Genomic DNA, 71,823 nt, shown 5'->3' on the forward strand with positions numbered 1-71,823 from the left:
TCAACCGATCCAGACAAAAAGCAGAAGCCATCCTGGAAGTGATTCAAGCAGAGAGCGATGGGGAGGTGGAGAAGGTTGTGGGGGGCGGGGGGGGGGTGGAGAGAAAAAGGACACTGCCTCCCAGACAGGGTGCCCCCTGGAGACACACAGCACCTCCTGGCCCTTCCCTGAGAGCAAGGCCACCTCCTGGCAAAGCAAGATAAACATCCGTTTAAGGCTATTATCTCCTTTATTCAAAAAATAAATATTTCACTTTTGAGTCGACATATTTCAAATCACATTAAGCACAGAGAAGAAATACAGTCCCTTTGGAAATTGTGAACACGTGTAGGCAAAGAGTCATGTTCTAAACAATGGGGATGGGGTAAGCACTGATTCCAACTGATTCATGACCCAGAAGATTCCTCCTCTCACCAGGTTGAGCTACATATCGATTTCAGGAGCGAGAAAGAAACACACACACACACACACACACACACACACACACACACTGCTTTGAAGTCTGAAAGGCACATGAAGTGGACCATAAGGTGTATGGCACGTTCACTGATAAAACGTTCCCTATTCCCTCCCAGGGAAATTGGAGAAACTTTAATCAAGTCAAAGACCAGAGAAGACAGGGTGCTCCAGCTTAGAGCTCAGCATCAGGAAAATCTCTGAATATGAAAGCCATTTCTCTTTTGCTTTCCCCCTCCCGGGCTTCGGCTCCCTGCTGGGGGATTTCATCCCACACGCTCACTCAGTGATGGTGGGACGTGTGGCCACATACACGAACACCACGATCAGGAGCACGACCACGGCCAGTGTGGGCAGTACCACCGTGGTGATCTGCTGCCGGGCCTCCTGCATGGCCTGCTTCCGCTCCTTCTTGTCCTTGGACGTCTCCTTCTTGGGCTTCCCTTTGAGCTGCCGCATCTTTCCTGGGCAATGCTGGGAGGGTGCGTCTGGAGAGGCTTTGGAAGGAAGGGCCACACTCCTCTGGTCAAGGCACTGAACCTCCTGGGGAGAGAACAATGATTATAAATGAATGGGGGGGAGAGAAAAGAAACTATAAAGGGAAAGGCAACTGCTAGCCTGCAGCTCAGAAGACAAGGTCCGGAGGAACAGGAGGGCTCATGCGACAGTAGTCAGCCCCTCTGCGTAGCAGGTGTGGGGGTCAGCTGGATGTACCCTGGGGTCCCAGGCCCCTGGGCGAATGTGGAGTGGGTCTCCCGCCTGCTCATACAGGGCCTTTGCGCACGTGTGACATGGAAGGCCTGGAAAGCATGCGGTCTCCACTCAGAGGAGAGGGCGCACCTGCTTTCCTCACTGTTCCAAGGACCACAGCCTCCCCAGCCAAGCTTTAGTGGCGAGCTGCTGGCCACCTGCGGACTCCAGGCACATGGCTCCCTCCTGCCCAAGCCCCGGGCCTGATCGTAGGCCAGCTCGGCCTCCCGGCGGCTGCAGAGAGCCCAGAGGCACAGGCTTCTCCATCTCTGGCCTGGTTCACCCATCTGTCACCTTCCTGAGCACCTCCTCTGTGCCGGTGACTGCTCGAGGAGCTGGGGACGAGGTGGAGGACTCCACTGCACCCTCATGACGTGCATGGTCTGGGGTTGCCCCATGGCTTGCAGGCAGAGTGGAGATACGGGTCAGACAGACAACAGAGGCCGGCTGAGCCTGCGGGCCGGCTGCCCACTCAGATTAGGATTCTGGTACATTCCATGCCCCGAGGAGGTGCTCAGGGGAATGAAGCCGTGCTATCAGGGGCCTGGGAATGAATTACAAACCCGTGGGCAACTAAAGAGCAACAGCTTCAGACAAGTTGGATGCTTAGCTTCGAGCAACAGCAATCCTTTGGCTGACGACGAGTTCGCGAAGACGGCTGGCACCTCTCAGGGTCCCCAGAAAAGCCAGGGCACCAGGCTCAGGAAATGAGCAGGACAAGGGAGCTGGTGTGGCCATAAGCAGAGGCCAACTCCCACCAGGTCACCACCTGGGCACTGCCACTGGAGCAAGAGATGCTGAGGCCACCGCCGCTGTCCCCGGAGACCAGGCAGAGCCACTGTCACAGTCCAGGGTGAACTGTCAGGCGTGTGGCTTCTCTGTGCCACCAGCTCCCGGGCGCATCAGAATTACCAAGCTGAGGCCCAATATGCCCCCAGCCCAGCCTTTGAGTCTCTACAGCAGGTGGAATGTTCTCTAAACTCGACAAAGAGGTAGAGGCTGGGCACCAAAGGAGACATCTGTGCATCGAGGTATCATGGTTAGAGGCTCTTGGAGGCAGAAGGGAGGTTCCGCCATGACTCCTCTGACAAAGGGACTTCTGTAACATGATCTCGTGTGTGCAGTTTTGTCCCAGGGCAGTGGGTGGTCTGTCACCACACTGACGAGGAAGATGGCGCTTACACCTAAGTGACCATGTTAAATGGCAGAATCTAGAAAGGGAATCCTGAGACAGAAGAGGTCTCATATGGAGACCTAACTGTTGGCAGAGGATCCTCGTGTCCTACCACTCCTCTCATCACATATGGGCCCTGGGATTTTTGTCTGGATTACCCACATTGGGCAGAGTTTCTTATGGTGCAAGGTGACTAATTTTCATGCACTGGGATGGCGTAAGGCCAGCCAACGGCAAATATTAAAGTTCGGGGCAGCCCAATTTTGGCAAGTATACAATTTCCATTAGGCTTCTAAAAATACTCACTAGTACTCTCTGAACACCTGACAAGTGTAGGAACCCCTGGCTTTACCAGTTCTCCTTTTCAAGTCTTTTCCAGAACATTCAGACAGACCTAGGGTCAAACACAGGACGTACCACTGACTGTATGAACAGCTGCAGGCAAGTCCCTTCGCCTCACTGGGCCTCACTGTCATGGGCTGAACAATCTGAGCAGCTTCTGACCGTGAGGACCGGAAAAGGCACACGACCATGGTGCTCTGGACACCCAAAGGGATGCAAAACAGGCCACGAGCCAGACGGAGCAGCTTCCTCTCCTCACAACTCACCTGCCTGCCACCCCGGGCGGCCTTCCTGAGCTTCTCTATGTCCCCACGACCCCCACCACCCCAAGGAGAGGCTAAGAATGGTGGTGTGCCCTCACAGGGCCTAGTGAGGACAAGACGAGAACCTGTAACAGGGTGCGTGGCGTGGAGAAGGCACTCGATGCCCGCTAGCTGAGGGGACTAGGGCTGACCCCAACAGCCTGGGAGTCGGATGGAACAGGCTCAGTGCCCCCATTCGAGAGGTGAAGAGACCAAGGAGCAAGAGAAAAACTGTGCTGTCACTGGTCGCCCCGTTCGTGGGAATAGCACCATCAGGGGCAGCCTCCCCTGTCGGCTGGGAAACCGTAGTTGCTCCCTCCTCATCCTGGCCTCATGGAACTGTTTAAAAAGACACAAGCCATTAGCAGCCCTCCGATGCAAAGCTATTCCCCCGTGGAGTCAATGGCCTGTCAGGTCAATGGGAAACGAAGGACCTGGTTGCTGCTCACAGGACCCCTCCTGGGCCAGGCCACAGGCAGGCAGCTCCAGGAGCCCAGTGTTCACAAGGGCCCTGGCTGCTCTGGCTGACGGCACGGGCCCTCACTTTGGTCCTCCTCCGTTAGCGGCTGTCTGCGCCCTCCCACATCAGCATTCACAGGCAGCAGCCTCCGTGATGACCGGCTCTTGACATCTGTGAGATGCATTCAGAAGTTCCTGGAGGCTTAGAGAAAAGGCCTCAAGGTGCCGGGGACAGTATGGTCTAGTCAGGATTTTAAGGACAAACACGCAGGTCTGGACTCTGGGCTCTGCAGCAGGCAGCCTCCCTGACTTCACTCACTGATGCTGGGGGTGTCAAACCACAGCCCCATGCTCATCCTGGGGCCAAGAATCAGAGAAAACACCTCTGAGATGACACCAGAGGGGAGGGAAGGGTCGAAAGTGGGGTATGATAGCAGAAGGAGTGGAAAGAACAGGGAGGAGAGTGGCAGACAGACCAGGAAAAGGCAGCCAAGGCCTGGTCATCCGGGGGCTCACAGGCCATGGTAAGGAGCCACGTTTTCAACCCAAGAGCAGCACAAGGCCCTGAAGGGCCTCACACAGGGAGGCGCGGGCTTTTAAAAAGCTCCCTCTGGCTGGTCTGTGATAAATAATAAATAATATAAATTTATTTTATATATTTATATAAATAAAAAAGATTTATTTATATTCTAAGTAACATAAATAAATAAATAAAAAGGGAGGCCTCTGGAATGGACCAGGGTGGGAGGGGGATGGCTCTGCCCGGGGGACAGAGTGGCAACAGGAAGGAGGGTGGAGTCGGGCCATACTTTGGGGGCACAACTGTCAGGCCCTACTTATACACTGGAGGTCACCTGAGAGGAAAAGGGGGTAAAAATCACAGGTGGAACTAAAGTTTGGAGCTTGAGCAACGGGCTGGGTGGAGACCCTGCTGAGAGAAAAGGCACAGGGCTAGGGGGAAGGGATGGATTTGAGAAAGAACAGTAGGTGCTCTGTTTACACTGACCCGTGGGCGAGGATGCCAACTGGACATCGTCATGGAAATCCCAAGGAGGCGGCTGGAGCCGTGAGTCAGGAGCTCGGTCTGGGCTGCAGATCTATATTCAGAAGTGATCAGCTATCGGACAAGGTGAGCTCACTGAAGGCAAGGGAGATGGAGAAACGGGCCCAGCCTGGGGCCCACAGCACCAGTCAGAGGGCAGGGAGGGCAGGGAGGAGCGAGCAAAGAAGCCTGGGGAGAGGCAAGTGAAGGGGAGAAACAGAATAGAAAATCCTGGGGACCACAACAGTCAAGAAGTGCACTGCTTCTGAACACCCGTGAGAACACGAAGATCTGACAAGTGACTTCGGTGGAGCGAGAGGGGAGGGTTCAGACCGGGGCGACTACAGCGTCGTCCACAAACGGTTGCTCATCTGAGAAGAGAGGAGTCTGTGCCCGGCTGCAAATGAACACGATGCTTCCCTCACTGACAAAGTTTTGGCATGAAAAAAAGTCAGCGGGACTAAATCAGGCATCGTGCCCAGCAGACGGGCGTTCTGGAGCAAGCTCCCGAATCCCGGACCGACTCGTGGTGAATGCTTCCCACGCCAGCACGCGCCCAGACAGCTGGGGTCTGAGGTCCGGCGGGAAGCATGTTGTGCAGCCAGGACAGGCACTGGAGGGCTCCAGCAGATCAGGGAGAACCCTGGTGCTGAAAACGTGGGGACACCTGTGGGAGCAAGCTGAGGGCCCAGAAGGGCTGCGTGGCCCTTGAGAGATGCCAAGGCACAACTTCAAATCCAACAGGAGGCAGGCAAGGAAGACAAGGACAGGAGGAGGCAGGTCTGTGCCGTGTGGTAGGAATGAGAGGCTTGGACTTTCTCCAGGAAACAAGAAAGTCTGTGGAGCTGGGAGGTAAGCTTGAGGAAAGAGCAGGCATGAAATAACCATGGGGGGGGGGGCGGTTAGAAAAGCCAACTTAGCAGAAACACAGAGCCCTTCTGGCTGAAGTTCGTATATGCTTCATGTCTGGGCCCTGCCTCCTTCTGGACCATCTGAGGACTACCTCACCACGTGCTCTGGCCTCAGCTCACTGGACCAGGCGAGGCGGCCCACAGGGCACAGCTGGCTCACCCAGGCTTGGCCAGGACCTCTGAAGTGTGTGGTTTGCCTCAAAAAAAAAAAAAAAAGAGCTGGGTCAATCAGCCTCTAGTTCAGAAATCTATGCTAAGAAACATTAAGAGACACTGAAGTTGGACAATCGCACAGATGTCTGATGCCTGAGGAGCCGTCTGATGCCACGTGCAGAAGACACCAGAGAAAGCCAGGCTGGGAAGAGCAGACAGGGGCAGGGGGGACCGCTCTCCTGTCCTTCTCATGGAGTCCCTCTACGGCCCGGCGCTACAAGGCTCTCATCCTTCAAGTACATTGGCATGTTTCCATCTTCTGGTTGTCAATACCTATTTTCCCTGTGCTAGCTTCCAGCGGAAAGAGCCCTGGCTGTAGTAACTGTTCCAGCTTCAGCCACGACGAGTCCAAAGTCCTGTCTCTGTGAGTGGCAGAGTCCAAGGTCAATCCCCCGTCTGACTCCGAAGCCTGAACAGTTGCTGTCCCCCTGTGCCCCCCCTGCCCCCATCTCCATGACCCACTCCCCACTCTGGGGCCACATCGTCGCTTACCAGCCCCTCACAGAGAGGAAACCGAAGACGAAGCTCACACTGCGAGGTCTGGCTTCTTCCCAGCAAGTCACGCAGGCAGGAAGGAGAAGCCACTAGCACCGTTCCAGCCTTACGACTGCGACTGCCACCTGGTCCGCCCCGCTGGCTCCAGCTCCCCTAACCCGGGAAACAGAAGACTTCACAAACACTTGAGTCCCACCCAGTTCTAATGAAACCACCTGCTTTGCCCCTCCCCCACCAAGGCCAGTCCCCGGCAACTGGTCAGCTCTGCAACGTTCCGACTGGTCCCCAGTGTCTGGGTGGGAGGCAGGGAGGCAGACAGCAAGGGGTGGGGACACAGTCCTTTTGTACAGAATCGTTTTAAGCTTACAGTTTTTCTCTGGGGATAGCCTTCCAGTGATACACACACACACACACACATATATGTATATATGTGTGTGTGTATATATATATGTATATATATATGTGTGTGTATACACACACACACACACACACACATGCATATACTCCTGTGGATACATGCTCATTAAGTTCTTAATGGGTATCTTTCTCAGGTTAGAACACATAGTGTACATACAGCATTGAACCCTAATAGAGAAACAGCCAGGAGCAGAGGTAAGAACCAGGGCGGGAAACCAGGTCTGAGCCTCAGCTCAGGACAGCATGGCCTGGCCTGGTGACAACATTAAGCAGCTTCGAACTGTGCTAATGATACCCACATATCCCCACACAATCAAGGGGAGTAGGAAAACCAGGCCCTGGCAGTGGCTCCCCACGAGAGACAGCTCCCCCAGGAAGACTACCAGCCTAGTTTCCATGCTGGTCGCCTTTTCTCAGGTGCTGTGGCCCTCCTTCTCTGGAAAAGGCAGCCCCGTCAGGTGATCACGGAGTAAATGGCTGCATCTTTGTCCTCCTTGAAAACCAGGCATGCAGATGAATGAACAACATGTTTGAAGGGCGTTCGTGGGGGGATGTCTACCACCCTTTCCCCGTGGTTGCGTCATTACCCTAACAGGAGGCACTAGGAGGGCTGAACCGCTTTGTGCCCCATGTTCTGAGACCAGGAAAGCTGCCCTGGGTTCGGGGAATCACAAATTGTATGCCTGAGAGCCTCAGCTCTGTGGTTCAAGTGTGCCTGCTTCATTTTATGTCCCTGGTATTTAGCCATAACGGGCCTGTGATTACTTCACTCAAGTCTGCCACGGAATGGGGGTAGGGGGTGGGCAGGCTGCCAGGAGAATTGTGCAAGATGGGCCTCCTAACACCCGCTAAGCACCTGCTGATAACGTGAGCGTCTTCCCCGGGAACACAGACATGAACACACAGTGACAGCCACCGGCCCATGGGCTCCAGCTGTCCCCTCCCGCCTGCCCCCCAGCTGCTGACGGGCCACAGAGGTCGGTGGAGGAGCTTTCCACCTGATGGCGGGCAGAGGGGGAGATCAGAGCTACTGACAGACAAAAGCCAACGGACACACACACACACACGTAGTTCCCTCACCAGGCGCAGAAGGGAGGAGGTAGGTAATTTGGTGGAGACAATATCGGCTATTCCTGAACAAAAATCCAAGAAGGCAAAAGAGCCTTCGGGCAGCTTGCTAAATAACACAGATGGGAAAAGCTACAGTTCTTGCTAAACTAGCTAAGCCCTGTCCCTCCAGCACACTGGGGTTTACAAGTGCCTTCCTGTACATGACCCGTTTCATCCCCACGGTAACTGTGCACTTTACGTGTTATGGTCCTTATTTAACAAGGAGAAGGAGCACATGGAGCAGTGAAGCTCATGTCAGCATTTCCTCCCTTGTCCTGGCACTTCTAGGGTCTGTGGCCCTGGGCAAGTAACTCTCAGACTTCCAATTATTCTATCTATAAACCAGGGATAAAAGTACCTGTCATTCAAATATGTTTTGAGCACCTAGTGTATGTATGTCAGGGGATAGAATGGGGATACAGCTAGGAACAAGACAGGCAGAATGCTGCCTCTGGGTAGCTGATGAGGACACGGGGAGACAGGCAACCAACAGATGAATGGAATCAGGGTCAGATGATGCTATGTGTTGTAGAGAATAGAAAGGGGAGGGGTGGTACAGAGGCAGCACACTGAGAGTAATCCATCAAGGAAGGCTTCCTGAGAAAGTGACTTTGGACCAGAGACTCTAGGAAGTGCGGATGTGATCCGTGCAGATTCTCAGGAAGACATTCCAGACAGGGCAGGCCCGAGGGTAGCTCCCATCCCACCACCAGCACATCTGAGAGGCAGCACAGTGGCCGACAGGGCTGGAGAGGGCAGAAGAGAGTGTGCAGAGGTGAGGCCAAAGAGGGAGCAGGGAGAGCGTGAGATGGGGGCTTGGCCAAGAATTAAAAAGAGCACCGCTGGACAACTGGCCGCAGGGTACAGGGCTGAGGCAAGGAGACTGGCGAAGGTGCTTGGGCATCATTCAGGTGAGATGTGGTGGCATGGTCCAGGGAGGGGGCAGATGTGGTGAAAAATGGTCAGACCCTGCGTGCATTCGGAAGTTAGAGTCCACGTGATTTAGCAGCACACCGGAACTGGAGTGTGAAAAAAGAAACTAAAGCCCAAGGATGTGGAAGAATGGAGGGGCCGCTGAGACATGTGGGGATGAGGCCAGGAGGGCTGAGTGGGGGTGTGGGAAGCTGGGATGCATCACGCTGGAGATCCTAGTGGAGTCAGCGAGCAGGCAGTGGGATGGAGGAGGCTGGCAGGGGTGCGAGCCGGGCTGGGGGCAGGAACGTGGAGCTGTCGGCACTGAAAGCCACGAGGCTGGCGACTGAGCACAGACAGGGACACAAGCCAGGGCCACAGCCCTGGGGTGATGTAATGCTGAGATTTGGGAGGACAGCAGAGGAATCAGCAAGACAGACTGAAAACGTGTGAAAGAAGGAAGACGAGGAAGAGTAAGGTGTCCTGGGAAGCAAGTGCAGAAAGTGCTCCAAAATTGGGTTACGAGTAGGTTTTGGGGGAGAAGTGAGGAGGGGGCAGTGATAGGAGTAGGTCCCAGAGGGGAAGGGGGCAGAGAGGATGGAGACCGCCAGTAGGCAACTCTTCTCAGGACAGGGCTCGGGGGCAAGCATGGGACCTCAGGCAAGGTGCTCCATCTTCCCGGGCCTCTGATTTCTCATCTGAGAAATGGGGGTAAAAATCCTACCTCATGAACTCATGAGAATAATGCCTGGTACGTGCTTACATACTACAGAAGGTTAGGAGCGCCAGCAACACCACTCTCTATTATTAAAAGAGGGTCAGAATTCGGGGCTATGAGGACAAGAGTTTTGCTCTGTGTGTTAGGTAGTTAAGGCAGTTACAGAATGTTCGTATCATGGGGGAAGCGCACCAGGACAAGGAAGGAAAAAGAACCGAGGGAAGTAGCCCCGGGGGCAGACAGAGTGGGTCTGGGGCCACCAGCATGGTCCTGGGAGCAAGCCCAAGTTCTCACGCATCTGCCACTGATTGTGCATGAAATGGGAAAAAGGTCATCACCTTAGGAGGCAGGAAGGCAGAGGAGATGTCAGACATCTGAAGAGTGAGAAGCTATGACACAGTTGTCCCCAAGGGGGACAAAGGGCACGGAGGTCTATTGTGAGACTGCAGCAGCACATAGCATACCTGCAGCCACAGGTCACAGACCTTAAAGCGAGAAGAGTCTGGGGTGCCTGGGTGACTCAGTTGGTTGAGCAACTGCCTTCAGCTTAGGTCATGATCCTGGAGTCCCGGGGTCAAGTCCCACATCGGACCCCCTGCTCAGCAGGGGGTCTGCTTCTCCCTCTGACTTTTCCCCTCCAATGAGTTCTCTCTCTCTCAAATAAATAAATAAAATTAAAAAAATAAAATAAAATAAAAGTGTGAAGAGTCAGGGGGCACCAACTGAGAACAGGGGACAGGACGGAGGACGTGAGGCTGAAGCAGGGTGAGGGTCTTGTCAGGCCCGTGTGAGGACGTGGGGGCTGCATGAGATCACAAAAGCAAAGCGCTTGGCATTGGCCCCAGCACCCCAGCACCCCACTGCTGCTCAGGCGGCTTATGTGCGTCCCCCCGCCCCGCCATGCCCGCCTCCCCTCCGCCCCCAACACACACACAGCTGAGGACCTGGAGGCCCTGCGGATGCTCTACTCCATTTCGTCTTTGCAGCTGTGTCCCTCTTTTCTGTTCAAGTGATGGTCACGTTTCTCAGGACAACATGTGACAAGATGAGACCTCTCCTGCTGGCCTCCAGGGAAGAAAAGATGCCCCCTTGTGGGCAGGCAGGCCAGCCCCACAGGCTCTTCCCAAGAACCAGCGACAGAAGAGGTGCTTCCAGCCCCGAGGCCACGCCCTTCTCACACAGCCCACAGAGGCAGCCAGACGGGAGGCAGGGCCTTCGATGGCCCCTGTCATCTCACTGGGGACAGCCCACTGTCCTTCTTTACTGGGGAGTCAGAGAGACATGCACAGTGACCAGCAACTGTGTTCCAGCACAGCAACTTGGTTTAAAACCAGCTGACCTGAAGCAAATCCAACCACAGAGAAGACAAGACAACAACTACTATTCAAGAGAAAAGAAGTAATTTGAAATTCCCGCAAGAGGGTTGAGAACAGTGGCTTTTGAGTGCAGAGAAAGCAACCTCGTTAACAGCAGTGCACACCACACAGCCTGAGACTGAAGTTCTACAAGGGAACATGGAGGCTTACGACAAGCAGCCATCTTGTTTCATGTCATTAGAAAAGACGTCCACTGAGATCCACTAATCTCCCAGTCAGTTCATTGGCTGTGAGCAGCAGCTGATAAACACTGGTTTGAGAAGACCTCCCCAACAGTGAGGGCCACTAAACAGTTAAATCACGTTTCCCAGTGGAGTTGTGCCAACACGGGGTCCAGAGGTCAGAGAACCTAAGCTGTGTGCTGAAAAATCCTGGTTCAGTTGTGTTCTGGAAGGCAGAGCCTAAACGGATGGCAGAAGACTCCTACTTTGGGAGGAGGGAGCTCTCTATCTCTAGGGGAATCCAAGAGAAGAATGGGATGGAATTTAGAAATCAGATGGAAGAGATGGACCTGGGTTCTGCTGCTACAAGTCTTCTCCAACCTTGATGAGCCCCAGGCTGTTGGGGAATGAAAGGCAAGCCACAGGTCACGTCTGCGAGCACTCAGTAAGGCTGCGGCTCCTCAGAGAACATCACTCCTTAAATGGCAGTTCCGTGTCCAAACCTGTAGGCTCCCCCACTTCGTCTGCTGCTCACTTAGGTGCTGGAAGCTAGCAGGTACTAGCAGTAAGCGTCGCTAATTTCGCCCTTTGTTAATGACAGTTCAACTCTGTGACAGTGCAAGACTCAGACAAGGTCGGGGGGGAAATTCATGAAATATGCAGACCAGCCAATTGTAGGCACCGTTTCTTTTGGTTTTGGTTTTGTTTTTTTTAAGGCAGCGCTTTGCTGACTTGTGCGTCTCAAATACGGCAGACGCAAGTGAACATCGGTCCATGGAGGCCAGGGCTGGGCCGGAGCCTGCGGTGGCTGTCACTGAATGCTGACTGTGTCCCCACGAGGGAGGTTCTACTGTGTCACAGCCTCCCACCTCAGAGGCGGGAACTGAGGTCTGGGGCCATTATGTCCCTTGCCCAGGACCACAAAGCAATTAAGTGATGGGACAGATTCAAACCCCGACAGTCACGTTCCAGAGCCCTGCTCTTACCCACTAAGCCATGCGATGTTGAATTCTCCTCCAGCAGATACCCATATTTGTTTCAGTATCTGTTTTTTTCTTTAAGGCTTTATTTATTTATTTTACAGAGAAAGAGACAGAGAGGAAGAGAGAGAGAGAGAGCGGGAGAAGGGGCAAAGGGAGAGAATACCCAAGCAGCCTCCCACTGAGCACAGAGCCCGACACAGGGCTCGATCTCATGACCCAGGAGATCAGGAACTAAGCAAAACCAAGTCAGACGCTTGACCGAGTGAGCCACTTAGGCACCTCTCCATGTGCTTTAAGTGTTATTTCCCCCACATCTTTGGGTAAAGCGTGACCCCAAGGAAGATGCCCCACACGCCCCCCCACCCCGGGGCTCTGCCCGCACACTGGCATACTCTGCAGCACCCCAGGAACACAGGACCACAACCTGCCAGGACTCGTCGGCTTGTCCCCTCGCTCCTACAGGCAGGAGTGAGCTAACCAACAGCCCTCAGCGCGCTACAGTCCTCATGATCTGGTAGACGGGAGCTTCATTAACAACTGAGACATCAGAAGTGCCGGTTGTTTGTGGCCTCTTTAAAATGAAAAATTCATCTCGAAGCTAAATTACAGCAAGTTAATTACAGAGCCTGGCTGATGGCAGACAAACTGAGAGAGAGCGAGGTATCGACTGGATTTTCAAGTGCAAACGGCAACCGCCCTCGCATGCGCCTGGGACGGCACGTCAAGTCGGGGCCTTCCCCCGGGAAGAAGACCGAGGGCTCGCACCATCGAGGGAGTCGGCCTCGGATCCATTCATTTATTCAACAAACCCCTGGTGAGCAGCTAGGCGCGGGGGACTAGAGGCGCGGGGGACTAGCTAATCACACACAGACTGGCTCACCCACCGATTCATTCACTCACACACTTCTTGAGCGTCTACCATATGTCCGGCACCGATTATATGTGCTGAGTGATCGGCCACCAATACCCCAGATACAAGGTCACGTCCACGTGCCAGGCGCACACTTGGCAGTGGGGACGGAGCGATGAGCAAAACAAAGCACGTGCTCTGACAGAAGGAGACGGAGGAGAGAAGATGGGTATGACAGAGAGTCGGGGATGTGCGGTAACGCAGGAGTGTTACAAGGGACCGCGTCTGAGCAGACAGCAGAAGCCTGAAGAGAAAAAGTGCAGCAAGCCTTGAGCACAAGGAGGGGAGGAAGGGGCCGTGCAGGGAACGGGAGAGCAGAGGCCTGGAGGCAGGAGCCTACCTGAAAGGTGTGTGGGCGCGGGAGCAGGCAGCAGAGGTCCGTGGAGCATGAGCGAGAGACGAAGGGCGAGAAGATCAATCCAGAAAGGACTCTACAACCCCCCGGCGAATGTCTCAAAGCCTATTATTTGTGCTCTGCTGCAGGCCCTGATTGCTGATGCCCAAATTCAAATACTCTGCAGAAGAGAGTCCGCACGCAAAGCTGCTCTCAAACACTGACACGATGTCATGTCCACCTTCTTGGGAGTCTCCAGGAGGGTCAATTTCAGGGGTAGGAGAAGGAGAATGACCCTATCAGACAGCGACCTCGGGCTGCTGAAGTGCAGTCTGTCACTAACAAAGCAATCAATATTTGGTCTTTAGTTTAAATGCCACCTTTTCTTGCTGTACCTTAAGCTGTTTTGCCAAACTGACCAGTCAGTGGAGATGGTCCGGGCAAAGGCCACACGACCAGAGGCTTTTGAGTGCCGAGGATGAGGCTGACTGATTTGCCAGCGGCCTGTCTGCAGACCCCATAAGGTTCCCCCGGCCGGCAAAGTGCCTGCCTCCGTCCGCTGGTTCCTCAGTCTCTGAACAGGATGATTTCACTTAATCCCAGCTCCATTCTTAGTCCTCTATCTACAAAGCCTGCAGCGGCCCCCGGGGTCAACAAAGGACAGTGTAGATTTGGCCTGGCCTTCCAGGCCCTGGGTGCTGAGCCCAAGCCTGTCCCCAACATTACATAGAGCAGTCACACTCCTGTCCCTCTGAACATAGAGGCAAAAAAGGCCAACATGTGCCCAGTCCCAGGGCTCTTCATCTTGGCCCGCTTCATGTAATGTTCTTGCCGCTGAGAAAACATCCTCGATCCCCTAGTCAAAATCAGTTGCCTTTTGCCTACTCTTATGCCTTTAAAATGGCCCTTCCTGGGGTGCCTGGGTGGCAGTCGGCCGAACAGCTCTTGGTTTCAGCTCAGGACTGATTTCAGGGGCATGAGATCGAGCCCTGCGTGGGGCTCTGTGCTCAGTATGGAGTCTGCCTGAGACTCTCTCTCCCTCTGCCCCTCCCCTATGTGCTTGTGCGCTCGCTCGCTCTCTCTCTGAAATAAATAAATCTTCAACAAATAAATATATAAAGTGGCCCTTCTTTCGCTCTGCCTCTTCAGAGTTAGTAATTCTGTCTACCGCCCCTCTCCCACCAGAGATTTACTAAGTATTTGCTGAATGATAGAAGCCTCCTCCTCTTACTCATGGTAGGAGGTCAAAGGTTTGAGGTTTTCCAGGACACACGCCTTCTCCCCTATTCCTGTATCACATTCTCCCCCGAGTATTACCAGTACCTCATGCTAGACATCTCTCAAACGTCTCCCCACTCCTCCATCCCCACTACCACCAGGTCAGGCCCTCACCTTTGCTCGTGAGGAGTTCCACAACAGCCTCCTAACTTGAGTTTCCCTGCCTGAACTTCCTGCTTGCTCGAGCCCTAAAGAGTACAAACATTTCTAAATCCTTCTAAGATCACTGCCTGTGGCTGTGGGCAAAGGACACTACGACTTGCCCATCCCCACATGCAGGAGAGGTGTGTGTCCTCTTTGGCAAAGACATACGGAGGACTCATTCATGTATTTGTTTTTAAAGATTTTATTTATTTATTTATCTGAGAGAGAGAGAGAGAGAGCATGGCGGGGTACAGGGGCAGAGAGAGAAGCAGGCTCCCCACTGAGCAGGGAGCCCCACACAGAGCTTGACTCCAGGATGCCGAGATTATGACCTGAGCCAAAGGCAGACGGCTTAACCCACAGAGCCCCCCAGCCGCCCCTGACAGACTCATTTAAACCTCATATGGGTTTTAAACTCTCATTGTGGGAAACTCGTGAGCCAAAACACATTCCTGGTATAAATATGCATTATTTGATATGTTACAGTTAACCGCCAACCAAATCATGCTAGACTAACAGTGAGAAAGCTAAGCTAACAGTAATCGATAATTCAACATCTAGATTCTGAGAAATTACAAATTACCACGAAGTCAAGACGGCCTTGCTTTGGCGCAGTTATAGCACCATCTCCAGCATCTACAGGAAGTCCAACAGCCTGTAGGTCTGCACTTCACAGGAGCCTCAAACGCACCACTTCCAAGCATGGCAAGGCAACCAAACCCCAACGGAACAGGAATGGAGTCATTCATAAACTCCAGCAGGGTAGTAATTTAACACCAACTGCAGTTCAGTGACTTCTAAAATGTCTCTGGGATTTTTGGTAGACAGCCTACAGAGGTACCTTAAACTTGGAAGTCTGGCGTTTTGAGTCCCATGCCCACAAAATCTAATAAGAGGCCCTGTGTGTCTGAATTGGGTCAATGCCATTAAGAAGTCTTGAAAAGAGGCCAAGCCTACAGAATCCCTGCTGCAAAAAACAAATCTGACCCAGGAACCCCCTGCATAGAATCCCATGGGGACACTCTATGACATGATTGGGCCCCGAGCCCACCAGTCAGTCCCCAGCCCACGCCTTCACTTGCAGTGGCCGCAACCACCCCGCAAAGCTCTCAGAGTGTGCCACGCCCTTGCTGACCTCCCAGGCCTCCGTCCATGCAGCTATCTGAAATGCCCTTTTCCACCTCTTTTCTCCTAGTCACTCCTCCCCTGCATGGCAAACTCCACCTCTGAGACCATTCCAACCTTGAACTGAAGGCCCGAGGAAAACGGAGAGTGTCACTCTGCTGAGCCAGATTTCCCTGCTCAAGTGTTTGCATGTGGTGCCACAGACACACAAAAGGAAAGCTCAAGGTCAAGGTGAGGGGCACAAGTGGGCTTCAGGGTAGGAGAAATGGGTTTAAAAAGGAAAGTTGAGCGCTAATATTTAGTGTGTTTCTTTTTTTCCCTGTAGAATGTCAGTCTTGTCTTGTACTGACCTGGAACCAAGCTTCAGTCACGATTCCTGGAGCTAAAGGCTATGCATGTTCTTACACTGAAATATCTGGAAGGGAGGCTACTTGGAGAGCAGCAGGGGTATTAACATTTTAGCAGATTACATATTGGTTAATTGCTTATTAAAGTTCCACACGAAATAGTGGTCCCCCTCTGTGTCCTAGGAGTTGATTTCTGGGGTTTAGAAGAACAAATTCCCACCCGCCCAATACCATTTTCCAGAACAGGACATCCCTTCTAAGTACACCTTTACCAAGCTGACAGTGATTTTATTGTCCTTGGAAAATCAATGTCATTGCAGCCTGCCAAGGAAGTCAAGAGTGAAAGGTTAAAGTGTTTCACAAGCCACTTGAACAGGACCTCAAGAGTGCTGTGAGACCTCTAGCCAGGTCTGGAGCCCAGGCCATGCAGTCCTCCCCGTGGGCCATGCTGATTCATCCAAGCACAGCAAGAGGTCACAGACAGGTGTGGGCGAGGAGTGAAATGACATGACAAGTGTTTCAAAGGTCACCCTGAGCCCAAAGTGATGAGCAGAATGGGGGTGGGGGGTGGAAATAGGGCAAGCAGCTCAAAAGCCTTTACAGGAACCCAGTAGCTACTAGTGTCATTGGACTTGGGGGATGGATATGGGAGGGCAGCAGATGAATTCAAGATCTACGTTAGGAGCACTGCAAGGACTGGGGGATCTGGAGGAAGACAAAGGTGAGTGTTTAAGAGACGACTTCCCAGTTTCTGGCTGGAAAAAGTGAGTCAAGAGCTGCACAACCTAATGAGATAGAGGGAGGTGTGCAAAGGGGCTGTGGTAGAAAGAGGCCAAGAGATAAAAACTGGACCCCGTGACTGTGAAGCACCTGCGAGACATTCAAGTTTGTTAGCCACCATAATAGGTATAAAATGTCCTACAAAGCACAGAGAAGTCACGTGGAATGATAAATGCCTGCATCTTCTCACCAGTGACCCTTCCCACCTTCCTCCTGTGGTGCTTGGATGTCCTGCCACTGGGCCACCTCAAGGTGGGGGCACCACAGAAGGAGCTTATGGGGAATGACTCGGCCGACCACGCATAGGCTGCTTCAATGATGACCCTCAGTAGTGATGCAGACACCAGCTTTGGGGCCAGGAAGGCAGGCATTTTAGCAATAAAATGATATCAGCCTCATGGCACAGTGGGAAAAATGGAGCCCAACATTTTCTTCAGTTACAGGCATCATAATAGGTTTGTTGATTTCTCGATATTGATGTTTTCAAGGAGTCCCAACAGAAGGGCCTCGGTACCTAGTCCTGTGCCCTGACGATCAGACCACTGGGAGCACCAGCCTGCACGGGGGATTCCAAGTAGGACTGTCTCCAGGGGAAATGCCAATCTAAGGTGGCATCAGATGCAGGGGAAAGTCTCTCTCCCGCACCAGAAGACCAGAGAAGACAGCCTATTTTAGGAAAACAATGACTCACTGAAATCACACCCTGCTCTTAAGTTAATATGCCTCCTTCTGGACTAGAACCTGGTTTCCTACCGTGATGGGTCTACTTCCAATTCCCCATCAAAGGACAAATCAAAATGCCATTTAACAATCTGCTTTCTAATTAAAATGTGAGCCATTTTTTAGAAATCACATTTAACTACACAATTCCACATGGCAATAAAGCACTGTGCTCTGTGGCCCTGATTAATAGAAGCATTTGCAGTTATTTAAAGGAGAAGGGAGAGAAAAACCATCATTAGAAACAGCTAGATTAAACCCCCGTTAGTGTCTTTCAGTTTACTCATAGAGTAAGACAGCGCAGTATTAATGTAAACTAATTAAATTTCCTGCATTTAAATAAGCCCTAACAAAAAGAAAACTTAGAGGATTGACTGGAGGGTCCTGGAAGGAAGAGAACTACTTTGTCAAGAAAGCTGGGGTGGGGGGTAACACCATGGTCAGGCTGCACCCCCGCTTCTTTTTTTTTAGAAAAGGTTTTATTTATTCATTTGACACAGAGAGAGAGCGTGAGAGAGTGCAAGAGCACAAGCAGGGCGAGTGGCAGGCAGAAGGAGAAGAAGGCTCCCTGCAGGGCAAGGAGCCTGACAAGGGACTCGATCCCAGGACCCTGAGATCATGACCCAAGCCAAAGACAGATGCTTAACCGGTGGAGCCACCCAGGCGTCCCCAAACTGCATCTCTTAACACAAGGTTAAGGTCAAGGGTCCTCTCTCCAGAGGGAACACAGCAGGTGGGTAGGAGACAGGGCCCCAGGTTTTGTGATGGCAGCAGTGGCTTCCAAGGGGAAGGACCAAAACGGTGTGGCAGGGAGAAAAGCCGAACTCCATTCACATTGGTCCCATGACCTCATGGAAAACATCTAACTGCTCTGAGCCCGACTGCCCATCTCCTGGGACTGGCAGGTGAACGCAAGCTGGGGATGTGTGCAGAAGCACCCTGTAATGCAAAGGTAAGAGACAACTACTGGTTACTGGGAGGTAGGAAGGGTTAAGGCAAGGACTCTCAGTCGATGGGGACCCACAAAACTGGGAAGATCAATAAGAAACTTCTTTGAGACATTTAGCAGTGCAGTACATAGCTTGAGAAAAGGAACCTGAGCACTCATTCATTTAAAGCAAAAGGGTTTGGAGCAGGGAGGTGGTGAAGACGCCGCTGTCTGTTGACTGAAGCGGCTCAGAAGATCATGCAGATGGACGGAGGAGGGGGTCTGCCAACCAGTATACAGGAGGGCCCCCAGTCACAGCATGACGAAAACCCCACCTCCGGCAACCTCCATTCAACACCGGCTAGGGGGAGGCCACGCTCCCAGTCACTGCTGTTCTGACTTGCCTGTCACCTCCCTTCCCTTTCAGTTGCTGGGCTATTGCTCTTAACATGGGTCCATATTGCCCCCCCAAAAATAAAAGTCAGATAGAAAAGCCTTCCTATTCGCTCCATTTCACCAACAGCCCCAAAACAAAGGACATCTAGAGATCAACAATTTCTGATGAATGCTCGAAAAACAGAATCGATTTGAGAACAATAGTGGTAGAGGGACAAAGTGGGCCCTCCAGCAGCTGACTGTCTAGTGCGGAAGCCTGATACCCTGTTCATCCAATACATGGATGTTTATGGAGCATGTCCAGGCACATTCAGACACGCTCTCAAGGAGCTTTTAACAGACAAGGTGCAAACAGGCTACTACAATCAAGTGTGGAAATACCAGGAGCGTGGTGGGGGAAGGCTCATGGAGAAGGAGCATTGGCAGAAGAGCAGCCAGGGGTGGGGGGCACGTACAGTCATGTCAAGCTCATTACAATACATGTCAGTGAGAAGGAGATAGTATGACAGGGGTTCCAAAGCAGGAAAAGTCACTACCGGCCAGGAGGGAATAAAAAGACATCCTGGATTTCCAGGATGTCTGGGTGGCTCAGTCAGAGAAGCATCCGACTCTTGATTTTGGATCGGGTCATGGTCTTGAGTGAGGGGTGGGCGAGGCGAGGTAGGGAAAGACGGGTGGGGGGCTACGTTACCAGGCTCACAGCAATCCCAGATATGGAGAAATGTTATAGGCAAGATACTAACCAGAGAGAAGGGAACATTAACAAATCCACCTTGTTTGTTCTAAATATAGAGGAGATGTTTTCCTAATATTTACAAATCCACCTTTGTTTGTCTTAAAGGTCACAGACAAAATATTTACCAAGTTCCCTGGTCAGTTTTCTAGAAAAGACCCACCATAAAAGCCCTCAGTGGCCACCTGCTCCAGACCCCTGTCACTCTTAGAGAGCTCCTTTCCCTTCCTTTCTGTTCTCATCTTCACTTAATCAACTTTCATTTCACTTCACCGTTTTGCCCGCGAGATTCATCTCTTGAGTCCATGAGACAAGAAGCCTCAGCAGTCTCAGGGGTCCTGAGATGGGGCCAAGCCCCGGGTCTGGCTCCACAGTCAGCGGGGAGTCTACCTAAAGTGCTCTCTCACCCAGTCTCTGCCCCCCAACCCCTCGCACTGTCTAAATAAATTAAATCTTTAAAAAATACGTACATAAAAGGCTTGATTTCCAGGGAAGTAAAGACCTTCAGGGTTCAAGAGGAACCTGGCCAGGCCAAGAGGAGGGGAAAGAGCACACACAGGACTGGGCATGTTTGAGGAATGCCAGGAACAATAATCTTGCCCCAAACACTGGCTTCCCTGATAAGGGTATTTTAGTGGGTACAAATTTACTTCCATTTACCTTTTCTTCAACTTTAAGAACTGCAGTTTCAGTACTTCCAGCAAACTGACTTCCAGTAAAGGTAACTTGAGTTATTCCTGTTGAGAAATCAGAAAAAGAGGTGTAATAGGTTTTGGGGAACTACCCCTCCACAGACCCCCCTTTGGGGACACTCCCTGCAGTCCAGGTTGAGCAGGCAGGCCCATGGCTTCCCTCCCCAAACTGATTAGCTTGGAGATGGACGCTGCCTCCCTCCCCCATTTGAGGATGAAAATGTGTAAATTTAGGCAAGCAGTGGTGGGTCCGAATTCAGAGAAAGACACACACACACATACACACACACACACACACACAGGGGTGGGGGTGTGGGGGTGTGTGGGTGGGTGTGTGTGTGTGTGTGTGTGTGAGCTGACCATGCACTGTGCAGGTCCTGAATTAAGGGGGTTTCCCGCTCTAGCTCCCCATAGGCTCTATGGTTGGGTCATACCACAGAGACTGAAGTCAAGAGCAAGCCAGGACCTTTACCCTTGACAGGATGACTTGCCTGCTGCTGGCTATCAGAAGCAAAGGCTTTACAAGATTCCCCTGGCTTCTGGGCCTTCTAAGCAGCCCCGTGCTCCAGGGGCTTTCACTCAGCAGGTCACAGAATAGCCCCAGGACACCAGCTGACCTGAAGGACAGGCTAACGGGCAGTGCTCAAGTCTGCTCACTCCAGACCTGGGTCTCCAGACCTGGCCCCCCTGTCTCTGCACTCTGACCAGGAGAGCCACCTGTGCTCTAAGCTCAGTCCTACCACCTCCTCTCTGGGCCTCAGTCTCCTCATCCATAAAATAAGGGTGGGAGACTAGACCACTGGTACTCAAAGGTCACCCACCAAACTCTTCACTGCTGTTTCATGAGAAGATAAGCACAGAAATTAAGAGAAGCTGAGAAGCTGTTACAGCATATAAGATTGTCACACAGCCCAACATGCGATCAGCAGAACAGTCTTGTTGAACGAAGCATAGGTGAGTCTCCTGCAGCTGCCATAACAAGTTACCGCAAGCTAGGTGGCAGAAAACACCACCAATCTATTCTCTCACGGTTCTCGGGTCCGGAAGGCTGAAATCATAGTGTAGGCAAGGGCCACGATCCCTGCAGGAGCTCTGGAGAAGGTGCGTCTTGCCTTTTCCAGCTATCGGCACTCCTTTGCTTGTGGCCACATCTCTCTTCTGCTTCACTGCCTTCTCTGTGCACGTAACATCGCCCTCTTCCCCTCTCTTCTAACGACACTTGGGATGGCACTGAAGGCCCACCTGGATAATCCAAGATGATCTGCTCTCAAAATCCTTATCTTAATCACAACTAAAAGACCCTTTCTCTAAACAGGGCAACATTATTGCGAAACATCTTTGGGGCGACCATTAAGCCCACAATAACTGATACGGGTATTGCCCAATTTGTGTGTGGCCAGCTGTACCGGTACGCACTGTACATCCATATCAGAGCACCACCAGGGGGAAAAAGACCATCACCCTGTCTTTCACGCAGCTAGGACCCCTGCTTTTCCTCTGCACCAGTGGAGCCTGGACTGGACAGGATCAGATTGCAATTACCACCCCCAGGAAAGGAAAGGTTAACAGGTAAGGAACAGGTGCAAACTCTCCCTCCACCCTTCCCAAGCTGGTCTCCCACCATCTTTGGCAGCCAGTAGAGGAGCTGTCCCTTCCTTACCCCATCCTTCTGTACCTCAAGCAGTTTTAGTTGAAAAGTAGTTAAATTGAAAAAAGAAAAGTAGTTAAATTGATCTGTTTTCTGTTCAAGTGTTTAAAACTGTTTTCAATGTTCAGAGTTTTCAACAGATAAGCTTGAGAACAGAAATAAAACTGATTTTACTAAAATGCTTGTACACGTAGCACTGTCCTGGCACTCATACGTCCTCTCCCCAACACCCCTCCCTGGTAACCTTGAAAACGCTCAGGCTACATAACAAAATGGAGAAAGCACTTGACCTCTTGACAAAGCAAGGATATCACTTCATTTGAAGATTTCTTGCCTCATGAGACTACTCTTTGCTAAAGGAACCACTACACTGAGTCACTTTGCTATGTAATATGTCAATCTTAAAAGGGCAGATGATGTTAAAAGTAGCTGAGAATGTTGAAAATGATAACACTCGATGCAGGTATGGCCACAGTAAAATGGGCACCCTCATCATTCAGCTACTAGTAGGAGTTATATAACAGGCACAATCTTTCTGGAAAGCAATTTGACAAATTCTTATTAAGTGGCTTACCTCACACATACCCTTTGACACTATAATTCCATTTTCAGAACCTTATATTGGAGAATGAATCAGAAGTGGGGACAAAACTTAATGCTCAAAGGTATCTGCGGCAGAATTATACATGAGATAAAAAACTGGAATAAACTTAATAGCCCACAAAAGGAAGTGATGCAATGTGATAAATTATGGTACATTCACAAATACGGTTTTATGCAGCCACTAAAATAACATTTTACAAAGAATTTCTCATGAAAATAATTATTGCAATAATAATAGCTAATCCTTACAAGGGCCAGGCACTATACTAAACTTAGTATTCCCACGTTACAGACCGGAAAATGGAGGGAGCGAGAATTAAGACACTTGCCCAAAGTCATCCTGCTAGTTGGAGACAGCACAGGGGTTTGAGCCCATGCAGTCTGGCTCCAAAATTCACTCTTAAGTCCTATGGCTTATGGGGCTAAAAACTGGCCCCAAAGACATTATGACCCAACCCTGGGACCTGTCCGTGTTACTTTATGCAGAAAAGGGGTCTCTGCAGATGTGATTAGGATGTCTTAAGCATCTTAAGAGCACTTAGGTGGTACAGTCAGCTAAGCTTCGGACTCTTGGTCTTGGTTCCAGTCGTGATCTCAGGAAGGTGAGATCACCCACATGGGGCTCTGGGCCTAGCGCAGAGTCCGTTTAAGACTCTCTGCCCCTCCCCCCTGCATGTACACATGCTTTCTCAAATAAATAAATAAATCTTAAACAAAACAAAACTTAAAAAAGATAAGCACCTTAAGATGAACAGATATCCTTAATTATCTGGGTAGACCCTAGAGGCCTACCTCTAGAGGCAGAGATTACACACACATACACACACACACACACACACACACACGTGTGCGCACACTCATGAGAACAAAGGCAGACATGGGAGAGATGAGGCCACATGCCAAGGAATGCCAGCAGCCGCTGGAAACTGGGTGGAAAAAGCAATGGCTTCTCCCCGGAGCCTCTAGAGGCATCACAGCCCCTCCTCTACCTTGATTCTAACTTCCGGCCTCCAGAATGGGGAAAGAATCCGTTTCTGTTGTTTTAAGCCTCCCCATGTGTGGGAATCTGTTACAGCAGCCCCCAGAAACTAACACAAACTCCTACGGTGCATAGCTCTCAATGCAAGAGAAAATATTCTTATGTGAAATAGGAAAAGTAGAAATCGAAATTTAAACACAATGATCTTAATTATGCGTACACAAATGCATGCAAATACAACAAAATGGTTTTCAGTGATTATCTCTGAGTACTAGAATTATGGGTAATTTTCAGCATTATACATTTTGATATGTTTCCAAGTTTCTACAATTAGTGTGTATTACTTTTACAAAGGGAAGAAAATTATTTTTTTTTAAAAATTAGCCAAATCATGATATTCCTGCAACTCTAACTCAATCACAAAAATTAGAAATCAAGAGGGCCCAAACTCCCTGAGAATAAGACTTCTTAATTCAGTCTCAGAGCAACACCTGAAAAATCAGGCATCCAGATGCACGCTGTTCTCGAAGTGACTCCACTCAACCCTCGGCCTCTCTAAAGCCTATTAATTTTCAGACTCTGGCAGGAACATGAAGTGGCTAAAAAAGTTTCAGGCTTTGAAACAAAAGGATAATTGAAGCCGGTAAATGTTTTCCTGTTTGTCTATCCATATGAGGGGGTGCAGGGAGAGGGGCCGTGGGCGATTTCTGCATACTCCCAGAGCTCATCCAGCCCAAAGTGTTTTGGGCCACATGCCAGGAACCAAAAGCACTGGTTAATAAACATGTAAATGTTTGATTTCTCTGTAGGTGACTTCACAGACTGAAACATCAAATTAAACACTAGGTTAATCTTCTTAGCAAAGTCCTGACTCCAAGGCTATTCTAATACAAAACCCTCCTGCTGTCATCTGTACAGACCGGCAGAAGACCAAAGGCCAATTTTACCATATCGACATCATGTCCTTTGGTGAAATATATTCATGTAAAGAGTGTATTAACATTCCCCACCCCCTGCCATGTACAGGTGCTACCAGATCAAAATAGAAGGTAGGATGTGTTGTGTTTTGTTTTGAGTGGAAGAAAAGGGAAGGTCACTGGTCCTCTCCAGAACGCGTGAGGTCAGAGCAGTGGGGCATGAAAAGCACGTAATAAGGTTTTATTCAGCCCACCCTGTAAAGTGCAGCAAGTTCGGGCACTGGGCTGATTGGAGACCACCATGTGGAGTCTGTCCTTTAGCCTCAGATTCTTCAGAGTATGCTTTTTCCTTCTTTGCTCAGCCAAGCGATATAGACACACACCTACTATGTGCCAGGCACTAAGTCGAAGTTGGCTCACATTCGGAAAGATCTTATCTCTGCCACACCACCCTCACAGATGAAATGACTGGGCAAACAGCCCACATCTTAATGATCTTCATCAGTTGTTTGGATCATAAGGATAAAGGCAGTGGCAAAGTGTTGTGAGGAATACCTAAACAGACCACACAGGGCCTTGAAAATGGGAAAAACAGAAAGCAGATGGTTTAGCACTGCGTACCTTCCTACATACCGCTTGTAATTTTGGGTGATCAGTTGATGCACACTTGAATCTCCCACTTGACTATCTACTCTATACAAATGGTTTATTAGCATTTTCTCCAATTTTTTTTTTTTTTTGCTTGCACTGCATGCCTAAATCTACTAGCACCTAATCTTAGGAGGGACTCATAAAATAGCTCAGATATAAATCCATGCACAAACGAACACATGTAATGTTTCCTCATCTGTAAAAGTAGAAAAACCAGGCTACACAATTATTTCCCAAGGGAAATCCCAAGAATCCTAATTCTATGAGATATGCCAAGAAGAGGAGATTCCCATGTTATTCAACTTTGGAAATACCACATCCTATAGCCTCCCATCCCCCTTCAGGATTCACAATGCACATTATACGATGAAGGATCTGGGAAATCCTTCCATTCAAAACCTGCTGACCATCCTCAAATCTAGTTAAGCACAGACACCCCTGCTGCTTAACACTTACTGACATCACGGAGAACAACTGTCGTAAGGAAATTCTGAAAAATGCTAACTCAAACTCTTCATTGGTTCAAAAAACATGTATAAAGCCCTTGCAATAATGATATGATGATGATGAAAAGAGCCAACATTAACAAATTAGCATTTAATAGGCAGATTGCTTCCGGGGTACTGCCACCAAGATAAGTATGAAACCTGGCTCACAGTCTACAGTCCACTGGAAGAGACTTCAGAACACATGATCAGTAAAAACAGTATATATAAAAACCCGTGTGTGTGTGTGTGTGTGTGTGTGCGTGTGTACACATTTGCACACAAAGATGGAGAGCTGGTGAGGACAAGTGTTCCCAGCAGATTTAAAGCAAGACAGTCCGGTAAGTGCAGATGAATGAAGACAACATAGTTTTCAAAGTATGTTCCCAGACCCTCTCCGTGGCTGCTGCAAGGTCAAAGCTACCTTCACCCGTGTTGGCACTGGCCAGACTCTGCAAAAGCAACGCTGGGTAACATTGCTGGTGCCTTCGCGGCAATCCAGGAGTGGCATATGACTCTATTAGTCGCCCCTGTATTCCCCACGGCCATGTACTCACCATTAAAAAAAAAAAAAAAAGTCAATTTCACCTAAGAACATCCTTGATGAAGCAGTAAGAAAGTATTTATTGTATTACAGATCGACCCTGAAGGACACATCGTTTTAATATCCCAGCTGAAGAAACCGGAAGCTCTCAGAAAGCACTTCCGGGGGCAGGCGAAGTGCGTTGGCTGTGGGGCGGAGCACTTGTGTGACAAGGCCGCGAGCTGGATCAGCCGCCCTTCAGGCGCCACCATTTCTACTTGAAAGGATGGCAGAAAAACTGTGGGTTATTCAGACTCAGGTATTTGTGAAAATTTTCTCAAAAGTGAACAAAGGAAGCTGGTGATGTCAAGAAAAACTGACTATATCTGTTGCTTAAAAAAAAAAAAGTGTGAGCTTTCAAGCAATAACTAAAATTGCAGAAAAACTTGCATCAGCCATGGTGAGCTGTGGGTCCTCCCCATACTTGGACTTTCCAGACGACAGTGGTATAGTACCCTTAACAAAAGTGCTGTTTTCCAGATGACTCACGTGTGATGTTTCAAAATGCATGGAAGAGCTTTCCAAAGTGCAAGGTGAACCAACAGATTTTAATGGAACAAAGTATGAAAAGTCCACTCATGGGGTTTCAGATTCTCGGCTACAACAAACCTTTAGAAAACTACCACTTGGGGGTGCCTGGGTGGCTCAGTGGGTTAAGGGTCTGCCAGTGGCTCTGGTCATGATCTCAGGGTCCTGGGATGGAGCCCCCCCTCCACTGGGGAGCCTGCTTCTCCCTCTCCCTTCCCTGCTCCCCCTGCTTGTGCTTTCTCTCTCCCTCTATCAAATAAAAAAACAAATAATCTTAAAAAAAAAAAAAAAAAACAACTACCACTTGTCAAGTTCTGTTGTAGTTTCAAAGACTACCCACAATTAACTGGAAAGGTTATTAAAATACTCCTCCCTTCCCTAACTACATATCTGGGTGAGGCTGCATTGTCTTCTCACAGTTCAACCAACGCAACATATTGCAACAGAATGAATGCAGAAGCTTTTATGAGAATCCATCTGTCTAGGGTGAATGCAGACATCAAAGATCTGGACAAATGTGAAACAAAGTCACTCTTCCCATTAAATGTTTTTCTCTTAGAAACTGTTATTTTTCATTAGAAATGTTATGTTATCATGTAATGGGTTTATTACTGCTATAGGTAAACTAATAAGTATTTTTAAACCTTTTCCATTTCAATTTCGAATACAGTAAAGATTGCTAAATATAATCCACATTATTGAAAGTTCTTTGGGGAACTCATTAATTTTTAAGAATTTTTAAAGACAAAGGCACCTGGGTGGCTCATTTGGTTAAGGGTCTGCCTTCGGCTCTGGTCATGATCCAGGGGTCCTGGGATCAAGCCCCATATTAGGCTCCCTGCTCAGTGAAGAGTCTGCTTCTTCCTCTCCCTCTGCTCTCTCTGTCTCTCTCTCTCTCTCTCAGTGCTCTCTCTCACTCTCCCTCTCAAGTAAATAAAATCTTAAAAAAAAAAAAAAAAAGAATTTGTAAAGGCACTCTGAAACAAAAAGTTTGAGAGCTACTGTTCTCTCGTAGGGGAAGCAGGGAGGCGTGGCAGGTGCGGTGCGGGTGAAGAGGCCGCGGGGAAGGACATGGAGGGTGTCCCGCACAGTGATGAGGTGTTCCAAACTGATCTTACAAGAGCCAGTGAACAGTGCAGAACCCCCAACGTGATCTGGACAGATCTGCCCTTCAGAAAGAGCAGGGACACCATAAAGGGGCCCTCTACTCCATGAACACACAATTCCAAAACCAAGTCAGTCTGATGGGAGGTCAAACCATAACACACTGAAGGTCCACGATGACAATCTCAAAAGCAAAAGACAAGTTTCTGTAAGCGAGCAGGAACAGAAAAAATATCAAAATTTAATGATGGAGAGGAAAGAAGTGGAGTCTTGCAAAACAGACTTGCAACCAAATGGAATTCTGCAAAATGAGGGAAATCATCAGTAACAAAGTGCAAGGCTCTAAACATCTAAAGATGCCAAAATCAAGATGCATTTCAGGCAAGTTTAGAAAATAAAAATAAAGAAGCCAGCAAAGAGCAATAAACTGCAGCAGTAAAGAGGAGGAAATGAATGCAGCCCAGAGAAGACAAACAGAAGCGTTTAGACATAAAAAGAAGTAGGCAAGAGGGGAAACCAGCTCCTATTTCTGGAGTGTGCACTCCACCAGTGGGGGGCTGGGGTGCAAGAAGCACCTCCAGAGCAAAGCAGGGCCCTGCAGCGCCCACCATAGGGATGGGGAGGCTGGCCTGGACAACCAGGCATCTTGAGCAAGTAGCTCACCCAGGAAAACTTGGGGGACACCAGTCCAGAGCAGAGACCGTAGAAAACAGAAAGAACACAGCTAGACCAAGTTGCTCTCAAGGAGCTAAGATGAGGACAGTGTCCTACACAGAACTCCAACTAGAAGATCTGGGCAAGTTTCTTGAACTCAGGGACCTCAGTTTCCTCTTTTGCAAAATGAGGGGTCTGCCACCTACTCCCCAAAGTGGGGGAGAGGAGAAGCAACACATCACAGGCGCTGTGAAAGCACACATCTGACATATGGTAGATACTCACTCAGCAAAAGCTGTAATTATTAACACTGTGGTTACGATATCAGGGCCAAAGGGGAATGCAGACCTGCCATTACACTCAGCTGGGCCACAAAGTCCCCAAGGTCAAATATCAAGGTTTTAAAAAATCGCCAGTATATAAACACAGAGAAAGAATCTGAATGGCTTTGGCCCAGGCGGCACTCACTCAACAGATCAGAGAACGGCCCTTGACCTGAGTTGGGCCTGATACCACTGCGCCCGCAGGGTCTCTCCAGTAACAGAGGAACATTATCAAACATAAGGAGATCCAAGTAAGAAGGGAGGGGAAAAAAAAAAACACAAAACCCACCTTCCAGAATAGCCACCACTGCTATGTCATGTACCTTTCACACAGTTTCTCTCCCCTGACCACCAGGATCAGCCCAGTTGGAGGTGGGTATGCTGTCATCACCTGCATTTTATGAACCAGCAGTCTCATGATTGGATTGCAAAGAAAGGTGTAGCCAAGGCTTCTAGCTCTTGACCTGGGGGTCTAGAACTTTCACAAGACCACACTGCCCATCCCCCACAGGGGTTGGAGGGCCTACCCCACAGATATGAGCCAGCAGCTCTTCATTCAGTTAGAACTGAACATTGGGAATCCACTAGATTGAAAGGTAATCTAAGGGCACCTGGGTGGCTCAGTCATTTAAGCTCAGATCATGATCCCAGGGTCCTGGGATCAAGCCCTGCATTGAGGCTCTCTGCTCAGCAGGGAGCCTGCTTCTCTCTCTGCCTGCTGCTCTACTTGTGCTCGCTCACTCTCTCTCTCAAATAAATAAAATCTTGGAAGGCAAGAAGGAAGGAAGGAAAAAAAGGAAGGAAGGAAGAGAGAAAGAAAGAAATGCTTTCTAGAAATGGTAGATAGGAGAAAGAGAATAAGGAATTATATATATATATATATATATATTTTTTTTTTTTAATTTACTTATTTGACAGACAGAGATCACAAGTAGGCAGAGGCAGTTGGGGGGTGGGGCGGGGGAAGCAGGCTCCCTGCTGAGCAGAGAGCCCAATATGGAACTCAATCCCAGGACCCTGAGATCATGACCTGAGCCTAAGGCAGAAGCTTTAACCCACTGAGCCACCCAGGAGCCCCGAAAATAAGGAATATTTTGATAGATACAGTCAATGCAGCAAAAAATGAGAGCCCTGGCTTTCTCTACCATCCATAGCTAATAGAATACCCAGTAAGCATCCACCAACTGACATGCCAGACCCTGCCCTCGGGACTGGGGATGTGAGTCAGTCCTAGGTGACCCTGCACCAGAGAGATACCTAGCAAACAAGGAACTGTTTCTTTATGAACACAGGAAGTGCTGTGAACTTGCCATCCAGGGTGCCAGGGGGCAGGTCATGAGGGGCCTGACTGAGTCCGAGAGATCAGGGGAGCACATAGAGAAGCCCCAAGGGGTCTCAAATGCCACGAGACAGAAAGAGCTATAAGGCTCAAAAGGCCAGCAGGGACCAGGCCACACAGGCCCTGTGGATACACAGACTGTATCTCTCCTAAGAGCATGTAACCCAGCTAGAGAGAAGCATCAACCAATTTGCATCATAAAAAGTTATTTATTGTGGCTGCAGCTCAGAGTGAAAGTAGAGATGTTTGTCAAACAGAAACTTTCCAACTTCTTTTTTATCATAATTTACAGAATAAGACACTTTACTCTGCAACCCAGGGCACACGTGCGCGCGTGCACGTGCATACACACACGCGCGCATGCTATGCAGGGCAGGCCAGTCTGGGCTGGAGCCCTGACATGCTCGGCCACCCTCCACCAATTTCTCAAATTCCCTGAGCCTGTTTCCTTATCTGAAAAACAGGAATAATAATAATGATGCCAGTGGCATAGGTTGTTGTGGGAGATAAACTAGTCAATACACGTAAAACTCTCAGCAACTTTGTCATCTTCTACTGTACACCTATTATTATGCATGTCTCACAAAATAAAACTCAACCTTACTACATGCACTCCACTCTAATGGTTTCCATTCTCCTTCCTTCCTTCCTTTCTTCCTTCCTTTTCCTCTTTTTTTTTCTCTCTTCCTCTCTTTTTCTCTTTCTTTTTCTTTCCCTTTCCTTCTTTCTTTATTTCAAGGCTGGTAAAGACCTCTAAATCACTTTCAGAACCCAGTAACCAGTAACTGGAGTCATGAGCCCCAGTCAGAGTTGGTGGCTGGGGCTGGGGTGGTGGAAATCGAGGAGACAGAACCAAGGGGATTTGGCAACTAATCAGACAGAGGGGTGAGACACAGGGAGGTGGCACAGGGCTCTCAGGCCTCGGGGTTGATGATGATGGCATTTTTGAGACAGGGAAGCCTGGGGGCAGGGAGTGGGGGGTGGGGTGTGCAGGTATAAGTATGTGGAGGACAGGAAGAGAACAGACTCGTGAGTCTAGATGTTCTCTTTCCATGTGGACTTTTCTGTGCCTGGAGGAGGATTTGGGTGTGGGTGACCAAAGGAACCTTCACTGAAACACTTCGCAGAGCAGGGACCCATGCCGAGAAATTTCACATCAGGACTAGAGATGCTGATAAAGAAGGCATTTCTGCAGACTGTGCTCAGGGAGGTGGGCAGGCTTCGTGATCCGAGCATAGCAGCCAGCGGCGGACAGAGGACTTGGGAGACTTGGGGTTCCTGCCAAATGTCTTTCCTTATCTGACCAACATAAAACACTAATCACATTTAATTAGTGTCCATCTGCCCATCCATTTTCTCTACTAAGCAAGCCACCTCGCGGCAGGGACCACCCCGTCTCATCCATCTTTCTCCTCCCCAGGCCTCCCTGGCACACTGCTCCGCCTGCTACCTGTAGTAGGTGTTCAGCAAACACCTGCTGAATGAACGCCCATGATTCCATAGGATAAAATTCCCAAGAAGGCAGAGCAAACGGGGTGGGGGTGGGGAGCAGGCAGACTCTGCTAGGAGAATTCTGATCACGGAAGGGTGTAGGCCAACAAAAAGCCAACTGTTCACAGAGAAAATGAGTCTTCAAGAAAATGTTAAACTCTGGAATGTGCTATGGGTATGGATCTTTGTCATCATGACCAGAAACAGAGAACCAGGTCTGGGATTGAATCACGAAGACAAAAGAAAAAGAAAATGGAAAAGGAAATATCGTGTGTACGTATCATTTGGCCTCTTCCAAAGATCACCCAAAATGTTTAGTTCTTTACGTCGCTTCTCTTGCTGCTTCTTCCCATCAGCTCTAGACCTTCTGGCGATGCCTCCCTGTTCCCAGTCTTCCACAGCCCAACACCTTGCATGCTACCTTTTTTTTCTACATGTTCATGATTTCTTCCCCCAAGAGACAGGAACGGTGGTACACACGTTCTGATCCACCACACCTCTGCCCCTGGCACAGATGAGCAACCCAGCAGCGGTTGATAAATTGATTTTTATACTGATTATTTGATTTTGTCATTAAATGCCAAAATCAGATTCGTATTTTCTAGTCCCACCCCCTTCGGTTGCCACTCTTACTAAAACTATCATTTTTAATAGTAACAGCTGCATTTACTCAGCACCTACCACATACAAGACACGGTCAAGGACTTTAAATACATCATCTCCTATAATTCTCAATCTGCAGGGTTGGGATTATATTCCCATTCTACAGATGACAAGACTGAGGCTCAAAGACAAAAACATAGGCTAGTAAGTGGCAACATGAGGATTCAAACCTGAGGCTATTTAACTTCAAAGCCAGGTAAATGGGTAATCATTCTAGAATTTCAGCACAGGTTTCTCTAGCACAGAAGCGCAGGAACAAGCCATCTGATACACAGTCCGTGCTCAGTGCTCACCAAGACATAATTAGAGCTCACCTCAGAGAAAGCTTTTTTTAGGCTTGAAAAGGCCCTAACTTATCAAGACCCATTCACTTACTGCCTATGAATAGCTAAGTCAGGTCAAGGTTGTTTTAATTCTGTGATTTAAAAAAAGGAACATGTGGGCACCTGGGTGGTGAAGTCAGTTGAGTGTCTGACACTTGGTTTTAGCCTGGGTCATGATCTCAGGGTCGTGAGGTTAAGCCCTGTGCTGGGCATGGAGTCTGCTCAAGATTCTCTCTTTCCTTCTCCCTCTGCCTCCCACCCCCACTAATGCTCACGCTGTCTCAAATAAATAAATAAATCTTAAAAAAAAAAAAAAAAGGAACAGGCTATTGGCGTTTATGTTTCTAAAAGAATGTTTAGGTTAAATGAAGAAACAAACAGCATTCAGAACAATCAACTCATTGGTGTCAAATAGTTTTTAAAAAATCCACAAAGCTTGTCACAGTCTCCCTGCCCATGTTATGACCCCCCCCAAAAGTTTTCACAGATGTGTTATTTCATCTGAACATTCCAGTTAAGTGTTACTCTTGTTACCATTGTACATGAGAAAAAAGCTGAGCTAAGAGAAGTTCAGTGGACCTGAGGACCACAATTCTATTTTTTTTTAAGATTTTATTCATTTATTTGAGAGAGAATGAGTGAGAGAGAGCATTAGAGAGGAGAAGGTCAGAGGGAGAAGCAGACTCCCCAAGATGCTGGGAGCCCGATGAGGAACTTGATCTTAGAAGTCCGGGATCATGACCTGAGCCGAAGGCAGTCGCGCAACCAACTGAGCCACCCAGGCGCCCAAGGACCACAATTATGTGGACCTGAGGACCACAATTCTATTATGTGGGACCCCTGGTTGTAAGCAACAAAGCAAAGAACCTCCCATGAGCCCTGGCAAAAGAGAAACTTCACCACAGGAAGGGCGGTCGGGCAGCTGTGGGTTCCCAGATGAACACAGACCCTCTCTCCACTTCTCTCTACCTGCAGCTTCCTCCTACCCCCTGGCAGGCCAGCTTTCCCCTCTGGACAGGAAACCAGGGCCACCAGAGTTCCAGAACCCCATTCTAGCCTCATCACCTCAGAGGGGAAAGGCCCTTGGGCCTCCAGTTCCAAACTTCTGGGACATGGGCTTGAAAAGGCCTAACTTATCAAGACCCTTTTACTTGCTGCCTACGAATAGTTAAGTCAGGTCAAGGCCTCTCTGCCATCCCAGTCCCCCACCGGGTGGTGGGTACAAAGGGAGAGATGGCAGCTTCTCCAAAGACATCTCTCCATTAAATCCTCTCCCTTCTCCATAATCTGACTCCCAGCCCCCAGTATCTTTGATCTGGCTGAGGGGTCCCAGAGTGCTAAACCCAGTTCTATGGTTTTCCTTTGTATTTGCCACAGAGGATGCCTTGTATTCACTTTGGTATAGGATACCCCTGTCTTGGGGGTTCTGTGGAAAAGCCCCATTTTAACAACCTATGACATGGCTGCAATTACTGTCTTGGGCGTCTCTGAGACCCCAGCTTCGAAATAAATTCTGCCCTTTAAAAAAAAAAAAAAAAATTCCGAGAGAGCCTGACTGGCCTAGTCAGGTCAGTCAACTGTCCACCAACAGCACAGGAGACCAACCAGGAAGGACACTCGGCAGGCCCCAAGGTGGAGAGAGGTGAAGCAGTTCTCCACGAGGGGTGGGGAGGGGTGCGCACAGGAGGGAGAGGTGCCACTTCCAAAAGAAGAGAGTTAAACAGATTAAATATTAAAACTAATTCGAAATCCTGTACACACGCTGCTAATAAGCCACTTCTACACCAGGGCTGACAGTATTTGGCTACTAAACTGTAAAGTGACATCAGAAAAGAACACTACATAACAAAGTGCTAATTGTGTAGTAAAGACGTTTAGTGCAAACAGATTTAGAAAGAGATCAACGTACCCATTTCCATCGAGTAATAGCCTAAAATTAGAGTTCTCCATGCCACAGTTTCATGCTAGGAGAGCTGAAAACTGTGTTTCTTCATTGGTGAAAGACTAGCTCCCCCGCCCCGTCCACCCAGTTCCCTCTGCCCCTTACAGCTGAGTGATGAGAGCCTCCCCTTAGGTCCGGGTATCCTTGCCCCTCTGCGCTGCTGGAAGGTTCATCCAGGCCCAGGTGATGCGTAAAGTCCCTTCTTTTGAGGAGAAAGGCAGGACTCAGAAACACAAACCCTGGCTTATGAAGATGCGCCCAGTAGCCCGGTGCTCTGCGGAGACTGGAGGCGGGCACAGCGAGTGCTCACATCTGAGGAAGCAGGGGCGGGAAGAGAAGTGGGCAGGGGGTACTTCCCCAGTTGGGGCTGGCCAGGTGCTCTTCCAAGTGCTTCACAAACACCCCTTGTTTCAGCTGGTGGAGGTGAACCTTCACCAACTTCGCAAGGGCTTATGGCGACTCCTAAAAGGAATCCAGGAAACGGGATTTTTAACCCTCCTTTGCTCAAAAATCGAACTGAAACCTAGACGGCTTGAGTCAACTCTCATTTCTCTGCTTTCAGCATTTTCCGTCTCTCCCTGAGTCCACATCATTCTCTCCTTCCACAGAAACTGCTCTTCAGGCCCCAAGTCTGACGTTAATTAAATTAGTGAAGAGTTCCTATCTATTAAGGGCTGACTGTGTGCCAAGCACTTTCTGTCCCTTATCTTCCCTAACTCTCGTAGTGATCCTATGAGGTGAGGCCTGCTTTTCAGCCTGCTTTGTAGAAGAGGGAAGAAGTCAAGAGAGGGGAGGAAACCCTTGGGGCCTCTGTCCCAGCAGGTCACTGGGCTGGCAGCTGGGGGACTGCGGTGACATGGGACGGTGCTTCCCTGCTCCGGCCCTTGCTAAAGTCCTCACTGGAGTGCCCCTCTTGTGTGGTGTCGCTAGAAAACCCACCCTTGGCAAGAACACACAGGGGATGCCCCTCCAAACTTTTTTTTTTACTTGAGGCAAAATTTACATGACATAAATTCACCATTTATGTTACCATTCATAATGGTAACATTGTTAGCATTCAGTTCAGGGGCATTTAGGACATTCATAATGCTGTACACTTGCCTCTACCTTGTTCCAAAATATTTTCATCACCCCAAAAGAAAACTCGTTCCCTAGGTGGTCAATCCCACTGTTCCCTTCCCCCACCCCCTGGCAACACCCATCTGTTATCTCTACGGAGTTGCCTACTCTAGAGATTTCACATAAATGATTCCATTTATCATTTGGCTTCTTTGACCTAGAGCATAATGCTTTTGAGGTCTCTCCTCACATTGTAGGGTATCTATAATCCATTCCTTTCTTTGGCTGAATAATATTCCACTCCATGAATATACCACACTTTGTTTATCCATTCATCTGTTGATGAACATCTGGGTTGTTTCCATTTGGGTACTATGAACAGTGCTGCTATGAAGACCTGTAAAGACCTAAGTCCCTGTTTTCAATTCTTTCACAAACTTACCTACGGTGGAATTGCCGGCTCCTACGGTAATTCTACATGTAAGTTTTTGAAGAACCCTCTAAAATATTTGTAAAATATGAAATTCTACAAAGGAACACCAAAAGGAAACTGAAAGCAAATGCAAAACCACAGTGAGATCAAAGAATCTGAAAGATAAATGTTTTTCTAGTCTCACCCCATTTCTGAATAAGTTCAAACCTGGGCAGAAGGAACCCCAACAGCATACTTCCTTTTGAAAGCCCAAGAACACTAGGAGCAGGTAATTAAGATTTACAATTCTACCGTGTAATTAACAAGGGTCGCTGTCTCTCCACAATATTTTTAACAGAAAAAGCACACCCAAACCAGGGCTCCAAAACCATGTTGCTGCTTATGACATTTTTGAACCAAAGAGAACAGCTGAGAAGACCCAACACAGGCCATGAACCAGGAAGGCTTTCTGTTATCAGGGAAGACTGGATTCTCTGTTCTGGCTCTCATTTTTAGTAAAACTACATTTCTCTTTGTAAAGACATGAGCCCCTCGTGACAAAAAGTCAGCATTCTTTAAAAAACAGTCTTGCCACATCACAGGTCTTTGGGACAATGTAAATCAGAGCAACAACGAGACATTACTACACACCCATTAAAACGGCCAAAATCCAGACCACTGACAATACCAAATGCCGGCAAGGATGTGGAACAACAGGGACTCGCGCTCACGGCCAGCGGGGATGCGGAATCGTTTGGCACTGGAAGACCGAAGACAGTCTGACAGTTTCCTACAAAACTAAACATATTTTCACCATATGATACAGCCATCACACTCCTTGGTATTTATCCAAAAGATATGAAAACTTATGTCCACACAAAAGCCAGCACGGGGATAGTTACAGCAGCTTTATTCATAATTGCCAGAACTTGGAAGCAACCAAGACGTCCTTCAGCAGGTGAAGGGATAAAGAAACAGTGGGATTCCGAACCATGGACTATTATTCAGCACTACAAAGAAATGACCTGTCAAGCTCTGGAAAGACATGGAGGGACTTTAAATGCATATTACTACATGAAAGAAGCCAATCTGAGAAGGCCTCATGCTGTAATTACAACTCTAGGACACTGCGGAAAAGGCAAATCTATAGAGATAGTAAAAAGATCAGTGGTTGCGGGGTGGGGGGTGGTGAGATGAACAGGTAGGGCACAGAAGATTTTTAGGGCAGTGAAAATACTAGGTACAGGTCACTGGTTGAATGTAAGTCGTTATGCATTGTCCAAACCCTGAGAACATACAACACCAAGAGTGCATATATTAAGATAAACTACAGTGACCATGATACATCAATGTATGTTCACCAGTTGTAACAAGTGTACCACTCCGGTGGGGGGTGCTGATAATGAGGGAGGCCATGCATGGCGGCCGGGGGGCAGGGGGTGTGTGGGGAATCTCTGCACCTTCGGCTCGATATTGCTGCGATCTAACACTACTCCAAAAAAGCAAAGTCTTAATTGAAAAAGAAACCAGGTCCCTTCCCTTCAAAGAGTATTTCTCATCAGCTCTAAACCAGGAGCACTACATTAAGAATGACTTGCTGGAAACTTCATCCGGGGCCCAAGGGAGGGCGAGGTGAGCATGAGAATCAACCCAGGCCGCACACGCCCCCTCTCCCCGCATCTGGTCTTTGAGCCGCTTTGAGGTGGGCAATCGGCAGTGATGTTAACTGGGAGGACAGCGGCAAGACGGAAATGCAGAGGGACTGTACCCATCGAGGACATTTTGGCACCTTTAAATTAAGTGAAGAAGAAAGCAGTTCTCTGAAGGACAGAGTCCGCTAACTGCAAATGACAAAAGCGAATCTTCTGATACAAGCAAGACGCCGCCAGGAAGGGGACGGCTGACAGCTCAGGTACCAGGAAGGCGTGCTGGCGGCGTTTGCTGTGCAGGTGTTCAATTAGGCAGGAAGTGGGCTGAAAACAGCTCAATTAATTCATTGTGCATGCCTGTCCCAGAGAACAAGGAGACAAACCTCAAATACCAGTGGCAGGCGAGGGATGAACTACAGAGCTCCACATTTTGCTAGCAAAGATGCACGTGCAAAATATAAAATTACCCTGAGATTAGCTCTGCTGAGCACTTTAAAATTCCCGCGGAAGCCGAAGGCCAGATAGGAAACCAAGCGAGCAAACAGTTTACGACAAATCAAAAAAAAAAGTCATCCCTTTTTGTCACAAGCAGCGTTTCCTGGTCAACCTCAGACGCAGGCAGCCCCAGCACGTGGGTTGGGGAATGTGGAAAGGACAAGCACAGAATTCAAAACCAATGGCGAAGGGAAGGGATCACCCTTATTTGTAGCCTCCCCTGCGTGTGAGGCTCTGCCAAGCTGAGACTTCACTCAGGCCCACCAGGCATACCTCTCCTCTGAATCCACTAGAAAGAGCATAGAAAAGCCTGGAGTTGTTTGGCAGAGGCTAGGGAAAGGGAGGTCCACGGAGAATATAAAATCAAAGAAAGAAAAACAAAGGTTACGACAACCAACAGTGATCGGGCCGAGGGCTACAGGTCCTTAACGGAAAGTGGGATCTCCCTACCACCGTGACCCCTGCGCCCCCCTTCCCGGACCTCTGACAGCCAACAACACATGTCCTGTTTTTCAGAAGAAAGAGAACACGTAACACACAATGCAGAGCAGTCAAGCTAGAAGGAGTCTAAAGCATCTGGGCCTCTCCCTTGTTTCAGAAAAAATAATACTCAGGTTTGGCAACATACCCAAGACCAGTTATTAAAAATGGCCAAGCCAGGCCTCCTGGAAGACCTTCCACTGATAATATTAGTGCTTGTGTCCACAACGATGGACACGTGCTTTAGAGTTCACACGCAAACATTCCACAGACTTGCAGGCACTGGCACTGTTATTAGCCCATTTCACAGATGGAATGCGGACAGGTGAAGCTACTTGCCTGAAGTCACACAGCACAGGCAGACCTGGGACAACAAGGATGAAGCTGGAGGGTACTATACCAAGTGAAAGAAGCCAGACACAGAAAAAGACATACCATATGATCTCACTTACACGTGGGATCTAAAAAAAGTCAAACTCATAGAAAGTGGAGGGTAGAATGGCGCGGGCCAGGACCTGAGGGGCAGGCTGAATGGGGAGATGATGGTGAAAGAGAACAGTTTTAAGTTTTAAGATGAATGATTCTAGGGGTCTAAAGTACAGCCCAGTGACTATAGTTAATAATACTGTGTAGTATAGTTGAAATCTGCCAAGAGTGGCTCGTAAGCGTTCTCACCACACACACAAAAAGTAGTAACTATGGGTGAGCCGATGGGTGCTACTTAACTGGATTGTGGTAACCACTTCATAATGTAGTGAAATCATCACACTGGATTCCCGAGAGACATGCTCTTGATTTGTTAATTCTATCTCAATAAAGCTGGGAAAAATAAAGGGGGGAAAGAGCAGCAAAGCGTGGCTGGAGATGTAGGTCTAGCTGAATGAAGTCTGTGCTCTTAACTATGTACTTGACTGTCTCCAAACCAGGGAGAAAGTCACATTTCTGACTAAAATATACACCTAAAGCTTCCTATCGTTGAATAATACTTAGCGTCTACTACTCTTCCCTCCCAAGATTTAAAATCAGCACTAAGGGATACAAAGGACAAAAATGTTTTAACTCTGGGGCAGAAAGACAGGTCACAACTCCCGAGGCTACACGACAGTAGTTAACAAACTTGGACTTGAAAAGCAGGGCTAATGCTCCAACCAAGGCCCCATGGGGTTTTGCCCAGTGTCTTCAAAACATCACATATTTACTTTCCTACAGTTAATTCTGACTGGGCAGTGGCACTGCTGGGCCCCGTTGGCAGTTTCAGAAATCAGGATTTACCAGATCTTGGTGCTTTCACTGAAAAGTGTCACGACTACTAGACACAAGAGCACCAATTTAATCCTATACATGGCTATGCTCCACTGCAGAGAATAGTTCCTTCTGTGTGTGTGTGCATGTGTGTGGGAGCACGCATGCATACACGTAGTTACCTGTGATGTAATGTCACAAAGACCTGTGACATTAAATTGAAACTGTTGCTGATTAAATAAAAAGCACCCAGCTTTTTCTAAGCAATGCCATTTCCATTCTCAGATGCCACAGGGATAGTCCTAGCTCGTTGCACCTGGAAGATGCTCTGTTTTCTCTAAATCACGAAACCAGACCATCTCCCTGCACTCAGACACCTGCTCGCCCTGCACCAGCCACTTCCCTTCCCCACACAACCAGCCACGGGCTCAGCCTTCCAGTGCAGTTCAAGATCTACAGCCATCACAGAACTGCGGCTCCAGGAGTGGCTTCCCACGGTGGACCCGATGTGAGTCACTGTGTCTCTCTTAACAGTCACTGTAAGAACAAGAGCAGTGACAATGCTTCCAAACCACTTATCAGATGTCAAGCCCTGTGTTAGAGGCTGCAAACTCTCGTTCTCTCACCTCATCCTCAGGAGACCTCGGAGGCAGGTGCCCTGATCACGCCAAGCTTAAAGATGGAGGCAGTGAAGCTAAGGAGGGTTAAAGAAGTTGTCCAAAGCCACGCGCCTGGACACTGCACACCCAGAATGCAAACCCAGCTTCCTCAGACTTCAGAGTCAAGCTCTAAACTATCCCACGCCTGGTGTCTGCCTTTTCCTTCACATGCAAAGCAGGAGAGAAATACCACCTCCCTCGTCTCCTGGTGAGGACAGTGCAGGGTGGGTTCTGACTTCTTCCAGTCTGAAGAAGGAGGGAGAAATATAGTAAGTGCTCTCAGACGGACTGATGGACCAAGCACATACTCAGCACTGGGTTAAGGATGCAGGGAACATGGACACCTGGGTGGCTCAGTCCCCAGGCTGCCTTTGGCTCAGGTCATAATCCCAGCGTGCTGGGATCAAGTCCCACGTTGGGCTCCCTGTTCAGCGAGGACCCTACTTCTTCCTCTCCCTCTGCTGCTCCCCCTACTTGTGCTCTCTGTCAAACAAATAAATAAAATCTTAAAAAAAAAAAAAAAGATGCAGGGAACATAAAAAGAAAGAGAAAACAGACCCCTGCCCCCTAACACTTTACAATCTAACCTATAATGATCTAAACTATAATCCCTGTGTTTCTAGGACATTTTTGACCATGACCCACAGGCAGAAATATATTTCCATCATGACCTAGGGCATTATCAGCCTTACCATCTGTGATGTACTGATAGTTTTTACTCTGTCCCTTTCCTTTTCTTTTATGTGTCAACCCACTAAATTGATTGTGTGACTAAGGATCATGGATGACAGCTTGAAAAGCCCTGTTCTAGAATGCCCCATTTTAGCTCTAATTTAAAAAAAAAAAAAAGTGAGGAAGTTCTTCCTTAGACCTAATTTAAGTTTCTAGGGCTGTCAGGTTAATTAAGTTTGTATGGCTGGCTATGTCGTTGGGCAGAGGTGGCCCTGTATCAGACTGGTGGAGGGCCAGGAATCTGGGCTGACTTGCCTGCCGGTTAGCTGGGTGACTCCTCCAGATCTTGGCCTCAGGAGCGAACACCACTCACATGGGGCTTATTACAAAGCGCCTATCCGGGACTTTGAGCCTCCCTCGCCCCTCACGGCTCCCAGCGCCCCCTGGTGGTTCAGGGCCAACTCTGCAAAATCAACGCCCCAAGCGTCCTCTTGGGCACGCAAAGCAATGCTAGGACCGCTAGGACTCCAGGTCTGTCTCCCTGACAGGACTGCAGCTCCCGGAGGCTGGAAGGCAGGTGAACTGCTCCACGTCACACAGCGAATACGCAGAATTAGAATCCCCAAAGATCGAAAATCACGAGTCGCCTGCCTGGTTCCTCTGGAATTTGCCCTATACTTGCCTAGACTCACACAAGGAGTGGGTGGGGAGGATGGAAGGCCTCCCACGAGGTCTTCAGAAAGGTTAAGACTGAGTCCACTAGGTGCCTATGTAGGCCTTCTAGGAGGCAAGGCCAGAAGGCGTCAAATTTAGATAATCATATAGTCACTGTATGCGTGTATACTAAAAGTACTGATGTGTGCAATGCGCACAGCTAAAATACTTGTTTCTAAAATCCTGTTTCCGCAGTTCATTTTTTTAATGCGCCTGGGCACTCGAGAGTGGCTCTGTAGTTAACATGGACTTCCCAAGGCTCTGGTTCCCAGAAAATGAACCACACACCACTACCATTCCCCAAAACCAAAAAGAATGGGAAAATCTTGGAAAGATTCAAAATAAGGGTTCTTTATAGTTCCTTATGCTTCGTCCTCTCCTCACTTTGGGTGGGGGGGTTGCTTGCAGGAAAGGTCAATTACTAAAGCTCCAAGGTGGTGGGGAGGGGGGAGGTGAGATTCTTAGGCCTCTGCTTCCGGTGCTGGGATCTGTGGCAGCTCCCCATCACAGTGGGTTAAAGACAGAAAGTAATAATCCATTCACTGAGTCCCGAGGGATTTTTTTTTTTTTTAATTTATTTGACAGACAGAGATCACAAGTAGGCAGAGAGAGAGGAGAAAGCAGGCTCTCCACGGAGCAGAGAGCCCAATGTGGGGCTCGATCCCAGGCCCCCAGGATCATGACCTGAGCCGAAGGCAGAGGCTCTAACCCACTGAGCCAACCAGGTGCCCCTCCCGAGGGATTTTTATGTACATTGTCTCATTTACATCTTTTTGGTGTTGGTCCACCCCGATTTCTAGGATACAGACTCAGATTAAGTGAAAATCCAGGGAAAGGCTGGGAGGGACACCAGGATGGGTCCAGACACTCCTGACAGGGAGACCCACTGGGAACCAGCTTGCGAGGACAGCACTGCAAGAGGGGGTTCTCTCACTTTCCAAACACATCTGATTTTATTTTTTTTTAAAGATTTTATGTATTTATTTGACAGAGAGGGACACAGCAAGAGCGGGAACACAAGCAGGAGTGGGAGAGGGAGAAGCAGGCTTCCTGCCAAGCAGGGAGCCTGATGTGGGGCTCAGTCCCAGAACGCTGGGATCATGACCTGCACTGAAGGCAGATGCTTAACAACAGAGCCACCCAGGCACCCCCACACCTGATTTTAAATAAATACCTCCTCTGACGTTTTCTAAGACACTTTCAGAGGAAGCTATGGGGTGTGCTGCCTGAAAGTCTCAGGTCTGTGGCATCCCTTGAGAATCCCTGTCCATAAAGTGGGGGGACGATGTCTTACTGGGGATACTCAGGGAGGCAATGCCTCTGCAAAGCACCTAAACACATATATTTGCATGCCGGCAAAGAGAAATGGCCATGGGCAGCAGCATTATTGCCAGGACTCTGCGAGGAGCTTAGAGGGGAAGACACCAGAAAGACACAGCAAATACTCCCTCCAAAGGTTTGTGTTTACTCCTCCAGAACACAGAGAAAGCGTGGAATACTGAAGATGGAGAAATATTCGAGTCCACAGCTGAGACATAAAGATGAGGAGGTTAGAAGACTCCGTTACCACCTGTGTGACCTAGTGGAGCTCACCATCTCGCCGCACTCACCCAAGGCCTCAGGCAAGAACATCCAGAGAAAAAGAGGGAAACGGGAACAATGAAGAGTAAAATCCGAGAATTCTGGGGTCCAGTGACATCCGAGTGACAACCTAACACAGAACTCCAGTTCCGCATGGAAGTGGTTTTGGGTTGGGGGGGGCCTGTGTCCCCAACACCCGCAGCTGGCAGGGCACACCTTGCCTCTGAACAGGCCCGGAACCTCCCCTCCCTGCCCCCAGCCGAGGATGTCTTCTGGCCGCAGGGCTCCCGAGACCAGGGTGGTGTGGTACCAAGGGCAGGACTCTGGTCAGGAGACACGGAGGGCAAGTCTCTGGCCTTGCTACTTACATGCTTGGGCTGTGAGCAAATTACGGTGCCACTTTGATTCTTCCTAGGGAAAGGACACAATAATGTCCATTTTTCAAGGTGGTGGTGAGGATTCAGTGAGGTAAATGTACGCCACAGGCTCAGCACACATTAAATTGGCAACTGGCTGCCATTAGTAACATAAGCAGAAGTCAACTAACACTGGATAAAAATTATTTTGGATTTTTTTAAAAGATTTTATTTATTTATTCGTGTGTGAGAGAGAAAAAAAGGAGAGCACAAGCAGGGGGAGGGGCAGAGGCAGAGGGAGAACAGGATCCTCCCTGAGCAGGGAGTCCCACGCAGGATTCGATCCCAGGACCCTGAGATCATGACCTAAGCTGAAGGCAGCCGCTTCACCCACCCACGCGCCCCCAATTAAATTGGATTTCTTCAAAGAAAAAGGTTTATATGAAGTTAGTGAGGATCAACGATTTTCAGAAAATTCAAAGAAGCGGGGTGGAAAACAACTGCACACCCGCAGCCTCTGAAGGTTTTTGAAACCTCTTCACCGACGGCTTTCCTGCAGGAATAGAGAAGTGGAAGATCTCGTTACCTCCAGACTCTTCACACGTTATAAATACACCACACGACCAACCAGAGAGCGCTCGCTGCCAACCTCCTGGACAAACAAGTCCAACAGGATTTGATCCGGAAATTAAATGGCCATACAGCCCAGCCACGCACGGTTCAAAATAGATACCCATGACCTACTTAGTCTTCGAGTACCGTGCTCAAAGCCAGAAACAAGTGGAGGGAGAGACAGGGCCACTGACTTAGCAGACCCTGCACAGCCCCCTGGCTTTCCTGTCACGTGAAATGTGCACGGAAAGAGCAATGACTCAAAAGACTATCTGGGGAGTGGCGAGACAGAAATGCTAGTCAAGACGTCCCACTAACATCTCCTCACCTCTGGCCCGCACCAGCAAAGCGTTTTCATTCGTTTAGACCAAAGGCTACACTTCTCCCAACAGTCACTTGTCAAGCCACATATCCTTGCCCTCATAACTGTCCTGACTATGTGCATCTTTCCCATAAACAGGGGCTTTTGGGGGGAGTAAGTCCCCAACTGCCTTATCTTAAGATTGTGCCCAGGGTCCTGCACAGTGTCTTCCCGTGGGGAGAACGAGCACTCCATCCATCATGAGAAGGTGAGCTCCTTCCCCTTCACCACCAATGCAACCTCGGGATCGCAGCCTGCTCATATGCTGGGCCGCTCAAGGTCACAGATTTGGTCTCTGCTATAAAGACAAGGAAGACAGACAAGCCCAGAGAAAGCTGCTGTGTACTTTCAACAATCACATCGCTACAAAATGATCTCCAGCAGGAGATCCAGGTTCATTGCAGGGAGATGTGAGTCTTGGGGAGGGTGAATCCGAAAACCTTGAGAGAGACACACATTCTAGAAAATCTCAGAGCATCCCAACCTACAGTACTAGGCCAACAATGCAACATGATTCTTCACCAACTAAGCCATGGTGGAGGAAACAAGGTGATGGTCAAAGCGAAACTCGCTACTCTTCACCTTCATGTCCGTCCTCCTCAGATCTCCGGGGTCAGCCCCAGCCACCCCTCTCTGCCACAGCACGATCAAAATTCCCGCCCTCCAAACTTGCCTGATAGTGCTCTACTTGACTTAGCACTTTCCCACATCCCAACCTGTCACCATCGACGATCGTGGAAGGCAAGCAGAACAAGCATTTTTACTACCCACTTAGAAAGGAGGAAACTGAGGTCAAGGCATGATCGACCACAGGATGACATTAGTCCTAAGGCACAGACCTTCAAGCTCCAAGTGCAGACTGGATGAAGCCAGGCAGCTGAGCCCCAAGCCACTGCTCTTTCCAGAGCACCCCACTCTGTGCACCTTCTGGAAGAAGTCTAACAGGCAGCCCTACCAGATACAGTGGCCCACATGCTTCAGCCCTCATCAACCCTGGCACCTGTGTCAGCCACATATATGCTGAGCCAAGCTGACCAGCCACCTCCATGACGGACACAGAACTCAACCCTAGGACTTCCAGAGAGACCCAGGTGAGTGAGCCGGCTTTCTGCAGTCAAGTGGTAAGCACAGGGCAGGGTAAGTAAGTGACCACAGATCCCAACAACCACTAGCCAGAAATCCCAGAGCACTGAGTCTCTGGGTCCTAAGTTCAAATCCTGTCTCTGGAACTACTCAGTCTCTGTGATTTGAGGCAAGCAACTTTGTTTTTCTAGTTTTAGCTTCCTCATTTATAAAATTGAGGAGCTAAAAAAAGGGATCCCACAGAGAGTATACTTAACACCGCAGGACTATATATTTAAAAGTCAGTAGAAAGGTAAATTTCATGTTATAAATATTCTACCACAATTTAAAAAATAGGTTAACGTTTGTTTTTTTAAAAAAGGATCTTATAGATTCCTAGTGAGTATTAGAGTGGCAACTTCTTACAGTGTCTATCACATATTAAATCTTAGTCTATTTATTATTTACAGTAATTTTAATAGTTTCTATTACAAAGACAATACATTCAAAAATCGTCCAGTTATTCCAAACTCCAGTGATAATCTCCAAGATAAAGTTGTTTATAGTATTTCTCCTACACATGGACATTTCTTAAATTTGGAATGTAAAATTCACAGAATTCTATAGTCAGAACCCACTCTTTCCTGCCTTATCAGTAATCACAAAAATAATTCTCACAACGACATCCAGAAATAAAGGGGCTTTGTTCAAGGCAGGGCTGCAAAGTTGCATGAAACTTGAGACAGGAACGAGGAACTCACATTGAATGACTGGAGACGCCGTCTTCCAGAGCCAGGAGAGACAGTTATGCCAAATCCCCTGCCACCTGTTCTTCCTCTCTCCATCAAAGTTCACCCAGAAAGTCCGCACTCAGGGGGGCGGGGTGCTGGCCAAGCAGCTCGAAGTCCACGCGGGAGCTCTGTGGAAGGCCCGCACGTGTCAGGCTCAGAGGGACAAAGAGCTCCTGTTCTTGCTGTCCCCAACGAGCTCTTACTGTGACCAGGAGAGATGGTGCGGGCCAATCACCCCAGGACCCCTGCATCCCAGGGGGCGGGCAAGGTGGGAAGGCATCCGGGGAGGAGAACCAAGAAGGGAGACACTCATTCCAACCATTTCATCCAACCGTCAGGCAAAAGATGAGACAAGTGAGGCCCAAGGAAGCCAGTGATGTCCCCAAGGCCATAGCAAGGAGACCAGTCCCAGGAGATGGAGCTCTCAGGGCCGTGGGCAAACTCACAGCATTGCTGCTGCCTGCTCAGGGCCCAGCAAAAGAGGTCAGGGCCTGCATCCAGTAGATCCTGCTGTCAACAAATATTTATTGACTGCATGCTTGACACAAGTCAGCGCAGAGCTAAAGCCCCCCCACCCCCATCCCAGGGCCACAGGACAAGGGAGCTATTCCGTGGGAGCAGCCTGTGTGGCTCCCACTCTCAGGCAAGGCTTCTGCCTCTCACAAGGCCAGACTCCAAACTCTCTGGGGGTGCTACCTGAGTCAGAACTTTCCATAGTGTCTGGCAGAGACGGCTGCACCATTTAAAAGGCAGCTCCTCTCAGGAAGTGCTTTTGATGTGTGAGGGGAAGCTCCCCCAGAAATAACTCTGGAGGAAGAATTATAATCTCAGCAAACACCTTGTTAGTGTTCATTTTCTGGCCAAGAATAGACCTCACAACTTTGATTGTGTCTGGGTGTACCTTTTGTTGAGGTGGGCGGGTGACAGGGGAAACACATGAGTGGTGCCCAAAGGCAACTTCTGGAATCCTCCAGGAGAGCAGCTGCTCCCGGCCCTGGGGGATTCTATTTCCATCTCTGCTCACACAGAATTCTCTTCACAAGTGCTGCTTTTCCAGGGGGGTGATGGGGCCGGCGGCCTCCCAGATAACCTCCCTGAGTGGGTCGTTCCTGGCACTCCCCGACCAGGTGGAGGTAGGGAGGAGGGCCCGACAGCAAGCCCACCCACAGCCCACTTCTCTGGGGCCCTAATCACAAACATGCCTGGCCCTTTCCTCCTGAGGCCCAAAGAGGAAATTAAATGTCAGCCAGATAAAGAGATTTCCCTTCAGCTCTGATGCCAAAAATCCGAAGTATGATTCCCCCAGCCACCCAGCAAACAGATTCGTCACAGGCCTTGGGCCCTCAGGCTGGGTGTGTTGAAGACGCGCCACTGCCTGGAGTTTCTCTTCAGTGATACTCAGGTGGCAGGCCTCACTGGTTCTAGCGCAAAAAGAACAGCATGGAAAACTCTGCAGGCCAGTCACAGCACAGGCAGCGGAGACCGCCGGCCTCAGGCCCCTGGCAAGGGCATAGCTCCCTCGGCCTCTCCACAGGTCCTTCTGGGCATGCCTCCCTGCCCTGTATTTTCAAGGCCAAATGAGGCCTGCTGCCCAAGGGAGCTGACTCGACTCTTTTCACAGCGTAGTGACTTTATCCATGGAAGGATCGGGGGAGCTAAACACACTGAGCTCACACACTGACCTCAGCATTTTCTAAATCTGCGGGGTGATAAACACCTTCACGGAGGCCTAGCACGCACCAGGCAGGCCTCGAGCTAGAGGAGAAAAAGCAGCTCCCAACGGGCCTGACACACACGAGTTTCCTGGCACTCCCAGGCACCCCGAGCCTGGTCTGGCTACTTTCTCTTCTAATATGCTTGTGGTTTCAGTGTGGGGAGGTGGGTGGGTCGAGACATCTCAAAGGACAGAGGACAGGAAAGGGCAGTGGATCAAGGGTCACCATAGCACTCACACTTCAAAAAGAAAGCACAGAGAAAGAGGGGCTCCTCTCTGGGTGAGCACACACCGTCCTGCGACGGCCGTCTGAATCTGGAAAGATCCCAAGCTATGCGGGACACTGCCAGACCCGCTTTGGTTCGTGCTCACAGCCACAACGGCAGCTCCCACCCCAACAGAGCAAAAGTCCAGAGTCCTCATAAAGGCTGGCAAAGAGCTACCAGGCCATCCCAGATACCCTCACTTACCTCCCAGCCCTCATGCTCTCCTGATCTCACATGCACGTGCGCGCACAGGACTTTAGCCACACGGGCCCCACGCTATCCTGGAAGGAGCACACACCCACCTCAAAGCCTCTGCTGCCCCTCCATGCCACAGCCCCTGTCCCCCACTTCTCCACAGGGAGGCTCAAACCCTGCCTTCTCAGCAAGGCCTGCCTGATCCACACCTCCTCACCCTACCTTCTGTCCTCGGCACACCCCCTGCTTTTCAGCAGTCATCACCACCCAGCATACTGTTCCGGGCTAAACAGTGACCCCCAAAAATCCATGTCTACCTGGGACCTCAGAACATGACCAGTTGGAGGATGGCAGCCCCTAGGGCAATGACCTTGGTGTTTTTATAAAAACACAGGAGACACAGACACAGGGAGAAGGCCATGTGGGGACCGAGGCAGAGAGCAGAGCTATGCTGCCATCAACAAAGGACACCAAGGCCTGCCCGCAGCCACCAGGGGCTCCAACCGCCCCTCGGAGCTTCCAGAACCATCAGCCAACCAGTCTGTGGTGCTTGTTACAGCAGGCCCAGGAAACTCATACATGGATGGACCATGAATTGTAACTACTGATTCTCTGCCCCATCCCCCACTAGAGAATAAACCCCGGAAGAACAGGATTTTAGCTTCTTTGGTTCAGTGCCAAATGCCTAGACACGGAAAAGTGTCTGGCCCATTCTGAGTGAATGAAGATAAGCTAGAAGGGAAGCAGGGGTATTGTACCCATCCTGCAGAGGGCAAAACTGAGAGGCAAATGCTGTAACTTTGCTCAGAGACAGAGAAGCCAGGGTGACAACTGCATTGGGACCTTGTTTGTTCATTTGACAAATGACACTGAGCTCCTCCAGGTGCTAAGTGTTATGTTAACCCTTGGGAGAGCTGTCACATGCAGTGATCGCCACCTGCACGTGTGGTTGGAGGGGCAAGAAGGGTGGGCCCCTGGCTCAGCTGGCCCCCAATGAGGACTATCACTCCAGGTCTCAGTGTCCTCACCGGCAACCTGAAGGGTGGATAGAAGCCAGGCCTACCAGCTCTCTAAGGGGTAGGCAAGCCTTGTTTTCATTTGTGCTACTTCTCAGACCTGCAGAGCCCAGAGGAAATCTCCGTTCTGCTGCCTCTACATTTGGGGCCAGACGTTTGGCACCTACCGCACACTGCTTTGAAATCCCTCCCACCAAAGGCCACGTCTTGTTCGCAGAGTTCATTTTCACACACACGATTTAACCCTTTGTCACAGGGCTCTGTATCCTGAGCTCCACAACCCACGCCTTCTGCCCAGGTCCCATCCACGTCCCTGCTGGCTGGCTCTGTTCCTGACAGGCCCCCATACAAGCTCACGCACGAAGCTTGGCTCCCATGAGTGAAGTTGCCCTTACCCACTCTGGACCTCAGAGGCCCGGCCTGCTTTGGAGGGCACAGGTGTAGCTTTCTTTGTGCTCAACCTGCAGTCGGCAGACCTCCGGTTTGCAGAACCAACCAGCAGCAAACAGATGAGGGACTTCAGATGAACTTGCCGTACTCACAAGAACGCGTGCACCCACGCGTGTGGACATCACCCGAGAGCGGTGAGATTACAGGTGAGCAGGGGTACGAACCAGCACAGACATCAGCAGGGGGCCAGTGCCACCAGCAACATCACCAGGCAGGTTAAAGCACGAGCATTGGAGCCAGGCCAACCCGAGTCGGAATCCCAGCCCTGCCTCATCTTGACCTGTACCTGACTTTATCTCTCTGAATGTCAGTGATCTCACCTCACAAGGGTCTCAGGAGGGGCCACTGGCAGAGCACCAACACTCTGAGGTTCTCTTTCCCCGCACCTGGAAACAGGCAGTATGTGGCATGTGGGGAGGGGGTGGGGCGGAGAAGAGTCTCAACCCCACAGAGGAGGAGAGCTGGACCCCATCTCCCCTCTGAAAGAGCCAGCCATGTGGCGCGGGGAAGACACTTCACCTCTCAGACCCTCACTCAGCCTCCCCAGAAACAAAGGGGAGAAGTTGTACTAAGGATCCCCTAACACTCAGTCTATCTAAAACAAAAAAAAACAAAAAAAACAAACCCCCCAAAAAAAAAAAAAGAAAATTTCTCGGCATCGTGGGGGCTTTGGGGTTTCACAGCAGGAGGTCTGGTGAGAACAGAGAACATAACACCTGCTCCCCTGCCCCTACAAACGTTCTCCACCAAAACCTCCTACCTTCTCCCCTTCTTTAGTCCCACAACCCCAACTGATCCCAAGCTGGCTCTAGTCACCTACTGACCTCCTGATGCCCCTCTTTAATCACCACACTATTTGTATTTTGATATTTAGCCCATGTAATACACACTATGGATTTATAAACATTTATTAAGGAAAAGGGACACAGAGCATACTTACCAAGTACTTACTGGGTAATATGCTGAGAGCTTTACAAATATTACTGTCCATATCCTAACAACAACCATGTGAGGTAGGTACTGATATGATCCCCAGTTTACAGATGAGGAAACTGAGCCCAGGCAGAAAACAGAACTTTGCTTAAATCACACAGCCATAAATGGCTAAGCGCAGGCTGGAATCCGGCTTGGCCTGTCCCTAGAGCTTCTACACCACCCTAGGCTGACTCCTCCATCACTCCTCTCTGGCCCCATTTACCCTCCGGCAGGTGAAGAACACCGTCGGGCAGGAATCCAGAACTACCCAAAGCCCACTGGACTGTTCAGCCTGCAGAGTCGGCCCAGGTGAGCCCAATCATGGGGCCCTCTAGAAGCCTCCTCTACCAGGCCAGCCCCCTGGAACACCTTCTAAGAAACCATGGCTTCTCCCCAAGGCACCCAGCTAAGAGACAACCCGTCATAATAGTCCCACAACAAGCCAGGATGGAGGGAGATCACCACACCGCTAGAGGAAAAGAATCTTGCTTTACCATATTCCTGGAGGCTCTTCCAGACACAAGAACGTCTGATTTTCCAGCCCACCACCTTTAAATGTCCTCCCAGTTCAGCCGTCCAGCCTCGAATCCCTGCGTCGACAATCCAGGACCCACCAGCCTCCAGAGGCTGCTTACACATGCTTGCCTCCTCAGGGAGAGGTTCACAGAAATACTCTGGCAGGTTACGCCAAAATTCAAGTGTTCTATTACAGAATCTATCTAGCCTCTGGGGAAAAGCAGGGAGAATGTGAAACCACAGGCCTCTGCTTCCAGTGCCACATTGACACCCCTGTTAGCAGGACACGCACGCCGCCTGGAGCAGAGTCTCAGTCCTCGAGAGCTTGTCTCCTTCACGCTCCAAGTTTACAATAAACTTGACCACTGAGATCCAGACACTAAATGATGAGTCTCAAGGCCTCACCCAATAATCAATCAAATGCTTACGAACCCTATTCACTTCTTTCGCCAGAAGAATGCGAATCCATGGAACAATGGGCAGCCTCATACGACACTGGTAATTTAAACCAGTATGGTCCTTGTGCGCACACGGCGGGGATACCCCTGAAACAGCTGAAACATGTAGCACCCTGGGGCGCCTACGCTGCTCCACTGGTTAAGCGTCCGACTCTTGATTTCAGCTTAGGTCATGCTCTCACGATTGTGAGATCGAGCCCCGCGTCGGGCTCCACACTCAGCATGGAGCCTGCCTTAAGATTCTCTCCCTCTCTCTGTCAAATAAATAAATGAATGAATGAATGAATAAATAAACAAATGTATGTATGTATGTATGTGTAGGACCTCTGACACAGCAGTTCCACTCCTAGAGATCCACATGCGGGCGTGCATAGCCATGTCCATGTATGAAAACATAATAGCAAAACCAATGAGTTGGTTTACGCGTCTATGAAAAGCGAAAAGCGGGCCAACTTGTAAATTATGATCTATCTCTTCTATAAAATACTTTGTAGCCAAATACGAGACAAATTAAGAGAGAAGAGCTACATACACGAAAAGTTCTATAAAATATATTGGGCAAAAAGACAAAACAGTGAACAGGGACATAGGGTGGAATCAGTTTCTGCTCACGAAACAAACAAAACGACACAAAGCTGCATCTGGATGGGCTGATGGAAGGTTGCAGGCTAGGCAACAAACTGCAAAAACTGGTTCCTTCAGAGGTCCCAGCAGGGCTGCGGCGGGTGGGGTAGGGGTGCTGAGGCAGAGAGGATCTTCCATGCTGCTTGAACGGGAGGGTGGGGTACAGCAGCTTCATATATTCGTGTATTACCTATACTCTTTCGGGGAAAAGCAACTGAACTCCTAATACAATAGCAGCAGCTGCGACAACAACGCTGGTTTTTCTCTGGTGTGAAACTGCCCCGCCCATCTGCACAAGTGTTGGTGCCACACTCCAAGGTCTCCCCAAGTTCAATTTCAAAGTCACGGAGGACAGACTGGATTGGGAGCAGGGCAGGGAAGAAGGGCAATGTTGGGGGGTGGAGAGCCAAGAAAAACTTCTGTGAAAATTCTGCGGAAGCTGAACTCACGCCGAACCTGCTGGGCCCCAAACTTCACTATGCTAACGCCTTCCTCCCCATCAGCACCACAGGACAAGAAAATAACAGAAAACCCAAATTCGAGAGAACTCCCTTCTTCCAACAGCAGAGTGGAGGCCAGCAGAGCTGCTCCCAGGGAACCCAAAGCAGCGGCCTGGCCAAGCTCCAGCCTCCCCACAAAGGCCCCAGGCGCCAGGCTCCCGGAGGGGAGCGGGGGCGCAGGGAGAATAGACCATCGCCCCCACCCCCCGCTGCAGCCCCAGGCCCATTCCCTGGAGCCCCTCCACTTAGGCAGAGGGCCCAAGCATCTTTTCTAGCTCACGACTGAAATCCAGACTGAACCAGTATACAAATCAAATGTTCTGCCAACAAAGCAGCAACCACGTGGGAAAAGGAGAGAGAAATCAATGGTAGCCTGCCTAAATAGATATTTCTTCCTTCTGCTTGCCAGCAGCAGCTCTTCTGTAGATTCAAATATTTGATAGATATCTTGTTTGCTTCCCAGTAATAATTAAAACAAACATACACACGCCGCTAAACACGAAGCAAAGGGAGAACCAACAGATGGGCTTGGCTTAGGGCATAACATTTGAGAAGCAGGCGAGACACTAACCCCCCAGGCACCAATGTGTTCCCAGGAACCAGGCACCCTGTTAGCGCAGCAGCCAAACTCGACGGGCCCTGTGTCCACAGTGAGGGCTAGGCCGAAAGTTGCTCTCAGGGCACTGAAAAGTGCTTACATCTTGGAAGGAAAGGGGTGACCATCCAGCAGAAAGCAGGGGTGCAGAGTCTTCTGCAGTGACTCGCAGCAGAGACAGCTGACTGCAGAAGGCAGGAAGCAGACGGTCCGATAAAGGGCCTCGAGATGAGGATAAAGCCCAAATAAAGCCGGAACCTGATCAACCGGCTCAGCCGAGCCAGGAGAAACCATCTAAAGGGCATGGGTATTATGCAGTCTGGAAGACAGAAGACGGAAGCCCAGGCAAGTTTATTACAGAGGCCGGCACTGAAGGAGGGAGAGGACATGAGACCAGCAGAGCCCTGAGGTGGCAACAGAGCATCCTATGATGGGGACATGTGGACATCCCAACCACCAGGACCGACTGCATCCCCTGGCCCTGACTCTGCTTCACCTGAGTCTGGTGTCCCGTCCCTCCCCCATTGCCCCTCGCAGAGTCTGCACCCTTCACAAGAGGGTGGTCCCATCTCCTCCCAGGGCAGGCTCTGTAAGCTCACCCACTACCACTCCCATTTCCCAACCAACCCTTCCCCCAGCCCCCCAGAAACTGGGGGCCACAAGTCACCCTGACCTAGAGACAGATCACCTCTTGGGGAAGAACCAGAACTGAGGACCACACCCCCCTGGTGGGTCCACTGAGTCTACCAGGGAACAGTGGAGTACAGACTCCAACCCAGGGAGGCTTCCTTCTCTGGGGACCTTTTCCCCTTTGACACTTCTCCCTTGGTCTCAATGCTTGAACCAGCATTTCTGAAAACAAGCTTGGAGGAACCTGAATTCCATCCTGTGAAATGCTCCAGGAAAAGTAGATAGGATAAGGCTAGGAGACAGGCAAAGCAAGGGGAAGGCACTCTCAGGTTGTACTTGGGCACCTTTCTCTAGCCATTGAAAGAAACCAAAGGGGCAATTTCGATCTACCGAGTCTGCATGGAGATCAGAGCTACAGTGGGAGGGGTGAGGAGACACAAGCATGGGCTGGATTTTGTTCCTCCTTCTCTCAGCTCCCACATCCAAACGGACAAAGCACCATCCATCCTGACATGTCCCCATTCACCATTACCATTGCCATGGTCAGTGTCTCCGGTTCAAGCCCTCATCACCCTTCCACAGTGCCAGGAGCTCCAATGGACTCATTTTCCAGTCCCAACTTCCTATCCCACACTGCCCATTCTAAAACACAGACCTGACCCCCTCTCCCTAATGAAGACCCCCCAGTCTACAGGACACAGTCCAGCCCCCAAAGAGCAGGCAAGGACTCTACCTGTGTGGGTACTGGAGTTGCACGGGTCTCAGTGGACACTCAGACTAACCTTTGGCTGGCTACGTGGATGCACACGTGTTCAGGTGCCCACATCCACAGCCATGCGTCAAGGATAGCATGACCAACCAGAGCTGCTGGCAGGATTACATCCAAGCTGTAGACAGCCTTGCTCCTCAAGAACCATGATGGAGATGACTCTACGTGTCCCCCACCTGGGTCCTGGAGCCTATGCTTTGCCACCTCTTCATAATGAATGACTAGCCATGAACTCAAGGGCAAAGAAGGCTCATTAGAGATCTACACATGAAAGGTCATTGACCTAAAAATTAAGCTACCAAAATGGGAAAGAAACCAAAATTAACTCACTATCAAAACAATGCAAGAAGAGGGAAGGAATTGCAAAAGAAGGAAAACATTACTCTGGGGAGGAAATGTTTCTAAAACACATAGCTCTACGATTTTCTGGACTTCATTTGTTCCAAAGATTAGGAAGATTACATTTCAAAAGCTCCCAAAGGAGACACTTCTATTTTTTTGAAAACTCTTTCTTAATTAATATCTTCAGAGAACTAAGAAGTACTTTTATAGGCTGACGGAATCTTAATAAAACTCTCCGAGAAATTCTGGCATCAGTCACAACAAACACCCTCTTGGAATTTAATTTCCTTTCCAGCATACAACTTACTATGGAAACTCATTTATGATGCCACCACAACCAGTCAAAATCTGCCTGGAGCACAAAAACTTCAAAGCCCCACAAGAGAGCCTTATAGGATGGGAAGGAAACTGGCCCCAAACTCAGCCAGATCCTACACCTAACCAAGATTTCCTCACACCGACCTTTCTGGCTTGTACCGTCAGATTCTACTCTTCCATCTCCAGCCCAGCCCTTAGACCACCCTACCCTCAGCCCACCCTGCCCTCCCACCTTACACCGTGGCTCTTCCAGTGCCTCCTTCCAGCTAGAAATGCTTCCAAACTCGGTATCTTTCTCCCTGCCCAACAAAACAAATGAAAAGGAGACAGGGCACCAAATGCGCAAAGGGAAACCAGCCTCACCCATCTTCAACTTTCTATCAAAGACTGTCCTTTCTAGCTCCTGGTTTTGCTCTCCCTCCTTTTAGGTGATGGCAGGGCCTAGAATATTTACCGTGTGCACTGAGCATTGGGGCAGGAGGGCAAAAGCTGGAAGAATTATTCATAAGTACAGAGATGTACCCCAAAAGCCTTTTTTTCCCTTGAGGACAATTCCTATAGGAAGACTTCATCAATCCCATTATCCCAAGGGCCTGCGGCAAGGGGAGAGAAAGGGGTGAACGCCAACCTTCACTGAGCACACTGTAGATCTCAGTTAATATAAGGCAGTGATCCTGATTTTATGTATGAGAACAGGCTCAGAGAGGTCAGGGGATGGGCTCAGGAGGTACACTGAGGCCCACCGGATACCAAAACTCACAGACTCAAGCTTCCAGTACCCCCAAGTTGCTTACATTAAAATATTGCCTGGGCTACAAGACACTTTACAGCTTACACATTGCTTTTCGTATACATTATGTCATTTCCTACCACCACCCTGTAGGAGAGCTAAGAATTCTTTTTCCACTATTACACAAAGGCTATCTGGTTTCAAAGATCATCAGTAAGGTGCACAAGCTGGCTGTAACACTTACAGTTTGTTTCTTCAGTGTCTAGTAAGTGGTAGAGCCTCAAATAGTAACTATTTGTAGCTTCATAATTTTCACTAATTTTATAGCCCTAAGTAAAAATAACACACACACAGACAAGCACACATATATAAACACTATAGATATTCTAAAGATTCAATCTAATTAGTTACACATTTACATATTGGGAGAGGACTTAATTTTACCACTTCAGACTCAGAGATAACCACTAACTTCAGTCTCCAAGAAACTGACAAAAAAAGGATTACTGAAAATGATGTGGTCAAACCCAATATGGATTTTGAAAGCTAATGGAAGAGAACAAAAGGATAGGAGCATTCAAGTTGTGATAAAATACAGAAAGAAAAAAAAAAAAAATCCTCCTCCCCTTCCAGCGTCATGGCTTCCTCATTAATGTGCCATTTGGCCCAGCCGTGTCATTTCAACTCTGGGGTGCCCCTCAGTACCCAAACAACAGAACCAGCAGATGACCTAGAAGTTCTAGTCCGAGGTTGCCCAGCGGATCTGGGGTCTGGGGGGTAAGTGGAGTGGACACATTACGACTTCAAGTTATTTTTAACGTGCTGCATCTAATGAACTGTTTGCAGATGAATGACACTCACGTGAAAGGAGACCAGGGAAGAAATGCCAGATGCAACAGGAATCCGCACACGACTTCTCAAACCACAGTGAAAAAGACGATGGAAGTGTGTTGGCACAAGGATCCCAATATCAGTCAGACAGAAGGAAATCTTTAGTACAATGGCAATGAGAAATCCTGGGGGTGTTCTCCGAGTAAGGCTGCACCAAGACCAACCCAACCGAGCCTCCACTGCAGGTTTGAAGGTTAAAACGAAAGAAAAAAATTCAGGGCCTCAGATAAGATAGACATAGTTTTTTCAAAGCATTTTTAACAACTGTAGAGTCAAAACAGCTGGACAGCCATGTATGCGAATGGCCTGCATGAGAACAGTATTCATTCTATAAATCTTGTACCAATTATTATTAGTTGTTTATTTTGTTTTGCTGTTTGCGGTCTTTCTTGCATCTTATCTGTTGTAAGTGCCTCCTGGTATCCTTACCATCTGCTGATGCTGAGGTCCTGTGTCTGATCTAGTCTCACAAGGAAAAAGATTTCAGTTTCCCTCAGAAGCTGACTCCTTTCTAGTTCTGTTTTTATACCCCATTTCAGAGAAAAGGAAACTGAGGTTCAGAGAGGGCCCATCCAAGGTCATCCTCCTTGCGGACAGATCTAGGACTATAACTAGGGTTCAGAAGGCCCAAGGTGTGGGTCTCCAGTTCTATCGAAGTCACAAATGACCTGGCATACTTGTGTCCTGAATACGGAGTTTATTTGGAAAAAAAAAAAAAAGAGAGAGAGAGAGAGAGAGAGAGAAAAGCGACATGAGTCATCGCTGTTGTCAAGGGGCACCACACAGGCTGTTCTAATAAGACATCCAGCATCTCCAGAACCACTTGTTTCTGAAATAACCAGCCTCAGCCAGGGAATCAAGGGCCATGTCTTACTCCCCTGAAGGATGCCCCGGACCCCGCGAGCAGCGGAGCCGCTGGGCTTTACGCACCTGCTGGCCCAGCCCCGGGAATCCCTGACATTGCCTATGCAGAGGGAACGAGGTGGGTGGGTATGGGGGGAAGTCGGAGTTGTGCTTTCAGACAGCGCGCTGCGGTAGTTAGGATTTCACACAGTCCAAGCCTGCTCACCTTGGAACCCTAAATATCTCGCCCACTCGGGGATCCCTCCTCAACTTCCCCCGGACAAAAGCACTGCGGTGTGGGAGGTGAACCTGACAGATAGGGAGGGGCGGTACCTGCCCCAAGCGCTGGAGGAAACAACGCTCAGCTCCCTCTCGCACCTCTTAAAAGAACTCCCCATCCGGTCTTCAGACGCCAGAGGTGCCCCCAACTCTCTGAGCCTGACCCCTGTCTCGGGGTCTGCCCCAACGGAGGCGGAAAGTAGGGAAAGCCCACTCCTCATCGCTCTACCCCGCCACCGGCTCGCCTCCGCAACCCCCCGTGCTCGTCCCCCCATGGAGGGCCTCTCTCCCTCCCTCCTCACCCGCAGGGAGGGACGCCCCCCCCCCACGGCCGGACACTCGCCCACTGCAGCCCGGAGAGCCAGCGCGCACCTCCTTTTTCCCCGCCCGCGGAGGAGCCGCGCGGCTCCCGCCTTCCCAAACCGGGCCCTCCCGGACGCCGCGCCTACGGCCCGGGACCCCCCCCTCACCGAGTCCCTGCGCCCCCCGGGGTCCACCCCGCACCCGCACTTCCCGCCTGGCCCACGCGGGCTAGCAGTCCGCCCCAACTTTTCCGGCCGCGGCCCGGTTCCCGCAGCGGCGGGGATTCCCGTCCGGAGCCGGGACTGGCGGGCGGGCTCGCGGCCCCTCTGCCCCCGCCCGCCCCGCCGGCACGAGTTGCGCTCGGGACCGGCTCGGCGCCCGGGCCTCGGCCGGCAGCCCGGCGCGGAGGCGGAGCCGGCGTGGCGGGAACCGCGCTGTCCCGGCGCGGGCACCCCCGCCCCGTGCCCGGCGCCCGATCCCTGCGCCCGCCCGCTGCGCTGCCGCGCCGCTCCCTGCCCACCTGCCCGCGGGCGCCGGCGCCTCTCACCTCCTCCCGCGCCGCCGCCGCCGCCGCCACTGCCGGGAATACGTGGCAGTGGCCGCCGCCGCTCGCGCTCCCCGCCTCGCCTCTCCTCTCGGCGCCCGCGCGGGCGGCTCCGGCGCGCCGGACCGCAGCGCCAGGCGCCCTCTGCCGCCAGGAAGCCGAATCCTCTCGCCCTAACCCTAACTCGCCGGCCGCCCCCCGCCCGGACCTGGGCCCCAGGTCCCCGCCTTCACCCCCGCCCCCCAGCCCCCGCCCCGCCCCGCCCCGCCCCCCCGGCCCGGCCCAGACGCTCGCGTCCGAGCGGGTTCCGCAGGGCCGCCGGACCAGTGCCGCGTACCGGGCCCGGGCCACCGCCGCCTCCAGGAAGGCTGCCCTGACCACCCAGCCGCTCGGCGCCGCCGATACAGGTCATCCTCGGGCTGACACATTTCCTGCTTCTCCGACTGCGTCGCCCGCGAGGTACTATAGTCGGAGAGGGGGCGGACGGGGGTGGGTGTAGGGGAGCCAAACACCACGTCTCTCGCGCTCGCCATTCTCTCCGCTAGGGCTAGGTTTGCGCCCTGCCTGGAATACCGAAGTGCGCAATAAATAACTTGCTGAGGGAACCAAAGAGTGAATGAGTAGAGATTTGTGCAGCTCTCCGCAGGGGGCTTTTAAACCTCCAGCGGACAGATATCTTGACCTGGATTTGTTTTTGTAAATTACACAGACACGTGCGCAGTTTAGCTTGAATAAATGGGATTCCCAATTTCCCACCTCAGACCAGCACCAAAGCCGTGCAAAGCCCACAGCTAAATGTTATACGGGGCATTTAGTCAAATAGACTGAGGGTTTGGGCTCTACCACTCAGAAGCCAGGAAATCTCGGGGAAGCCGGTCTCCCTGGGCACAGTTACCTCATCTATAAATTAAGAATAATAAAAGCTATGTCCAACGCGTTGTTGTGAGGATTAGATGAGATCATGGGTTGTATGCAAAGCTCTTTGCCCAGCTGCCCTGCCACACACACACACATACACACACACCACGTAACAGTAGTGTCTAAATTGGTCGCGATTTTTACTATTATTACTGATCTAGTAGGTAATAAAAACTATAGACGAAACGTTAAAAAAAAAAAAAAAAGCTACCTTTCACCTGAGAACAGCCTAATACCCTGTACCTGTGGGACTGTCACCCGCCCAAGAGGCCTCTCCAGTCCCTCCTCTCCTCACCACCAAGAATTCTCTGGTGCTGATTGTTTAAAGAGCCCAAGAACTGTCTCTCCTACAGGGTTTTCAAGCAGCCTTTCGCTGGCCAATGCCTTCATTAACAAGGGTTTATTTTATTGCAAAGGCAGTGAACAGTTTGAGGGTCATGGCAATCTACTCCCTCTTCCTCTTCCCTTGGTCCCTCTCTCCACACTGGAGGCCATCTTTTCACTTTTGACTGTCTGCTTCCTGCTCCTCACTTAAGGCCCCTGTGAGGAAAGTGTCCTGCCCTCAGGTGGAACTGGGCTGGCCAGCCCATCCCCCTTGGGCTTTGGGCACCTCAGTCCCCTCAGGGGTGAACTGTAGGGAATGACCCTTATCTGTGGCATTGAGAGAGAATTGGTGACCCAGTCTCTGAGTGAAGTCCCTGGAACACAGAAGTGTTTAGTAAAAGGCAATGACTGATTGATCATTTGAACAAGCATTTAGGGAGCGTCTACTGAGTGGTACAGGTGAGGAAAATAAACGTGGGGGAGGTGAGATGCCTGCCTTCGAAGGAGTTTGAGTTCTAGGAGATGAGACAGGCACGTCCGTTCAGCCACACATACTGGGGGGGAGGAATGGGGGAGGGGGACATGTGTGCCATTAAATATGAAATTAGCAGGCCTCAAGTTCCAAACTGGGGCAGTGGTATTACCACGTGGCTTGCTTGAATTCATTATAATTGTAAATGCCATTTTCCTCTAAATATTATGTACATAACTTCCCAAGGCCACTGCTAAAAATTAATGAATAATTTTATGAGGCAAGCAGAGCCATTTGATGTAGGATTCAGTCCGTTAATAAGGTGACTCCAAATGCTTCCTTATACTGGTAATAACATCTCTATTGCGTCTTTGTGAAAGCACCATAATTTATAAGTTAAGGCTCTGTATCTTGCAATGCATGTCGAAGAAGGGAAGTTCACACATTGTTGCACTAATGACCTCTGAGGAATCATGCTCAGTGTCCGTGGCCTTGCTGCAGCCCCCTCCCACGCTGACTTGGGACTAGGGTACGTGACGTTCATGGGCCAATGGGATGTAAGCAAACATGGAAAAAGCAGAGAGGACTGATGAGCACTTGTGCCTTGGGCTCCCTGTCTTGGAATGTCATGAAGGAAGTGAAGACACGGAACTGTGGAAGACATGCCATCCTGGGTCCATGTGCGACACTGGGAACGGGACAAAGACTTATGCTCAGGATAAATGAGAAAACACTGCCTGGTGCATCAGGGATGCGCCCTGTTGTGCTATGCTGGGCTGGGGATAAATTTTATCAGCAGCAAAGCAAGAGGGAGAGGTCTCCAATGGGGAAGTCTAAGTGCCTCAAAGCGTTTGCAGAAGTAAGAACCCTGAGACCTGAAATTGGGTTCAGCTGCCAGGGGCAGAGGTTGGCAGCATGTGTTCATAAATGTGCTCCCTGGGCCCCTGTGCGTGCCTGCCAAGTGGTCTCTACAGGGGTCCCAGGCTTATCCTTGGTTGTGTGGGGGCAGCTGCTCTGTGGAGCGGTTTTGGCTATTCAGGGGCAACCTGAAAGTCATAAGAGCAATGCAAAGCTAAATGTTTTCCTTTCTTGCGTAAGTGAATATTGTATTTGTGATAGTTGGGGGTTTTGATTTGGGTCTTTTTTTTTTTTTTTTTGCAAAGTGAGAAGTTGGCAGCCTCAGTTTCCCCCCAACTGTTTTTTGTATCCATACTGGTCCATGCTACCTGAGAGCCTCAGAAATGACCCGTGTTCCATCTCGGGCGCCTGGACAAAGCCCTGCAAGTTCTCAGCTGACTCGGTAGCATGTCACTCAGTCCACTATTGTTTAGTCTCGAGCACCCAGCAGCCTCTGTTTCCCTTTCTGCCTCACATCTACTTGGCAGTCATATAGCTCCCCTGGTCAGAACATGGGGCTAACGAGGCTTCACTCCCAGGACTGCATCTGTGCCCGAGGTTCTAGAGATGTCCTGCTGGGAATGAAACCCTGGGTTCGAGGTCTAGTCAGTGACCGTGTGTGCATGTACGTGCATGCATGTCTGTCCTCACACTCATATGCACGTGTGTATCAGGATGTGTCTTTCCTAGGTCACCAAACACTGTTCTACCAAAGGGAAGCCACTTCACCCTAAGAAGAGGTACTGTTTTTAGTCCCTGTTAACAAAGGGTAAAACTGATACCTCAAACATTTAAGTCAGGCAGAGCTGAATACAGAGGTCAAACAATTAACCCCTTCAGTTGAAGTTGAACTTCAATCTGATACAAATTCCCAGAAGCCTGACTTTATAGAAGGACTTTTTTTTAGAACTAGACAAGGGGTGACGTTTATCTTCCCTAATCCTTGAGGGGAAAATATGCAATTTCATATACTTGAGGGGTAGGAGGGCATTAAGTCCCCAGACATTTGTATTTCCACCAGAAACTAGCCTACCCATTCCAACCACTTAGCTAGAATTTGAATTCCCCAGAGAAAACTACTGTGTAAGTATCGAGTATTACAATAAAAATGTCTTTTTGTTACTGGTAGTAATGTCAAATGTATTTTTTTTTAAACAGAGACTTTGAACACAATTATACTTAATTCTATGGTAAAGGTAGCCTTTCCAACTTCCAGAAAGATATAAAATTTTATCGAAGGAAACATTTAAAGATCTCTGCTTTTATTCGTACGGAGGCACTGAAGCACGCATGGAAAGTTCAGCCAAGATCTTCACGCTCACTGCCTCTGGTTCTGTGAAATTTAAGTCTGCAGCTAAAGGAGGGGAAAGGAATCCCTACGCCTTCCCTGCTGCCAGCAACCAAAGCAAACTCTCAAGCCAAGAACCCCAGTGGATTCTTTCAATTCAATTTCTTCACAACTTTCTCCCTGCTGGCAAATGTTAAATTTCTATTTCAAGGAGGAATAAGAGCTTCATTAACTTGCCTCTCTTCAGGCTTCTCTAAGTCCTTTAGAGTTTCACTTTTTTATATTTTGGTTTGTTTTGTTGTGGGTTTGGCTTGGGAAAAAAGGACCACACTAACAACACTGTCCCCTCCCCCCACCCCAGTCCCATTAAAGACAGAACAGCCCACGTGGGTAGGATGGAAGCTCCACCTTTGTTCCATAGGTTGTAAATAATCTACTTCAGGTTTAAATTCCACCCAGAAAAGCAGCACTTGTTAGTCATCTTAGCTCTCAGATCCATAATCTCCAGATCTTCATCAATGACTTGTGTAACAGCCGTCCTTTTGGTCTGGAACACTTCTGACACCAAAAGGTGTTTCTGGAAAACTGCATCCTTGTCCCCAGTCGTGCTTTCCCATTAACGGAAAGCCCTGGTATGGTTTCTAGCAGATACTTAACTTTTCAACCAGTCCACACATATTCGCTGAGCACCTTGTATGTACAGGCCGTGTACTGAAACTTGTGAGTACTGAGGCAAGCAAAAAGACACAGTCCTTCCCCTCCCTAGAGAAGCTCACAGACCAGTGGAGAGAAAAATAAACATAGAATTACAAATTCTGCTAAGAGTTTGAAAAGAGAACAAGGAACTCTCAGTTTGATAGCGAGACCTAGTTTTAAATTGAGGGGTCTGGGAAGATCTTTCTGAAAGTGACCATTAAACAGAGACTTGAGAGGTGATTGGGTATTGACCTCATGAGAAGCCCATTGGGTCCATGGCTCTCTTCACCCAAGGCTTCTGTATCTCTTAGATAATGACCAAGATGAGGTGTGCAACTTCTCAGAGCCTTCTTCTCCTCCAAGAGGAGTCCTAGGAGCCCTCTCTCCACACGAGTTCAGAGCAGGGACATCCCCAGGATCTGCCTCCTCCACTCAGCTCTCTGAACTCCTGGTTTCCCTTCACAGCACTAAGGTAGGCCTTCCAAGTGAATATGACATAGGTTAGCAGTGCAGGCCTGTGTGTGCAGTCTCAACATCCTAGCTGTAAGCTCTCGGAGAGCAGAACGCTCTGTGTTCACCTCCTGTTGTAACACTCGCAGTGCCTGGAAGAGAGCTTGACTTGTAGCTACGGCTCCGTGAACACACATTCAATGGGATTGAGTTCTAGCTCCACAATCAGTAGTGCCACAAACATCTGATTTGAAATCACAGCCAAATTAGGTAAAGTATGCGTTGGTAAAGATGAAAAGAAGCTGGCCTGGAGTGCATAGTTGGGGATGTGCTCCCTGACGCTTCGAGGCATCAGCGTGAATGGCTTTGACTCCGTCTGGCCATACTTCCTCCGGTTCTAAGACTCCTCCACAGTAGGATGCAACCCGGATTTAACAACAGTTGACCTTCCTAAGAGTGGGGAGGAAGGCAGGGCTGCTTTCAACGTATGCACATACTGAGAGCCGTGTTATGATTTCAGAAGCATCAGAATGTTCCCAGAAGGTATGTCTTAGAATTAAGGGGGGAAAAAATTAGGGGTGTCTGGGTGACTCCATTGGTGAAGCATCTGCTTTCAGCTCAGGTCATGATCTCAGGATCCTGGGACTGAGCCCCACATCTGGCTCCCCACTCATCGGGGAACCTGCTTCTCCCTCTCCCTCTGGCCCTCCCACCACCCATGCTTGATTGCTCTCTCTCAACTACATAAATACAGTCTTAAAAACAGTGTCATTAAAAAAAAAATAAAACAGTGTCATTACTCATCACTTATTTTCATGGGATGCAAAGTGAACTTTTCTTTTGCCTGCCTCCTGTCCTCACCCTTATCTTTTCCTTTTCTTTTTCTTTTTCTTTTTCTTTAAAAACAATTATTTTTCATAGTGTCTTAGATTGCGTCTGACAAATTATTCGTCCTCTTTAGATACAGTCTGCTGAAGTATTTCATCAAGGGGACTAGCCTTCCCTTAATGAAGGGAAGGGCACCCAGCCCAATTCAGGCCACTCAGACATGAACAGAATGTGGAACAATGATCAGAGAGTCAAAAGCCTGGCCACGGATGGAGCTTACTCATCCCGGATGTGAGATGCAGATAAGACTGTCCAGAAGCTTCTCCCACAAAGACCCTTTAAAACTGCCCAGTTCCAGAGTTAATTTCTGTTATTTGTAGCCAAAGAATCCTAAATGATTCAGTGCCCTTGACCGTTGGTACATCTGGAACTGGAGTTTTTAACCTGGGGTCCAGTGGCTTGGAAGCTGTCCATGGATGGGCACAAGGGGGTACACAAACATGATATAATTCTTATGCCTGTAGACAAATGCTTTTTTTTTTTTTTTTTTTTTTGGTGAGAAGGTCTGCAGACAGTTTTTGTTAGATTCTCAGAGGGACCCCTGGCTGAAAACAGATTCAAAACCATCAATCCTAGAGCAAGGGTTCTTAACTAAGGTCTGTGAGTGAACTGGGATGGGGGGAAAATTATATCTTTGTTTTCACAAACATACATTCTTGTTCTGTTTAATTATGAACACAAGCAACAAGCTACAATATTATTAGCAATACCTGTGACTTTGCCACCAGTAGAAATCAGATATCTTCATATCACATTACAGTGTTGCAGACATCTCAAAATATAATTTACACCTCTTCCTACTTTAAAATTACAGTGTTATTAGACCCACAGCTAGATCTTGCTATTGAATGTGTTAATAAAGAAGCATATATATTACTTGACCACCAAATACTTCAGTATTTTATAACTGCATCTCAATATAATTGGTTCCCTTTGCAATCCCATATGCTTTATTTTATTCAGATCATTGTTCTGAGAAGAGGTCCTGCCAAGGGATCAGTGATACAAAAAGTTTAACAGCCCCCTTAGGAAAAATTTAGTAGGCCAGTCTCCTAGCCCTACATATATTGTGATTAGAGAAAGCTAGGCTCTATCCTGGAGTCCCTCTCCTTTCTACACATTGACAAACTGGCTCCCAGCACCACAACCTCTGAATTCTTCCAAGGCAGCAGGCATTGCTGGTGGCCCAGAGAAACACACAAGCTCCTATGCATCATAGGAAAGAAACAAATCAAATAAATAAATAAATAAATAAATAAATAAAAATTTTTAAAGGAAGAGAAAGAGAGAGAGATTCAGAATGGCAAATCCATAGAGACAGAAAGCTGATTAGTCATGGCCAGGGGCTGGAGGGAGGTGACATGAGGAGGGACTGCTTAATGGGGAACATGACTGCCTAATGGATCAGGGTTTCCTTTGGGGATGATGGGACTGTTAGGGGAGTCCACGGAGGTGACGTTACTTAGCACAGTACTGCAAGTGTACTAAACGCCATTGAAGTATACAGAGTAAAAGGGTTAATTTTATGTTATGTGAATTCCATCTCAATAAAACATAACATAAAGTAATAAATAAATAAGAGGAAATGCCATTATAAATTCACCTGGGAATTCAAGGTCCTACTTAGGGGAATAAAGAAAAGAGAAAATGGATCCCAAGGTTTTATGATCTTTTGTTTCCCTTTTTCCCCCATCCCGCCCTCCCCCCAAGTTGCTCATGTACACTGCAATTTCCGATCACTTACGAAATTGCTAATGTGTGCTTTAGCCTACACATTAAATTCTGGTTTGCACTTCTGCATATTAAAACACACCACTAAATACTCATCTGACAAGCTATATTTTAAACTTCAAACAAGGTTTTATTGTGCCTGGATGCATTTTAATATACCTACTAAATTTTAGCTGGAGTGAAAAATGGCTGGCAACGATGATTGATAAGGGAGGGAAGAGTCCCTCCCTCTCTATCCCACACATTCTGCTTCCGCTTGGGGGACCAGGGATTGGCAGCGCCCACTGCTTGAGAGCTCTAGAGAGCTTTCCGGAAGAGATTTCAGACATGATATTATTGCCTCAAGCAGGGCGTGAGGGGGATCACCGCAAGCCTTCCCATTCCAGTAACTTACCCGGCCCCAGGACCTCAGTGCATCCCATTAGAGCTTTTGGTCTTTGCCAGGATGTGGTCAGAACAGGCTTGAATTAACTTTCCACAAGCCCCTCTCGTAGCCTTCCCAATTCCCTCTCTGCCAGGATTCTGAAATTCCTTTCCTGCTCACCAACTCCTGTGGCTGCCCACAGCCTGCAGGAGGATGCCCAGGCAGCTCAGCTCAGAAAGGGAAAACCAGAACTGACATTTTGTGAGGCACAGACAGTGCCCAGTGCTGGGTTAGGGCTTCACATCAGGTATCTCATTTTACTTTAGGAAGAGCACCACTGTTTCTTCATGACCATTTAGGGGCTGAGGAAACTAGTGTCAGTTAGAGTCACACTGGTCTAGCCTGCACCAGGTTTCCCGTGCCACTCTTCTTCCCAACCTTTTTTCCTCTGCTGTTTTGGGCTATTCCACCAGGCTCCTCTACTCCCCACCCTAGGGCAGGGACTGTGTCTTCTTCCTCTTTGCTTTTACTGCAGTACCCAGTAGGATAGAAACTGCTTGATTCTCTGAATCAGCAAGAGATTTGCTTTTTCAGGCCAGAGCCCTACGCCTCTGTCCTAGCTCCTGTGTGTCTCTTCCCTCTGCCCCCCAGAAGTCTGAGGGAGCTCTGAATCCTTCTCTCCTGCCTGCCCTGCACAGGTGAGCCAGGCCTCCCTCAGAGCTCTTTCCCCGCTATACCGTCTCTCCCAGATGCAGCCTGCTTCCCCTTGTAGCTGGAAGATGAAAAGGGCTCTTTTTCCCCATTACATGTCGAATGACATCATCCCTTTCAGGCAGGGACTTTGGGAAATTCATAGCAAATGAAGTATGGCCACTTATTCAGAGAAAGAGCAGGTTGTGCCCTGTCTCCAGGTGTCTGAAGGCTGCTGGGGGTTGGGAAGGGGTGCGGTATGTGGTTCATATTGGCAGGAAGATGAGGTGTAATGGAATCAAGCACCTACAGGACAGAGCAGGGGCCTTGGGTCCAGGGACATGGAGGGGAGACACAGCTGCCTACAACATGTGATTTCAGTGATATTGGAAGGCTCCCAAGGGTCCCCAACCACATTCCTCTGAGCTTGTTATGGTTTCTTCTTTCCTTTTGCATTCAAAATTCCTAGCGTTTCAGTTCTTCTCTGTTGTGGATTATGTGGCTCTTTTCCTGATGTACCATCTCTCCTAGATGTACGGCTCAGGACGGTTAAGTGGGAGGGGTGGTGGTAAAGGGGGGTGGATGATACCCACGTTTTCCAGGATCATGGGCCCAGCTGGGGAAGGGCAAAGTAGGCCAGAACGAATAGCCTTCACTCCATTTCTGCAGAGGGCTAATTGTCACTTTGGGGATACTTTGACAGGTACAGGGTGTCAGGAATGCAGGACAAGGAGTCAAGAATAGGGTAGGAGAATAAGGAAGGGTCTACAGAGGGAAAGGACTCATGGTGAGTGGGGAGGACACTGAAAGCCCTTGACACAGCTCAGCCTGGCCGGTTCCCTGAGATGGACAAGCCCAGGCTGGCCTGGCAGCAGCCCGTGGAACTCCAGTCCCTACAATGACAGGCTGAAAATGAGAGTTCAGAGAAGCAGCTGGGACCAGGTGGAGCCACAGAGAGATGAAGGAGGAGTCAGCCAAGAACACAGGCAGGCAGGAAGTTGGAATGAGTGACATCATAGCTTCCTGCTCTAGGACAAAGCCCCGGCCCAACGTTTGGGGGAAGGGAAGGGAAGTGGAAGGATGGCCTTGAAAAGCCAGCAGCCCCTGCCACAGAGGGACTGACGGACTGAGCCATTTCTTCACGGGAGAGCCAGGTGGAAGGTAGGGCCTGAGAATCGGGAACAAGGCAGAAGCACGTTGAGCCGTGCGAGAACAAGGTCTTCAAAGACAGAGGCACCAGAGTTTTAAAAATTATTATTTTTGTAGCCAAAAAATACAAGAGAAGATGTACCATTTTAACCAATTTAGACTGTAATTCAGCAGCATTACGTGCGTGCACAGTGCTGTGTGAGCATGACTGCTATCTGGTTTCAGAATATTTTCATCACCCCAATGAAAACCCCATACCCATTAAGCAGTCACTCCCCATTCCCCGCCACGGCCCCCCCACCCCAGCTCCTGGCAACCACAGTTGCTTTCCGTTTCCATGGATTTGCCTATTCTGGGTGTTTTGTGTAAATGGAGCCATACAACCTGTAACCTTTTGTGTCTGCCTTCTTTCATTTAGCATGTTTTTGAGATGCATCTATGTCATAGAACATGTGATGGTGAATTTTCTGTGTCCACTTGACAGAGTCGTAGGGTGCCTCGATATCTGGTCAGACGTTCTGGGTGTGTCTGGAAGGGTATTTCTGGTTGAGATTAACATTTGAGTGGATAGACTGAGAAAAGGAGATTGCTCTTCCCAGCGTGGGTGGGCCTCACCCAATTCAATGAAGGGCTGAAAGGAACGAAAAGGCTGAGTAAGGGAGAATATGTTCTCTCTCTCTCTCTCTCTGCCTGTTTTCAAGCAGGAGCATCAGTCCTTTCCTGCCTTTGGACTCAGATCTAGACTGGAACCTACATCATTATCTCTTCTGAGTTTCCAGCCTGCAGACCACAGTCTTGGGACTTGTCGGCCTCCATAATCATGGGACATAATGACACATTATATACGATGTAATATTAATGCATGGCATATACTAATATATACTGTATTTATATTTATTAATAGATAATATTACTATATGAGAGATATATGTACATATTTTCTATTGCTTCTGCCTTTTCTGAAGATGCCTGGCTAATACGTAACTTGCATCAGCCCTTCATTCCTTTTAATGGCTGAGTAATATTCCCTTGTATGGATATGCTGCATTTCTGTGAATCCGTTTGCCAGTCGATGGGTATTTGGGTTATTTCCGCCATGCACCACGTTTTGAATCCTGATTAAGTCACCGAATCTCTCTGGACGTCTCTTTCGTCACATGTGAAATTCTCACAAGGACTGAATGAGATAAAGCACAGAAAAGCCTGATACAGAGAGGGAAATCAACAAATTGGTTTCCTTTCCTTAAATGGGGACCCAGGTCAAAGTGGGCCCAACAGCAGAACCAGTCTGCAGTGGATTCGGGATCCCCAAATGCCCCGCTCAAACCAGAAGCAGGCTCAGAGTCGTGGCAGGTGGAGAACAAGACGTCTCAGTTCTGAGGGCAGGAAACTAGACCCTTCCTTGCCCTCCCTCCTCCCTGACACCCACACTCAGGGAACTGAGGCTCTAAATCAGGGCCCCAGAGCATGAGTACACCACCGTTTCACAGTGTGTGAGACCAATAAATACTGTGAGGAAATAGCTCACATTTTACTTGTTACACATACCACCCATTTTGCAAAAGTCTGAAAGAGAATGCACGCACTGCCATCCGGTCTGATCTTAAAAATAAGCCCTCTTCAGGTTTATCTACAACTTTTGTTCCAATTATTCCATAGCACGCACTCACATGATATAAAACTTGTGAAAAAATAACACCTATCATTCCCTAAATCACAGTAATTTCCTAAGTTTACACTTACATTCTTTTTTTTTTATGTTCTGTAACTGTAAATGTCTCTCTCGAAGTCGTCATAAAAGGCAACCTGAAAAGTGAGTTTAAATGCACTGAGTCTTCCTTGCTAAAGGCACACAGGCAGAATAGCTGATTCCGCATTCAGAGGTGACCAATTCAAGCCCAAACCTGAGAGCACTGGCCGGGGGCTCACGAGGTTCAGGGTGCATGGCCTAGTGAGGCCACGGACATGTCCTTTAACTGCTCTGAGCCTCAGTTTCCTTGTCTGAGCAATCCACTGATTCGGCAGCATATCCCAGGGACCACCAGGTGCCAGGCACTGTGCCAGGCTCCAAGGTTACAGAGATGAATAAGACCTACAATCCTTCTGCCCAGAAACCCACAATCAAGCAGGAAAATAGCTAACAAACTTAACCCCTTACTGTGACCCAGGGGGACTGTTGTGCACTTCACATGTATTACCCCATCAGATCCTTTCAAAACCATAGTTGATGGATGGTGTTATTAACGATGCTATTCCTATCTTCATTTCACTGATAAGAAAACTTAAAGCTCAGAGCAGTCTAGTCATCACATGGCTGGTCAACAGCACACCCAGGCAGTCTGTCTTTAGAGCCTGCCCTCTTGATTCCCACGCGACTGTGCCCCCATGTGTAATTTACATGATAGGACTCCA

At 49.3% G+C, this 71,823-nt stretch overlaps 1 protein-coding gene across 5 annotated transcripts; it reads right to left on the reverse strand.

Moving 5' to 3' along the window:
• Positions 1-210: 210 nt before the first annotated feature.
• SMCO4 (single-pass membrane protein with coiled-coil domains 4) lies at positions 211-59,681 on the reverse strand. Of its 5 annotated transcripts, none has more exons than XM_080816141.1 (3): positions 59,548-59,681; positions 20,177-20,253; positions 211-999 (listed from the first exon to the last, which is right to left on the reverse strand). In XM_080816141.1, exon 3 carries the CDS (start codon positions 913-915, stop codon positions 736-738), a length of 180 nt encoding a protein of 59 aa, XP_080672267.1. In that variant the 5' UTR covers positions 916-999; positions 20,177-20,253; positions 59,548-59,681; the 3' UTR covers positions 211-735. The 5 variants fall into 5 exon arrangements, with proteins under 5 accessions (XP_080672267.1, XP_080672263.1, XP_080672264.1 ...); XM_080816137.1 differs by having other exon boundaries at positions 59,521-59,665; XM_080816138.1 differs by lacking the exon at positions 59,548-59,681 and adding an exon at positions 57,546-57,665.
• Between the last annotated feature and the right edge of the window lie 12,142 nt (positions 59,682-71,823).

The sequence above is a fragment of the Martes martes genome, assembly GCF_963455335.1.
Source record: "Martes martes genome assembly, chromosome: 10".
NCBI lineage: Eukaryota > Metazoa > Chordata > Mammalia > Carnivora > Mustelidae > Martes > Martes martes.

What these genes read in the sequence shown, in the direction of transcription:
- SMCO4 (XM_080816141.1), bottom strand. Translation starts at nt 915, where the DNA reads ATGCGGCAGCTCAAAGGGAAGCCCAAGAAGGAGACGTCCAAGGACAAG.